Below are 72,089 nucleotides of genomic sequence, written 5' to 3' on the forward strand. Positions count from 1 at the left end.
ATTGTTGGGTAGATACCAGTGTTGTAACTGTAATGAAACAGCTTGGCTAGGGGAGCGGCAAGTTTTGGAGCATGAGTCTTCAGTACTATTGCTGGCATGTTGTTAGGGCCTGTAGCCTTTGCAGACTATAGAATTATGAAATATCAACTTCTATTACCTAAAACAGTCAGGTGGAAGTCTGCAGGGCTCACTGAAAGAAGTGTCCAAGTTACTGTGGACTGTTGTGTCTGGCAGAACCTCATTTAAAGTGAGGAGAACTGGAAGAGTCAGATATTGCCTCTGATGTAAAGGAAGGGGAGGATGATGTTGCAGCTGAAGAAGTGGAAGTTGCAGATGCAGCAGATGACAGCAAGGGATGGAATGATGTTGAAGACAGACCTATGATATGCTTATCATCATTCGATTGCAGGCCAAATGAGGCACAGAAACATCTGCACACCACAACTGCTGGTGATTGGGAGCATGGCGTTCCCCTGTGTGCACAGACATCTGTGTTTCATTACATTGATCTTTCATTCTGGTGGATGCCCCAAAATTGCTGTTTTCAACTTCACACAGTTTGTATTGTGACCTGCGTTTGTGCCAATCTGACATAAAGCACATCCTACTGGTCCTGTATGTGCTGTTTAGACAAAATTGTGACAACAGTGGGTATTAGGATTGGAAGGTTACATGAGTAATACTGAATATTCTGTGAATTCTGGCACATGGATGGAGAAGTGCTACTAGCCCTTGGTACAACAAAGTCCATTTGGATGTTTTATTGGAAGGCACATGCACGTATAGTTTGGCAAGGATTCACACACATTTCAATGACCCATTCTCCAAATGGGGGCAATGAATTGCAAGGAACTGTCGAAACAGCAAGTCATGCCAATACTTGATTGCAGACACTTTTCAGACAGCATCCCCAAAAGGGGAATTATCAGCTGGATATTACTGGATGGGTTCCCAGATACATCACAAGCCCCTGACATTACAAATGTATGCCCAAGGTTCAATCCTACACATGTGATCATTCTCAAAGATGCCGCTACTGATGATGTGGCACAATATGTAATATATTCTGAAGCCAAAGCCATTTGAGATTGATCGGAAACAAAGTGCAATGCCCTTAAAATGCATGTGACCTTTGCAATAACGCGTAACAAAATGAAAATACAACATGCAAGAATAAGTGAAATTAAACACATATTATAACTTTCTTTCAAATATACAGTGATTAGACACCTATACAACCTTTATGCCATTATAATTTCTGTTTCTGACTGATTACTATGCCCAAGTGCAGTCCTGACAGACGCAGCAGATGAGGAAACAGCTTGATTACTGTGGAGCACTGTTGTGTGAGGTAACACTGACAGACCGTCCTGTGTGGGGCTCAGGGCCTGGAAGGTTCTGCCCCACTAAGGATCTCTGGCAGAGGTTCAAGTGCAGGCTCTTTGGCCTAACCTGCTGAAGGTGATGGGCACACTACCAGAGGGAAGGAGAATCAGCAGGGACTCTGCCAGCATTTTTGGGCTTGAGAGAATGAAGAAATGTAGAAAAAAACAAAAAGAGATGTAGATAAATAGACAACAGTTTGATTTGACATGGTTATGTTATTATTTTCAATTGTTTTAATGGAAAAATAATCAGAAGTGCCAATGCCAAAACACTTTGATGAAATAAGCAGCAGATGTAGCAAGGCTGCCAAATGTTGCACAGATAATCTGTATTTTAAACACAAGCAAGCGTTTATGTTGATGAGTCACTAGTTGACTTTTTTGTTGCCTCGTACTTTTCTTCTGTGCATCATTTATTTAGTTTAACTGAGCACAATTTGCATAATTAATGCTACTTGATGTTACTGAGCTTCTAAAAGGAATTATACAGTGAATTTATCGCTGTGGGACAGCTTTAATTTATTCAAAATCCTTCCATTTATGATTTCACTGTCAAATACATTAACAGTAGCTCTGCTTTTAATTTAGGGGGTGAGCATGTGGATGATGGGTGATCAGAGGCTGAAGCAATGACAAAGCCTTGTGGACTTTAGGAACATGAGATTTTACCCCCTGAGCAGACATCACTCTCCAACCTAAACTACTGTTTGGGTGGATGCAGCAGTTTATGAACAGGAAATAACTGACAGTCTGGTCCCATCCCTCCTTGCCAAGTAGCCTCAACTTACCTCAGTCTGGTGATCCACTGGTGCCTTTATCCTCAAATTGCTTGTAATCCCAGCAGTGGCACTGCTGAGGTCCATCCTTGTTGAGACAGAAGAGATGAAGGGTGATATTTCTTCCCACTGTATCTTAATCACAGCTTGAGTGTAATATATTCCTTTTGTTTTGGTTTGATTCACTCAACTTCTGACCCACTTTTTAGTCAGGAATGTGGCAAGCAGTTGTCTTCCTCACAAAACACCCCCATGTCAACGTTTGCAGATTAGGTCAAGAATACCATAATCATGCTCAAAGAAGGATTCCTCTGGCTTCTGGCAGACACAAATTGGAAAGTGAAAATTAAATCATTTTCCATTGACTACTTGTCTTTCTCTTCAAATGCAAAGTTAGGATGCACTGAATTCTGTAGACAAGGATACAACTCAACCCAAATGTCAGTTCATAAGACCTATCAATAAAAGCTTAGGGCTTGTGAAATCCTAACCAAACTTCAAGATTTAAAGATCTATTAAGATTTGTTGTCTTTTAAGGAATATCCTGTTTGTCCCTTTAACAGTTGATGTGTCTCTCATGCAACCTGTTCCTTGAGCAGGAATTGAACAGTTCCTTCAGTTTTACGTAACATTGGTGATATCACATCTCAAACACTGTATGTTCTTTTGATCTCCTTATTTAAGAGAGGATGTAAATGCATTTGAGGCAGACAATAAGAAGTTTATAAGACTGACACCTGGAATGAATGGGTTGTCTTATGTGTATAGGTTAAACAGACTGGGCGTGTAGAGTTTAAAAGAGTGAGGGGTGACTTAATTAAAGTGTATAATGAGATAAAAGTTGTGTGACTTACATTTTTAGAGTTTGAATTTTAAACTTGTTGGTTTATTTTGTGAAGGGGATTAAAGTGAATTATCTCAGTCTTTTCAGAACCATAACTTTAAGTCAGCATGTCTCAGGGACAGCAGGTGACTGTAAAGACCCTTGATGTGTTAAGGGAAGTTTGTGTATATGGTTAAAACAGGAAAGGGAAAATATTAGGCCATTAACTGTAGCAGAATTGCACATGGTCAATTTTTAAAAACTTAATTAGAAAGCTTTTGGTTTCAGTTCAAAGGAGATCTGACCGACTTCAGAAGCAAGAACCATCTCTTCTCAAAGAAGGAAATTATTCAGACCAGTTAAGGAGATAAGTTACCTTAGTGAAAGAATGTAGTTTGTGGAACTTCCAGATTAGGAATGTATGATTAGAAGTCTGCATTGGATATTCCTAGCTGAGAAAGTCTAAGATTTCAGTTGCATTAGGATTGAAGGAAAAGATTTTGTGGTTCACAGGATAGGAACTGAGAAGAAACAATTAAGTGAAATCTATAGGTTAGACAGGGAAGGAAAATTTTTTTTGGATTTTGATTCTGTAAAATTATAGTGTTGGGGAGCAAATGGGACTTTGCTTGTTGCATGTTCTGAAAAATTTCAAGATAAGTCATATTTAGACAGCCTGGATTGTTTTATTCAAATTTTATTCCTTTTGTGTAATAAACTCCTGTTTTATTGTTAAAATCAAATGTACAGGCTGATGTGCTTATTTTTCAGTGAAAAATCACCACATTAAAATAAGAAGAAAGGACAAAATATGATCAATCTGCCCAGATTTGAGTTATCTAGTCATAACATCAGTTGTAATCAGAACAATAAGATCGTAGAAAGGATGTTTCCTCTTGTTGGTGAGTCCAGAATTAGGGTATACTGTATAAAAATTTGGGATCACCCTTTTAGGTCAAGGATGTAGAGAAAATCTCTCAAATGATTGTGCAACTCTGGAACTTTGCCTCAGAAACTGGTGGAGGTAGTCTCCAATAAATATTTCTCAGGTAGAAGTAGATAGATTCCGGCTAGGAAAGAGAATCAAAGGTTATTGTTGGTAGATAGAAATGTGAAATGCAAAACGTTAATAGATCAGTAAGCTCGAAGGGCTGAATAGAGACAAAAAAACTGCAGACATTGGAATCCAAGGTAGACAAACAGGAGGCTGGAAGAACACAGCAGGTCAGGCAGCATCTGGAGGAAAGGAGCAGTCAACATTCCAGGTATTACCCTTCTTCAGGACTGGGTGTGGGAGTAGGGGGAGCTGTAGATAAACAGTGGGGGAGGAGGGGTGGAAGCAGAATGGCGGTGATAGGTGGACACTAGTATGACTAGGTTGATCGAAGGGAGGGATGAATCCTTTTGGTAGCTGGAAGGGAGGGTCAGAAGGTGGAATGGAGGGGGGGGGGGGGGGCTGGAAAGGGAGTTGGGAGATGGGTGGGAAGGTTATTTGAAATTGGAGGAACTCAGTGTTGAGTCCTCCAGACTGTAGTGTGCCCAGGCGGAAGATAAGGTGTTGTTCTTCAAATTTGTATTCTGAGTGACTGCGACACTTGGAGGCCGAGGACAGACATGTCGGGGGGGTGGGGGTGGGGGGGGCGTCAGGCGGGTGGTTGAAATGGGCAGTGACCGGGAGGTTAGATTAGGTTGGCCATTACGAGTCAGGTGAAGATGCTCAGTGAAACGGTCACCTAGTCTACATTTGGTCTCACCGACTTAGAGAAGACCACATCGGGAGCACCAGATGCAATAGGCTAGGTTGGAGGAGATCCAGGTGAAGCACTATCTCACTTGGAAGAGCCTGTAGGCCATCCTTGTAGGGTAGGGATGTGTTTAGGGCCTCAGTATTATCCTCTCCAACAGACCCATCCAGTCCACCCTCACCAATACCCTCCTCTGCCTCGCCAAATTACTCCTCATCCTCAATAAATTTTCCTTCAATTCTTCCCACTTTCTCCAAATCCAGGGGATTGCCACGGGCACTCACATGGGCCCCAGCTACACCTACCTGTTTGTCTGTTATGTCGAACAGTCCCTCTTCAGTATGTACACCGGTACTGTTCCCCAACACTTCCGCTGTTACATCAATGACTGCATTGGTGCTGCATCCTGCACCCAGGCTGAACTGGAGCAGTTCATCAACTTCGATAACAATTTCCACCCGCCCACAAATTCACTTGGGTCTATCTCGGACACCTCCCTCCTCTTTGGTGACTTCTCCATTTCCATTTCTGGCGACAGAGTACAGACCAACAGTTACTATAAACCCACAGACTCCCAAACTTACCTCGACTACATCTCCAACCACCCTGTATCCTGCAATAACTCCATCCTGTTTTCCTAACTCCTCCGTATCCGTTGCATTTGCTCTGACAAAGAGACATTCCACTCCCAAGTATCCCAGATTTTCAAACAACGCTCTTTTCCCCCTTCTGTCATTCAGACAACCCTCCACCATGCCTCTTCCATTCCCCGCTCCACAGCTCTTAACCAACCCCATGCTCCAATCATAATAAAGATAGGTTCCCTCTTGTCCTCACTTTCCATCCCACCAGCCTCCGCATCCAACGTATCATCCTCAAGCGCTTCTGCCAACTCCAATTAGACCCCACCACCCAGAACATCTTCCACTCCCCATCCCTCTCTGCAAGGACCATTCCCTTCCCCTCTCCTTATTTCGGACCACACTCCCCACCAACCACTCCAACCCACCCAGTACCTTCCCCTGTAACCATAAAAGATGCAACACCTGCCCACACAACACCTCCTTCACCTCCATTCTAGGCCCTAAACAGCCCTTCCAAGTGAGATAGATCTTCACCTGTATCTCCTCCAACCCAGTCTATTGTATCTGATGCTCCCGTTGTGGTCTTCTCTGAGTCCGTGAGACCAAACATAGACTAAGCGACTATTTCACAAAGCATCTTCACCTGGCCTGTGACGGCCAACCTAACCTCTCGGACATTGCCCATTTCAACTCCCGCACCCCTCCCGCTCCCACTCCCCCTCCGACATGTCCATCTTCGGCCTTCTCCAGTGTTGTAGCAACTTAGAGCGCAAATTTGAAGAACAGCACTTTATCTTCCGCCTGAGCACCCTACAGCCCGGACGACTCAACATTGAGTTCTCCAATTTTGAATAACCTCCCCACCCATCCCCTGGCTCTCTTTCCAGCCCCACCTCCTCCCTTAAATTCCACCTTCTAACCGTCTCTTCCAGCCACCAACCAGATTCAACCCTCCCATTGACCAACAAGGTCATACTAGTGTCCACCTATCACCACCATTCTGCTTCCACCCCTCCCCTCTCTCTTTATTTGCAGCTCCCCCAATCCCATATTCAGTCCTGAAGAAGGGTAATACCCAAAACGTTGACTGCTTCTTTCCTTCAGATGCTGCCTGGCTTGCTGTGTTCTTCCAGCCTCCTGTTTGTCTACTTTGAGGGGCTGAATCATTTATTACGACTCATTCCTATGTTTGTGAACATTGTCACCTGAGTGCTCACGTTTCACATAACCTATGACCAATGGAAACTGAGGAAACCTCTTCAAAAACACTTCTGATATCCTTTAGGTGGAAAAACTGCCTTTTGTGACATATTTTACGATTACAACTTGTACTGTAAGTTTTTACAAGCCATGAAACTGTACTTGCATGTGATTTTAATAGCAATGCCTCTTTGAGGCTGAAAATAATCAAGTCAACTTGGAGGCAAATGCAAAGCAGATGTAGAACTACTATTCTGGACCAATTCTCCTTTTCTCTCAACTACGCATCCAAGCATAGGTGCCAGCGAGAAAAATCAAGACTACTGAATGAGTAGCCTTGTGAGTGATTTGGCAACAAATGAGTAATACCCAAATCTACTAGTCAGACTAATGTAATGAGATTCTTCAGTCCACCTCATACCATTTTAGGTGTATTTCTCTATCTGAAGAAATGAAAAGGGAGTGGACATGTTGACAATTAGACATGTCTGTCCAAGCTCCTGAGCACTTGCATTCTTCAAAGATTGTGTAAAACTTTAGAAATATTTCGGAGGAGAATTTCCAACCCCCCTACTGTGTAACTTTGAAAGAATATTGAGTGGAAAGATTGTAGAAGTTGCATGCAATTTGTTTTTAATATTCATTTATAGGATGCTGGCATTGTTGGTTAGGCCAGCATTTATTGTCCATCCCTAATTTCCCAGAAGGCAGTTAAGAGTCAATCACATTGCTGTGTGTCTGGAGTCATATTTAGGCCAGAGGAGGTGATAGTCTAATGGTACTTTAGCTGGAATGTCAACCCAGATAATGTTCTGGGAACTCAGGTTTGAATCCCACCATGGCAGATGGTGGAATATGAATTCAATAAATATCTGGAATTAAGAATCTAATGATGACCATAAATCCAATGCTGATTGTCACAAAAACCCAGCTGGCACACTAATGTCCATTAGGGAAGGAAACTGCCATCCTTACCTGGTCTGGCTGATGTGTGATTCCAAACCTACAGCCATGTGGTTGACCCATAACTGCCCTTTGGGCAATTAGGGAAGGGCAATAAATGCTGCCTAGCCAGTGATGCCCTTGTTCTGTGGATGAATAAAGGGGAGAAAAAACAGTAAGGATGACAGATTTTGTTCCCTAAAGGACATTAGGGAACCAAATGGGTTTTCCTGTCAATTTACACTGGTTTCATCATTAGACTCTTAAATCTAGATTTTTTTTTTATTGAATTTAAATTCCACCATCTGCCATGGCAGGATTTGAATCCAGGACCCCAGAACATTAGCTTAATTTCTGGCTTAATAGTCTAGTGATAATATTACCAGGCCTTTGCCTTCAAATGAATGGCTCTTTGTTACTTGCTCTTTTAAGAGTTCCACCCATCTTTCAATGAAGCTATAGCAGTTGGTTAGGAAACCTCCACAGAAATTCCTGGTGCTTCATTTCAATGTGCTTCAAAATAAAAGACCTGGAAAGAACAATATCTGACTGTGGGAATTTGGCAGAGCTAAAACAGATTTTCATATTATTATTCATGTTTTTGTTGCACAATTTTTAAAAAATGTACTTGTTCCTTTTTTGGGGCCAAGTTTCCTCCTTCACCTAGAATTTTTGCCAATTTGACTGGGAAAGATCTGAGAACACTTTGCTTTCAGCAGTGAGCTAGTCCTGAGAGGTTTTTCTTCACCTTTAGGGCAAGTTACTTTCAACTCTTAAGTCAAATTACAGCCAAAAAAAACGAATAGAAGCAGGTGAATGGGGATGTTGGGCATTTAATATCCATTAAGCAGATTTTCTGTTACTGGAAATACTGATCTGAAGAAGATTGAAAAACAGTTAAATTTACCATGGATAAGATTCACAAATTAGCAATTATTATGGGTGAAATCTTGTGGCAAAAAGGGCAGAGTGGCTGCCAGCTAGTCATTTGTGTATGAAGGCCCACTGCATCCTATGTTACTAAGGCACATCACAGGTCAGTAATGGGCCTTTACCAGCACCAAGCGAGGTCCTGCCCAACAAGGGAGCCAGCCAATTAAAGCCCAGCAATTCTTCTGTACTTAGTAATGCCATCGAAATGGCTGCTACTCATCCATCATCCACCTGAAGCCCAGGATTGAATATGGACAGCGGTGGCAGAAAGGTGGGTAGGGAAAGGGGAGGTGGGGTCATGAGGTGCGGGTGTTGGGGAAAGGGATGGAATGACAGTGGAGAAGCGTTAACTACGTCTCCCCAGCTTCCTGATCAGGTATCTCTTGGTCAGTCACTGAGTGCCTTTGAACAAGGAGCCCATGCCTGGGAGCCTGCAAACAACCCCACATGGTTTGCTCATTACGCTCCCCATGTGGTAAGTCCCCATCCCACCCTTGGATTAATATCAACCATGGCGTGATCTGACCCTTATTTAACCTTTTAAGGGCCTCAATTGATAGGGAGCAGGAAGGCCATCCAGGTAGATGGATTTGACAGCCACAGGTTGATTGTGGTGGAGATGGGAAAGCAACAGGAACTATCCAGTTCCTGACCAAATGCTTTCCCACCACCAAACTCACCAGTCAGAGGGCACTATCTTTTTTTCCCTATGTTCAATAGCAGGGTACAACAAAAAAATTAAAGTTATTAATTCTGTTCCACTTTTCAATTTTGAGAATTACTTCAACCTTTCAATAAAAGCAAAGGAGGCTGTGATTCACAGGCAGCAAAATCTCAGACCAGAAATTACTTGATTTGTCTGGTACAGTCCCAATAGCATGATTGCTGCAGATGGCCCTGGGTTTTGGCTGGGACTTGGATACTTTGGGTTTTAGCCCAAACGGGAAGAATTACCTTTTCCTGTAGGCTGGGAATTTAATGGAAGATGCTATTGCAGCGATACTAGAAATTTTTAATCATAGCAACTGTTTAGCAATGATTAATGACTGAAGCAGATGTAAAACGTTTGTTGCATCCTGCCTTCCCTCCTTTCATTGATAATTTTGTCAGTTCTAGACATTTTTCCATTTCACAATTTATACAAGGGGAGGAAGGTCTCCCAGGCAACACTTCTGCTTCAGACAACATTGTGATATTTATGAGTACGAGGATGCTGTCAACATTCCTTTGTCCTTGACTGGTTCTAAGGGGATTTTTGGGGATTTTTGATTTACAGTAGCAGATAAACAGCCAGTAGTGAATCTTAACACAAAGGGGCCTTTATCTTAAATAAGACGAAGTGTCTTGCATGGTAGCAATTAGATATAACTTACATCAATAAACATTATTACTTCGTCAATGAGGAGAACTGTGGATGCAGGTTTTCACACTAAAATGTATTGCCTTGTCCCCACCCAGGCCATGAATAACATCATCAAATTGAGTGGACATCCAATACTAACTCTTTCAGAACCATTATTTCATCTGCTCCAAGCCTTTAACATCATACTTAACATTTTTGAAGGCATGGTTATAATTATGTCTGCTAGCCCATTTCCCCCAAGTCCCTGACTTAACAAATTCAAATGGCTCAGAATGAGTTACCTTCAGGCTTGAATTTTTTTTTTAGGGCTTTGACTTGAGGTCTATTAACATTGATTCTGATCTTGCTTGGTCTGTAAACTGTTTCACGACTGGAGGACCTTTTATCTCCTGGATGTTTGTTGCAGAGGACATTGTTCCTGCTAACCCAGAATGTTGGTCTGTGACCTTATCTGGAGGACCATTAACCTGCTGAATTTATTTTAGGTACTTTTTTGACAATGCTGTCACTTTGAAATGGTTACTTTGCCCTTTTTGTTTGAAGAGAGGTTCTAAAGACAGAGGTACCAAAGAGTCTAGGGAGTAACAGTTTAACAATGAAGGGGACTGGCCAGTTCTCCCAGTTCAGGCTATTTTTAGGTTTTTTTTAGCTGTCTCAGTCACAAGATGTTTTGAGTACCAGAAGTGTTGCAAGCTTCAGTAAAGGAATCCTCTGAGTTTCTCTGAAATCTCTCTCTGGATGTTGTTCCCTCCGGCTTGTAAGAATCTGTGTTTGAATTTACCTTTTTGTCAAGGGGTGGGTTCATGGGATGTTACTATATTGGAACAGTTAATTAGTTAAGTTGTATCAGGTTATTAGTATTAGTATCAGGTTGTTTAGTTTTTCCAATAGTTAAGACACACTAAATTCCGCTTCTTTTGTTCATGTTTCAACTGTAGTGTTTAAATAAATTTTGTTTTGCTTAACGTCAAGTGGTTTGACCAGTTCCATCGTACCTGGAACACCCACTTCACATTTACACTTAAAATAAGAAAAAGTTATGGTCTAGGCTACCTTCTTAAAATATTTTGAGGGGGTCTGGCCTGGTCCATAACAGATTGGGTGTTCGCGTCAGAATCACTCTATAGGTCAGTTTGGATTTAGGATTGTTGGACCCAAAAGCAGTGAGGGTAGGTGTTAGTGTGTTTTGTTTCAAGTGTTGAATTCGGTTGGTTTAAACAGTACTTTGTGCATTAATGGCTCTTTTGGTCACTAAGAGTTTTCTGGGGGTGGAAGAAGTGAGCAAGGCAAAGCTATTAGAATTGGCAGACAAGCTGGAGTTGAGGTCTAGGCCCGAAACGTCAGCCTTCCTGCTCCTCTGATGCTGCTTGGCCTGCTGTGTTCATCCAGCTCTACACCTTGTTATCTAAGCTGGAGTTGAGGTTGCCTTTCTCTGTGAGAAAAGGAGAGGTAATTACAGCAACAGCTCCACATTTAAATTTGCTGGAAATGCCATCGTAATCTTTGGAAATGGCTAGAATTCCATTGCAGATGAAGCAGCTTGAACATGAAAAGGAACTGAAACAGTTTGAATTATGGTTAAAAGCAAAGGGAAGAGAAAAGGAAAAGTCACCCTGGCAGAACAAAAAGAAAGGGAGAGGAAGGCCCTGGCAAAAGAAAGAGAGAAAGAGGGAGAAGCAAAGCAGAAAGAGAAAGTTTGAACTTCAGAAGTTGGCAATTACACAGGAAATTTGACTTTAAAGAATGGAGGTGAAGGTAGGAGGTGAAGGTAGGAGGTAGGCTGAGTGAGGAGGATAATAAAGAGGAGCAAATCCTTCATAGCTAAAGGCCTGATGAAGATCTGTTTAAATATATCCAAGCATTGCCTAGATTTGATGAGAAGGGTATAGAAGTCTTTTTCATCTCTTTTGAGAAAGTGGCTAAACAAATGAAGTGGCCAGTGACCATGTGGGTTTTGTTGATCCAAACAAATTTGGTAGGTAGAGCTACTGAGATATTTGCATGACTATAAGAGGAGGTATCTGGGGAGTATGAGGAGGTGAAGAAAGACATTTTAAGTGAATACGAGCTTGTGCCAGAAGCTTACTGATGTACTGAAGCTTACTTACTTACTTTGACCTTGAGAGATGAGGAGATATGTAATTCAGAAGGGTTATTGCCAGAAAAAGTGCTAGTACATGGAATTCATGGTGAGACAAGAAGTGCTCCATTGTGTACAGTGAGGCTGGAGTGTCCAGTGAAAAGTAGAGAAGTGGTAGGAGTACTGGAGAAACTCTTGGCTCCAGGAAAACAATTTGTCCTTAGTAACAATATAGCTGGATCATAGGTAGGAGCGCTGCCTACTGTGGTTGAAAAGCCAGTGGAAAATCAAGCAACTGAGGTATTACAGCAAGTATACCCTGTGATTTTTCCTGATGGTGTGATAACAAGGTCACAAAGCCACTAGTTGAAACAGGCGGAGAAATCAAAGAATAAAGACAAGGAAGCTGAAGTAGAATTATCAGAGACCATGTTTAATCAATTGGTTGAGACAAAACAAAAACAAAAAGATGTGTATATTTTTAGTTCAGAGCAATTAACTGAGTTACAACAGCAAGATGAAAAACAGAAACAACTGCGTCGAAAAACATACACAGAAGAAGGGTCTAGTGTATTTTCAAATGCTACTATCACAAAAATGATGTCTTGATGAGGGAATAGAAACCATCACATATTCAGGCAGATGAGAAATGGGCAGAAGTTCATCAAGTTGTATTATTGGTGGGTTATAGAAATGAGGTGTTGTGGGTAGCACATGGATTACCCATAGGAGATCATTTAGAGGTAAGAAAATCCCAAGCCAAAATACAAAAACATTTTTACTGGCCTGAACTGCATAAGGATGTAGTTGAATTTTGCCAGAAATGTCATACGTGCCAGGTAATTGGAAAACCTCAGGCAGTAATAAAACCAGCACCTTTAGTACCCATTCCTGAATTTGAGGAACACTTTACAAGGACCTTAATTGATTGTGTAGGACCCCTATCTAAAACAAAAAGTGGGAATCAGTATTTGTTGACAATAACGAATGTGTCCACTAGATTTCCAGAGTCTACTCCATTATATTATATCATAGCTAAAAGGATTGTAGAAAAGTTACTTAAATTTTTCACTCGATATGGACTACCCATGGAGATACAATCAGATCAGGGGTCAAATGCAGGGAGCAGTAGAAAGGTAGCATTGAACTTTAAAGACCATGTGAAGAGCTTATAGTCAAGACTATCCAAATGATTGGGATAAAGGAATTCCATTTGTACTTTTTGTAATTAGGGATACACCAAATGAATCAATTAAATTCAGTCTATTTGAATTAGTTTTTGGGCATGAGGTGAGAAGACCACTTAAATTAATTAAGAAAAAGTTATTGAGTCGGAGTCTAGAGACCACATATATGGACAATGTGTCAAATTTTAGGGTCAGATTAAATAGAGAGGGGAGTTGGCTAGACAGCATTTAAAAATATCATAGCATATGATGAAACGAGAAGCAGGTAAGAAATCAAAAACTCACAATTTTGCTCGTGGAGATAAGGTTTTAGTGTTACTTCCAGTGATAGGTGAATGTTTAAAAATAATGTTTAGTGGACCTTATCAAATCAAAAGTTGATTGAATGAGGTGAACGATTTGATAAGGACTCCAAATAGAAAGAAGTCTCAGAGTATATCATGTGAATATGCTCAACCGATATTTTGATAGGGAAGGAAAGTAAAAGGAGAATGTGTTATTGGTTACAACACAGAGTGAAGAACGAAGTTCAGTGGATTCTGAATTAGATATTCTTCAAATTAAATTGGACAATGAGAAGTTCTCAAAAATTGGGATAAATTATTGAATTACCTTCCAGAGGAAAATTGAAATGAACTGAAAGAGTTATTGCTATTGCTTAGGGAGATATGTGGGAACAAGCTTGGAAGTACTAATTTAGTTATGCATGATGTAGATATAAGAAAGGCTGTCACAATTAAGCAACACCCTTATAGACTTAAACCTCTAAAATTGGCACAGGTTCAAAACGAGATTGAATGCATGCTTCAAGACAACATAATTTAAGTGAGTTGCAGTGACTGGAGCTCACCCATAGTAATGGTGCCAAAACCAGATGGTACCCAAGGATTATGTGTAGACTATCGTAAAGTCTGATTCATATCTGATTCCATGTTTGGTTGACTGTATTGAAAAGGTTGGGCAAGCTGCAGCTAATGTAAAAGTATGTGTGTATACCCCTCACTAATATAATTTAGTCAAACTTTGGGTTTCATGTCACCCTCAAGTGGAAAGATCATGCCTTCCCTCAACAAAAGTGTTTAAATGGCTCCTCCACCTCTGAGTATGTCTATAGGTTTACCTGCCTCATTTTTGGAATGAGGAGTTACTTTTCCTTCTGAGCGCGGATTCTCTATAACACTCAGGCATCTTGTTTACTTTACTGGCACTCACAGCAGTGATGATATCTTGTCTCATAAGTGCAGTGAGGTAAAGCAGAGTTCTCTGTACAGATCTAAAACTTGACCAACTTATTGAGTTTGCAGTTAGGCCTCCTTTTTCTTCAGTGGCCTTGTGTTTCCCGATAAATCCCATGAATTTACCACATGACCTCCAGAAACTTGCATGAAAGGGAACGACCCTGTTGATCACATTGAGTCCATTTGATAACAATTCCACCGTCAGTATTTCCCTTTGTGACTAAGGTTCTAGACTAGATTTGTAGCTCTGGTTGTGGATGCTGTGGTTGGTTCGCTCGCTGAGCTGGTTCGTTAGTTTGCAGACGCTTCAATAAACTGCTGGGTAACATCATCAGTGCAGCCTCTGATGAAACGTTGTTGTGTTTTCCTGCTTGTTGTTTAAACTCTGGGGTCCGTTGGAGTTGATTGCCTCATTTCCAGTTTTTCTTTGCAGTGGTGTGTATATAGGGTCTAATTCTATGTGTTTATTGATGGTCTTCTTGGTGGAGAACCAAGCCTGTAGAAATTCTTGGGCTGGCCTCTGTTTGGTTTGTCCTAACATCCTGACGTTGTTCTAATCGAAATGGTGGTTCTCCTTATCCATGTGAAGGGAGACGAGTGAGTATTGATCATTTCTTTTTGTTGCTAGTTGGTGTTCGTATATTCTCGTAGCCAGTTTTCTTCCTGTCTGTCAATGTAATGGCTGTTGCAGCTTGTGCGTGGAATAATATTTATGATTATTTGGAAAAGCCTAGTTTGATTAGAAATAGTCAGCATGGCTTTTTGAGGGGCAGATCATGCCTCACAAGCCTTATTGAATTCTTTGAGGATGTGACAAAACACATCGATGGAGGTAGAGCAGTGGATGTGGTGTATATGGATTTTAGCAAGGCATTCGATAAGGTTCCCCATGGTAGGCTCATTCAGAAAGTAAGGAGGCATGGGATTCAGGGAAATTTGGCTGTCTGGATACAAAACTGGCTGTCCAATTGAAGACAGATGGTGGTAGTGGATGGAATGTATTCAGCCTGGAGCTCGGTGACTGGCAGTGTGCCGCAGGGATCTGTTCTGGGACCTCTGCTCTTTGTGATCTTTATAAATGACTTGGATGAGAAAGTGGAAGGGTGGGTTAGTAAGTTTGGCGATGACACGAAGGTTGGCGGAGTTGTGGACAGCGTGGAGGGCTGTTGCAACGGGACATTGACAAGATGCAGAGCTGGGCAAAGAAGTGGCAGATGGAATTCAACCCAGAAAAGTGATTCATTTTGGAAAGTCAAATTTGAATGCAGAATACAGTGTTAATGGCAGGATTCTCGACAGTGTGGAGGAACAGAGGGATCTTGGGGTCCACGTCCATAGATCCCTCAAAGTTGCGACACAAGTCGATAGGGTTGTAAAGAAGGCGTATGATGTGTTGGCTTTCATTGGCCGGGGAATTCAGTTTAAGAGCCATGAGGTTATGCTGCAGCTCTATAAAACTCTGGTTAGACCACACTTGACCATCTCATTATAGGAAAGATGTGGAAGCTTTAGAGAGAATGCGGAGGAGATTTACCAGGATGCTGCCTGGACTGGAGGGCAGGTCTTTTGAGGAAAGGTTGAGGGAGCAATGGCTTTTTTCATTGGAGCAAAGAAGGATGAGAGGTGACTTGATCGAGGTTTACAAGATGATGAGAGGCATAGCTAGAGTGGATAGTCAGAGACTTTTTCCCAAGGGGGCATAATTTTAAGGTGATTGGAGGAAGGTATAGGGGAGATGTCAGAGGTAGGTTCTTCACACAGAGAGTGGTGGGCGTGTGGAATGCGCTGCCAGCTGTGGTAGTGGAGTCAGATACTTTAGAGACTTTTAAACAACACTTGGATAGGCACATGGAGGATAGTAAAATGTAGAGTATGCAGGGGAGATTGATCTTAGTAGGATAATAGGTCAGCACAACATTGTGGGCCGAAGGGCCTGTACTGTGCTGTACTGTTCTATGTTCTATGTTCTATGAATCTTGTATATTACTTTGGTTCTGTCCATAGTGGGTAAGGGGTCTTTGGTTCTTGTTAGCAGTTGGCATAGGGTTGATGTAGGTTTGTGTGTTACTTGGATGCACAGTGGCAGTAGGAGTCTTGTGGTCAGTTCAGATATGTTCTTGATGTATGGTAACGTGACAAGTGTGTTGGGGTGTACTGTACCTTCTTGTTGTTGTTTGTGTGACAGGCATTGTCTGACCCAGCTTTTCGGGTATCTGTTGTCTTGAAATACTTCGTGGAGGTATTATTCTTCATTTTGGCATAGTTGTGGGTTGCTGCAGTGTGTCATGGCTCATTTGAACAACGTTTTTACGCAACTCCTTTTGTGGGTGTTGTGGTGGTTACTGTTGAAATTGTAGACTTGATCCGTGTGTGTGGCCTTTCTGTATACTTTGGTCAGAAATTCCCCATTGGCCCTGCGTTCTACCATCACATTCAGAAATTGAAGCTGTTTGTTCTTTCCTTCTTCTCTGGTGAATTTGATGCCGGAGAAAATGTTGTTTATAAGTTGGCGTGTTTCTTCTAGTTTAGTCCGTTTGATGATAACAAAATTGTTGTCAATGTATTGGATCCATAGTTTGGGTTGGATTTGCGGAAGGGCCATGCTTTCGAGTCTCTGCATCACAGCTTCTGCTACTCGTCCAGAGCTGGGTGACCCAAAGATGTCCCGTTGATTTGTTCTTGATCTGGCCATTAGAGGTAAAGTGGGTCGTGAGGCATAGGTCCTGTAGTTTCAGCATGTTGTCTGTGGAGATGGTTTTACTCGGGTCTGGTTCTTTCAGTAGTGTTGCTAGTGTTTCTCTTGCTAGTGGTATGTCGATCGATGTGAATAGGGCGGTAGCATCAAAGGACACTATGGTCTCGTCATCGTCTATTTTTATGTCTTTGAGGGTTTTGAGGAACTCCTGGCCTGAGTGGATTGAGTGGATTGAGTTTTTGATGAGGTGTTTTTGTCTTCGTTGTAATTAGTTTGGTTAGCCAAGGCTCCCTTTGAAATCCCATCTGCTTCATAACATCGCTGAACAGTTTGACCGAAAAATAGCTAAACTGAGGAACTACTTCCAAGATGTCCTGAAACAAACATCTTTCTTTGAGCTAGGTACAACTCTAATGATTGAAGAGTTATCCACTGATTCCTGTTATCTCCACAAGGAGCTAAAGCTTTTTGATGCAAACAAACAATGAAATGTGACTTTGATTTCAAATGCAGCAACTCTTGTCTCCCAACGGATTATTTAATTGTCTTGTTTTACAGTTGTTTAATTGTGCTGCATCCCAATGCTGTTGTAAGATTTTTTCCCTGAAAACTTTCAGTTTTGAGAGCGACATTGAACTGTTGCGGTTAAAGTGGAAGTTTTGCAAGTTCTGCAAACACAATTCAGGTTTACAATTATTTTACAGGTAAAATGGAAGATTTTCTACTTTTTGCTATCTAACAAACAATGGCCTTTCCTTTCCATAACAGTCCGAATATAGCCTGCAGATTTCCCAATTGAAACATGGTTTTAATTATGGCTCACCCATTCTTATAGCAACATCAAAAGCTTTCTATCTTCTTCTGTTAGTCTCTGCTTTAGCATTTAAGTTGTCACCTTTATCACCTCACTTCTGGCTCACAGTGTTGCCAGTGCCACAATGTCAGTGCAAATTACTCCCATGACCCTTGGTCTCTCTACTGTAGCTGTTCCTCATGATATCCACTCAGTGCAAACTGTAAGTGTTTTATTTCTAGCCTTCTCTTATAGACTATTTTTGTGCTGTTAATCTAAATGTTTTCCTTGCCCAACAGGGATTTTTAAGGTTACTCATGTGGCTCAATTAAGTTTCTTTCTTTGCCAAATCCGAAACCAGGACAAATCCTTGTTTTCTGAATGGAATTTGTAACTGCCAGCGAATATTAAGATTAAGCTTTTTCTGGACCACATTGCTTCTTTTGCACTTCTTTCCAGGTCTGAAGTAAAGGTTTAAATCTGGAGTTTTGTTTCTCTCTTGTTTGTCTTTCCATGAGTTCCTGCTGACTGCTTGTTTGTTCAAATGCTTGAAGCTGCTGCCTGTCTATGTGAGCAGTTCTTAAAGTGGTAAAGTTTTTAAAGCCATAAATTCACTTGGTCATGTGGAATTTTCTTCTCCTGGCTCCAATGGATGTTTTCATGGTCGTACCAAGCAATGATGCCCACTGCCAATCATGATATGGCATTGGTGCATTGAAGGTTGTTGTCATCATTCCCCTTTCCTTGACTGTCACAAGGGGCTAACTTCATTTACTGTGTTACAGGAACATCCATTATTTGTGTCTTAAGAAGAAGAGGTTCCTGCCTTAACAAGTGTCACTTATTGCATAATACCACTTTGTTACATGTTACATTAGTAAGATAGATGTTGTTATTAAGGCTATGAGGAGAATTATGAAGATCAGTCTTCAATCCATGACTTCATAAGATGTTTTGGCCTTTACCCAATCAAAGCCTGTACAACATTATCAGATTGGTAGAACTTATTGCAATTTCTAACCTTGCCTTATAAAACAAGGACAACCAAAACAAGTTAAGTCGTTAAATACTTGCTGGTTGTGGGAGTAACAGATTGAGGCCACTCAGCCCCTCAAGCCTGTTCTGCTATTCAATTAGATTGTGGCTGATCAGATTACCAAGTTATCCTATATCCAAGATAATGTTTCATCCCTTTACTGTTCAAGAACCTATCCACAGTTACCTTAAAATTTTCAAAACAATCTACTTTCACCATTTTTTGAGGAAAAGAGTTCTAAGGATTGATAAAAACAATCTTCGTTTTTGCCTCAAGTGGGCCACCTCTTTATTTGTAAACAGCAATCCCCGGTTCTAGATTCTTCTATAAAAGGAATCAACACCTCCACATCCACTTTGTCAAGATCCCTCGTGATCTTGGCTGAAGAAAAATACTACGGTTGCTGAAAATCTGAAACAAACACAGAGAATTCTGGAGAAACTCAACAGATATGGCAACTTCTGAAGAGAGAGAAACAGGATTAACTTTTCAAATCTGATATGATTCTTCTTCACTCTGTCAAGAACAATATAAATTTGATGGAAACCTGTTAAGAACAAATTAAGTTGGAGGAAAACTTGATATGAACAAGCTTACCCAGCTGATCTCTTCCATTGTAAGATTGTATTTCTGAAGCAAGCTATTTCTGCAAGACCTCATAGATAATGGTGACTTGGCTATTCATGTCAGAACATCAAAGTAACAGACTCCAGAACATATTATGTTTTATCATTGTGCATTCCAAAATAACACTTTACATCCCAAGTGATTGTTTATTCCTCTTGCTTTAAAGCTGTTTAATTCTACCGTATCTCAATGCTGCTGTAATATCTTTCTCTTGAAAATTTCAATTCTGAAATTAACATTGCAATGTTGTGATCAAACTGGAGGCCAAAGTGTTTTGTTTTTCAGAAATCCAAGCTGCATTTCTCTTTTCCTAAAGAGAGAGAGAGAGAGCATGTGGTTGTGTGTGTATGTGTCTGCGTGTGTATATGTGTGTGTGTGTATGTGTGTGTGTGTATTCATGTTTTCAGGATTTGCTAGATATAGGCATTCACAGTTTTATTTACCTGACTCTATATTAATCAGTTATGTCAACATTATTAAATATGTTTTGTTTTGGTCATAAACCAGTAATTGTGTTTATTAAGAAAACCAATTGATAGATCTTTCCTCACCTAAAGCTTGATAGATAAGACATTTAATTGGTCTTCTTGATAAGTGTGAAAATTATTTTTAGTTTATATTGTGGCCCGTGGAGCAGCGGTACTAGAGCAATGGTACACTCATTTAACCTCAGTCATAACAAAAAGATTGGGACTGACCGCAGGATAGGCAATGAGAACATTGTTTAATTCAAAGTTGAATGCTAATAACTGGGAAAGGTTGAATGGAAATACATTAGGTTTCTTTGTGTATTATTACATCAGAATGGTTCCAGTAGTTGCTAACAGTTTTGTTTTAAGAGGTGGAAAATTTATCGCAGGATGATTTGTAAAAAATAACCAAAGTTTGGCTAATTGCATTTGCTGGGTAGTTAGGGTTAGAGTTAAAAATTGGGGCTAGGTTGGCTGATGTAATTGAGGTAATAGCGCAACATTTGAAGTTGGGAAAAACAATGCAAACCAGATGGTAGGTCAATTGAGTTAGCAAGAATTCAATTGCAGATGAAGCAGCTTGATATAGAAAGGGAAATAGAATTTTCTATTACATCTCGAGGAAAAGAAAGAGAAAGAACACTTCAGTTAGAGGAACAAAAATGGAAAGGCCATATCAAGCAGATAAAAGAAATGGAGAGAGACAGGGTATACCAGTTTAAAAGGTTGAAACTAGAAAAAGAAAGCTCTGACTCCAGGCAACATTCTGATGAAGAAAGTTCTGAGTCTAATCCAAAATGCACTGGGGGGCTATTTAAATTTGTACAAGCCCTCCCAAAACTTGATGAAAAGGTACTGAGGTATTTTTCATTTCTTTTGAAAAATAGAGCTAGGGTGGCAGAAGAAAATTGGTCATTGCTTATGAAAACAAAAATAGAAGTTACTGGAAAAACTCAGCAGGTCTGGCAGCATCTGTGAAGAAAAAGTCAGAGTTAACATTTCGGGTCCGGTGACCCTTCCTCAGAGCTCGAGGGTGACATGAAAGCCAAAGTTTGACTTAGTGAGGGGTGTACACACATACCGTTATATTAGATGCAGCTAGAATGTGACCTAATGTCTGGAATGGTGACTGAGAAGGTAGTACATAGTTTGCCCACGATGGAGTTGACTTACTCTGAGGAATGTTCTGGCAGGAGTGAAGGTTAAAGTCTCTTCAAGGGAAAGGCCAAGTGAAGTCAAAGAAATCAAGTAGTTACAGGTGCGTTTCCAGGATTTCTTAGCACTGGAAATCAAGATGTAGAATTAGTCTGAGTAGGAATAAGAAATAACAAGGGAAAGAATTCCCTGGTGGGACTAAACTATAGGCCCCCTAACAGCAGTTCTAACATAGAACACAGTGTAAACCAAAAAATATTGAAGGCATGTAATAATCCTGGGTGACTTTAACATGCATATAAGCTGGTAAGGGTAGACTCAAGGGACAGTTTGTAGAGTATATCAGAGTTATTTTTTCCCTGGAGAAATGTGTTGGAGAACCAACAAGGCAGGCAGCTATGTTGGGTTTAACATTATGTAATGAGATGGGATTAATTAATGATCTCACAGTAAAGGATTATCTAGGGAAGAGTGATCTGAACATGCTGGGAATTTAAAATTCAGTTTGAGGACGAGAAGCTAGAGTCCCACGCAAGAGCTGCGCTGTTAAACAAAGGTAATAGTGTAGGAATGAGGACAGATTTAGCCCTAGTAGACTGGGCAGAAAGGCTAATAGGTAGGATGATTGAAGAACAGTGGCAGACATTTAAGGGGATATTAAATTCATTCCAAATAACATATATACCTGAAAGGAAGAAAGACTTCAAGAGCGGGACAAAGTGTGCATGGCTAAGCAAGGATGTAGAGATTAAATAAAAGCATATGCTAAGGAATACCATATTGCAAAGGTCAGTGGCTGGCTGGAGGATTGGGAAACTTTTTAAGACCCAACTAAAGGTTACTTAAAAACTACCAAAAAATGTAAACTATGTAAATTAACTAGCACAAAATATAAAAACAGATAGCATGAACTTCAATAAGTATATAAAAAGGAAGCAAGTAACTGATGTGAATGTTGATCAAACATGATCTTATTAGATGGTGGTGCAAGCATGAGAGACTGAATTGCCCACTCTTGCAATTAGTTCCTATGCTTTTATTTTGCCTTATACAAAGGTACTCAAGCAATAGCTAAGAAAAATCCATCATTTATGGTTAAATTGGTGCCAAAGACAGATATTTGTTTTTCTGGAATTTTCTTTAGGGATTGGATAATCGAAAGGAAGTGTTCATTGAGTCTTCTCTGATTGAAGTTCAGTAAGCCAATCCCAAGGTAAGTAAAGTAGCCTCATCAGCTGAAAGTACAGTTGAAGCTGAAGTGTTATGAATGGGTTGTATTAAAAATGTGATTGTGGTAAGGAAGTGGAACCATCCATAAGATGTAGGAGCATTAGTAGGTAATTCAGCCCATCAAGTCTGCTCTGCCATTCAATGGGATCAAGGCTGATTTGATAATTCTCAACTCATGTCTGATACCTTCCAGGAAGCTATGAGTAATCTGGATAGAATTTGATTAATGCCTTCAGCATACCATTTATCACTAAAACCTTTGATATCCTTAATGATTGCAAGTCTGTCTCAGCCTTGAATACACTTAATAACCTGGTCTCAATAGCCGTTTGTGGAAAGATTCCACAGTTACTCCACCATCTGAGAGAAAAGTTCCTCCTCATCTATGTCTTAAATGGGTGACTCCTTTCTTTAAGATTCTGTTGTCTGGTCCTAGAATCTCCTACAAGAGGAAACAACCTCTCTGCATCCATCTTGTCAAGCTCCATAAAGAATCTTATATATTTCAAAAATGTCTTATTCTTCTAAACTCGTCTAAACTCCAATGAGTGCAAGTTTAAGCTACTCAGCCTCTCTGCATAAGAAAATGCCTCCATTCCTGAGATCAACTTCTCTGGACTGCTTCCAAAGCCAGTATATCTTTACCGAGATATGGGGACCAAAACTGTTCACAGTATTTCAACTGTAGTCTAACTAATACCTTGTATAACTTTGGCAAAGCCTTCCTATTTTTTAGAGTCTATTCTCTTTGAAAAGAGGCCTGGTTATTTGCTGGATAGTGGTACCAACCAAATATTGTTAAGATGTTTATCACCGAAAATATAAGTGCGTCAATCACATAACCTTATTATAATTTATATGGTTACTTGATTCCCAGAGGCTGTACTGTTAACAATAATCACTACTGAGATACTTATAAAGAGGTTAGCTTAGTTATTTGCTTTATTTGGATTACTGATGGAAATCCAATTGATAAAAGTACTGATTTCATGTCTGATACCTTCCAGGAAGCTATGAGTAATCTGGATAGAATTTGATTAATGCCTTCAGCATACCATTTACAAACACAAGGAATTTTAGAAAGGTATCATCAAGACCCTAAAACAATGATCAAGTCATACATAAAGGTAAGTCACCATAGTCTTGTGCTCTCATTATGGAGAGACAACTTATAGTGTTTTAACCTGAGGGATACCACACCTCAGGTGAGGGGAGATGTTGAGAAGGAGCGTCTTTCGGGGTAACCTCAGACAGTGCAAGAATCAAACCCACACTCTGCATCGCAAACCCGCTGTCCAGTCTAACCAACCCTTGTAATAAATATCCTCAAAGGACAAAAGACTAGATCTTCTTACATTTGCTAAACAGGATATACCGAATGAGTCAAATAAAGGCAAAATATTGTGGAACGAAAGCAGAAATTGCAGAGAAACTCAGAAGGTCTGACGACATCAGTGGGTACAAATTCACCACATAGATTCACATGTGTGTGTGCATGTGTGTGTGTGTGTGTGTGAGTGTGTGTGTATGTGTGTATGTGTGTGAGAGAGACAGTGTGTGTATGAGAGAGGATCTGTGTGTGTGTGTATGTGTGTGTGTGTGTGAAGTGATATCAATAAGTTTCATCCCTCCATCAGACTTACCATGAACTACTCTTCAGAATCAGTTTCATTCTTGGACTCATGCATCTTCATCAAAGACAGACATCAAAGAGGCGGGGGAGTGGCATTGCTAGTCAGGGCTAATATAGCAGCTACTGAAAGGCAGTTTGAGCATAATATGTCTACAGAGTCAGTTTGGGTTGAGGTCAGGAACAAGAAAGGAGCAGTCACTTTTTTGGAGATAGTAGGAACTGCAGATGCTGGAGAATCCAAGACAACAAGGTGCAGGGCTGGATGAACACAGCAGGCCAAGCAGCATCATAGGAGCAGAGAGCAGACCCCTAATAGTTGTAGAGAAGTGGAGGGGTGGATTGGGAGGCAGATACTGGAAAGGTGCAGAAGTCACAGGGTTGTAGTCATGGGTGACTTCAACTTTCCAAATATTGATTGGAAACTTTTTAGTTGTAGTAGTCTATATGGAGTGGATTTTGTCCAGCGTGTTCAGGAAGGATTCCTGACACAGTATGTAGATAGACCAACACGAGGAGAGGCCACTTTGGATTTGGTGCTTGGCAATGAACCGGGCCAAGTGTTAGACCTGTTGGTAGGAGAGCATTTTGGCGGTAGCGATCATAACTTTGTTACTTTTACAATAGTCATGGAAAAGGATAGGTACATCCAACAGGGTAAGGTTTATAACTAGAGGAAGGGTAAACATAATTCTATTAAGCAAGAACTGGGTAACATAAAATGGGAACAGATGCTGTCAGGGAAGAGCACTATAGAAATGTGGAGATTGTTTAAGGAATGCATACTGCGTGTGATTGATATGTTTGTCCCTAACAGGCAGGGAAGATGCGGTCGAGTGAGGGAGCCTTGGTTCTTATGAGAGGTCGAATGACTAGTTAAAAGGAAGAAGGATGCTTATATAAGGTTTAGGAAACAAGGATCGGAAAAGGCTCTAGAGGGATACAAGTTAGCCAGGAAGGAGCTGAAGAAAGGGCGTAGGGGCATTTAAGCAGCAATTAGATAGGTATATGGATGATAGTATAAGGTAGGGGTGGAGCTTAGATAGACCTTAGGTTTAGAGTAAAAGTTCGGCACAACATTGTGGGCTGAAGGAACTGTACTGTGCTGTACTGTTCTATGTTCTATGTTCTACACCTCAGTACCTCTCTCTACTGCAAGCCCACGGACAACCTCATGATGCTGCACTTCTCTAACTTCTACCCTAAACATATTAAAACAGCCATCCCCTACAGACAAGCCCTATGCATTCACAGCATCTGTTCGGTTGAGGAGGAATGAGACAGATACCTGAAGGTGTTGAAGGACGCTCTCATAGAAACAGGGTATGATGCTCAACTCATCAATCGTCAGTTTTGACATGTCACAGCCGAAAACTATAAAGACCTGCTCATAAGACAGACACGGAATACATCCAATAGGATACCCTTAGTCGTCCAGTACTTCCCGGGAGTGAAGAAACTACACCATGTTCTTCGCAGCCTTCAACACATTATTGATGATGATGAGCACTTCACCAAAATCTTCACCATGCCTCCACTTCTCACCTTTAATCAACTGCCAAACCTTAAACAGACCATTGTTTGCAGCAAACTACCCAGCCTTCAGGGCAACATTGGCCACAACACTGCACAACCCTGTCATGCCAACTTCTGCAAGACATGTCAGATCTTCGACATGGACACTACCATCGCACGTGGGAACACCACCCACCATGTGCACGGCAGATACTCATGTGACTCAGCCAACATTGTCTATCTCATACGCTGCAGGCAAGGATGCCCCGAGGCATGGTACGTTGGTGAGACCATGCAGATGCTACAACAACGGATGAATGGGCACTGCGCAACAATGGACCTGACAGGGATGTTCCGTCCCTTTGGGGGATCACTTCAGCGGTCAAGGGCATTTGGCCTCGGATCTTTGGGTAAATGTCCTCCAAGGCAGACTTCAGGATACACAACAACACAGAGTCACTGAGCAGAGGTTGGTAGCCAAGTTCAGTATCCGTGAGGACGGCCTCAACCGGGATCCTGGGTTCATGTCACACTACAGGTGACCCCACCACATTATACACTCTCTCTCACACACACGCACACACACTCACACACACACACGCACTCACACACACACATGCACACACGCACACACGCACACACACACTCAGTTACACACACACACTCACTTACACACACATACGCGTGCACACACACACACACACACAGATCCTCTCTCATGCACACACTGTCTCACTCACACACATACACACACGTGAATCTATGGGGTGAATTTGTATTTGCAGATACATTGTATTTTATTCAAAAAGCACACAATTTATAGACAGTCAGTCAATGTAGGGTTTTATAAACATCTGTGCAGAGAAAGCAGAGTTAACATTTCGGGTCCAGTGACCCTTTTTCAGAACTAAACAGTTCAATTTCTCCAGCAATTTTGGTTTTTATTTCAGTTTTCCAGCATCAGCAGTTCTTTGCTTTAGCTAAATACTGTGGATGCTGGAAATCTAGAATAAAAGCTGAAAGTGATGGATAGAGCAGGTCTGACAGCATTTTTGGAGCAAGAAAGAGAGTTAATGTTTCAAGTCTAATATAACTCAGAAGAAGTGTCATATTGGACTTGAAATGTTATCTCTGTTTCTTTATCCACAAATGCTACTAAACCTGGGGGGTATGACCAGCACTTTATGTTTATTTCACCTTATAAGTCTACTGGTTATGGCCATGAGGTCAGTATGGAACCTCTGAAAATAATCTGAAAAAGATTTTTAGGACTGAAGGTTAAGTCATCCATGTTAGATTATCATAGAATCCCTACAGTGTGGGAACAGGCCTTTTGGCCCAACAAGCCCACACTAACCCACAGAGCATCCCACACAGACCCATACTCCTATACCCCACCTAATCTATACATCCCTGAACACTCTGGGCAATTTAGCATGGGCGATTCACCTAGCCTGCACATCTTTGTACTGTGGGAGTTAACCAGAGTACCCAGAGGAAACCCACACAGACACAGGGAGAACGTGCAAACTCCACACAGACAGTCATCCAAGGGTGGAATCAAACCCAGGCCCCCGGCGCTGTGAGGCAGCAGTGCTAACCACTGAGCCACCGTGCTGTCATCCATGTTCTGAGAACAACTCAGAAGACCCTGCACAGTAACTTAAGAACACCCTAGATCAACCATTAAACAATGGGCTGACAATCATAACTAAATCTCAAACATTTCAGAACAAAAGGTGTTAATTATGAAAGCTCTTACAAAGTAAATTATTGAAAACATGGTTCAGTGGTCCATACTGGGTAGTCAAGAAAACACAACAATACTTCTACTTCCTCAGCAGGCTAAAGAAATTCGGCATGCCCATAAAGACTCAACAATTTTTATAGCTGCATCATACAAAGCATTCTCTCCAGATGCATCATAGCTTGGTATGGCAACTGCTCTGCCCTGGGCCGTAAGAAACTACAGAGAGTTGTAACACCGCTGAGTTCAGCAAGCAAACAAGCCTTCCATCCATAATCTCCACCCATATTTCTCACAGCCTCGGGAAAGCAGACAACATCATCAAAAACCCCTCTCACCCCAGTTATAATCATTTCCATCCTCTTCCATCCAGTAGAAGAATCAAATGCTTAAACACACATACCAACAGATCCAAAAACAGCGTCTTCCCTGCTGCTATTAGACTTCTGAATGGAGATCTCAATTTTTAAATTTAATGTTGGTCTTGCAGTTTGTGCGCCTTTTCTGTAGCCGTAACATTGTATTACTCATTCTGTTCTATTACCCACTTTGTATGGTATGATCTGCCTCTACTGCACACAAAACACAAATTTTCACTGTACCTAGGCACATGTGACAATAATAAATCAAATCAAATCAAAACAATTGGTAAAGTAAGCTATTTTATTAACATCCTAGAATGTCAGGAAAAGAATTGGCTGTGTCACATTGATGTGTTGAGGCATTACCATCATCTAGAATAATATAAAAATTGCAGATGTGTCGGATGATTAGGGCAAAGGGCAAACCATCTACTGACACGGAAATGTTGGAGAGGTAAACACTGTGATATCATAGTTAGATGTAAAAGAATAAAAGGAACTGACAAGATTACTCACCAACTTTAAGGAATCTGTTGGGCCAAATGATGGTGTACATTTTCAGCCCTACCTGATGTGGATTTGGGAAAATCCTCTCTGACAAAACAGCATCCTTCTCACTTAGGTCCAGAGAAAGAAGTCCAGGTGAAAACAGAAATCCAATACGTCTTGGAAAAACATCTAATTGAACACAATTAAAGCAGCTGGAAGTCTCCAATAGCTTAGGCTCCAAAACCTAAGACTGATGGTTCAACCAGATTCTGCATTGAACACAAAAAGGTCGGTGCAGTAATCTTTTCCAATGCTGTGTAATAACATTCACACTAAAAGAACACCATAGAATGCATAGAACAAGGTGTAGAGCTGGATGAATACAGCAGAAATTTCTGAAGAAGGATTTAGACCCGAAGCGTCAGCTTTCCTGCTCCTCTGATGCTGCTTGGCCTTCTGTGTTCATCCAGCTCTACACCTTGTTATATCAGATTCTCCAGCATCGGCAGTTCCTACTATCACCATAGAATGCATCCTATCTGGATGCATCACTGTGTGGTATGTGGTAGTGCTCTTCCTAAGACCACAAGAAACCATAGAGAGTTGTGAACACAGCCCAGTCCATCACACAAACCAGCCTTCCATCCATTGACTCCATCTATACTTCCCACTGCCGATGGAAAGCAACCAGCACAGTCAAAGACAACTCCCACCCCAGTTATATTGTCTTCCACCCTCTTCTGTCAAGCAGAAAGTATAAATGTTTGAATACATGTAGGAACGGATTCAAAAATAGCTGTTATCAGACTTTTGAGTGGATCTCTCAAATGTTAATTCTGATCTCTTTCCGTCTGCACCTTCTCTGTGGCTGTAACACTGTATTCTGTACTCTGTTCTGTTACCCTGGTGCACTTTATATGGTGTGATCTGCCTTTGTAGCATGCAAACAGCACTTTTCACTGTATCTCGGTACATGAGACAATAATAAATCAAACTCAAATTCAATCTCAAAAAAAAGATCTAGCAACTTTCCAGGGACTGATGAAACAAATGATAATCAGTGTTCCTAATTGTGCAGTTATGGTTTATTCTGGTATGTATTGTATTCAATGACACTTGGGAGGACTGCTTGGAATAACTGGAAGCTTTGCTTAGGAAATTACAATAGACTGATTTGATGATAAACCTTGCCAAAAATAAGTCTGCAAAGCTACAAGTAACCCGCTAAGGGCATGTGATAGGGCAAGGATAAGTGCTGCTCAGTCAAACAAAAATACAAGTACTAGTGCAGTTTCCTGCCCCAAAAACTAAATTGGAAATAATGAGATTTTTGAGGATGTGCTGTTTTGTCAAAATTTATGTTAAATTTCAGTACTCTACTTACTCCATCCAATGGATTATCTCTAAAAGACAGTCAAGGTAGTGTGGTCAGAAGTGTGCCAGGCAGGTATTGAGAAGTTGAAAGAAATTTTGATCAATGAACCAGTGTTGGATACATGACATTTCACTAATCATTTCAAGGTAGCAATTGACAAGTTTCCAGAGTGGATGCAGTTCATTTACAAGAAGAAGGGATAAGAATAGACAGTGGGATATTTTTCTAGAAAACTAAAACAACACCAAAGGACATACTCTATGTGCTAAAAAAAAAGTCTCTGGGATTGTTCTTGGCTCTCAATTACTTTGAGGTTTGAAGCTACAAATATGGATTCTACCCAACATTATGGATAATTGGCCAAGATATGTCATGTAAGCAAAATGAATAAGAAATTAAACATGGCTAATTACTGCTCATCAGTCTACTCATAACCATTCGCACAGTGATGGAAGAGATCATCAAAAGTGCTATTATGCAACATTTGCTAAGTAATAACCTGCTCACTGATGCACAGTTTGGGTTCCATCAGGGCCACAGCTCCTGATCTCATTACAGGCTTAATTAAAACTTGGACAAAAGAGCAGAAATCCAGAGGCAAGGTGAGAGTGACCATCCTTCATATCAAGCTTGCTTTTGACTGGGTGTGGCATTGAGGGGCCCTAGCAAATTTAGAGTCAATGGGAACTGGGGGTTCAATCCTTTGGTTGGAGACATACTTAGCACAATAGAAGATGGTTTGAGGTCAGTCATTTCAGCTTGAAGATATCTCTGCAGGAGCTCCTCAGAAAATAGTCCTAGGTCCAGCTTTAGCCATTTCATCAATAACCTTGCCTCCATCAAAGAGCTAAAAGTGAGATTTTTGCTGATGTTGCACAATGTTAAACACCTTTCATAGTTCATCAACTAATGTCCAGATTGACAAGTGACAAGAAATACCAGTGCCGGGTAATGATCATCTCCAACATGAGAGAATCTAACTATTACCACTGAACTTTCAGTGAAATTACCATTGCTGAGTGCTCAGCAATCTACACCCTGAAGATTACCATTGACCAGAACTTGAACTGGACTAATCATATAAATACAGTGGCTATAGGAACAGGTCAGAGGCTAGGAATGCTGCAGCGAGTAACTTTCCTTCTGACACCCCAAAGCCTGTCCACAGTTCCTAAGTCAGAATTGGAGTATGATGCCATACTCCCCACTTGGCTGGATGAGCGCAGCTCTAACAATACTCAAAAAGACTGACACCATCCTATGACGACAATGTCGTATCACATCCACAAACATTCACTCCCTTCGCCATCGATGCACATTAGCTACAGAGTATATCATCTACAAGATGCAGTGCAGAAATTCACCACAGCTCTTTAGACAGGCATCTTCCAAACCCACAACCGCTGCCATCTAGAAAGACAAGGGAAGAAGATGCATGGGAATGCTACAACCTGCAAGTTCCTATCCAAACAATCAACCATCATAACTTGGTAATATATTGTCATTTCTTCAATGTCGTGGGATCAAAATCCTGGAACTCCCACCCTAATAGCATTGTAAGTATACATACACAACATCCCCACAGCAGTTCAAGATGGAATCTCATCACCACCTTCTCAAGGGCAATTTGAGTTGGGCAATAAATGCTGGACCAGCCAAAGAAGCCCACATTCCCTGAATGAATAAAGCAAAATTTCTATCTTGGTTGCAAAGAGACATTTGTATACAATGATCATACTCCCTTAGTGTTTGTGAAAAGATTTTAAAACCAATATGCAAGATTACATCAATAGGGTTTGCTGTCACAATCTTACTTTAAAGATTGTTCACATTGCAGGGCAAAGACAATTTCATTGTTGACGTTTTCCAAAAATGTAACCTTGTTTGAATTTTTTAAGTGCAAAGAAGATATTGCTGTAGATTATAAATAAAGAGTGAAAGAGGAGTGTGTATATGTCTGAATTTTTCAACATATTTATTTTGTCCACAATTTACACTGAAATACATTTGAAAATATCATTTTATTTTTTCAAGTGTTGGTGTGACGGAGATGGTTTATCTTAGTATTGGTTGGAAGACAAATATTTTGACTGATGGCGGAAAAGGGTTTGTGGGCATACCTGCAATGGTTTCTTTAAAAGTGGTCATTGAAAGTTCACTGTGGACATTGGAGATTTATTTTAACAAGACTTCCTAGAAATCACATGACTATTAGTAACTGTTCACTTTGCTGTTGATGCTGGATGCTTCTTTTGAACATGACTGGCTTGGAGTGATTCTTGATTTATCTGATTTTGGTTCAAGCGAGCTGAATTGGAAATATGTTAGCAATGAAAATGCTGTTCAGCTGACCCCTCCTATTTCTGGGACAAAAGCCTTCTGCATCAGTTCAGGGTGAAACACATGATTTTGTTTTTGAACGTGTGGTTGAAAGAATATCTCAAGATTGTATTTCCTGAGCAATCTCTATTCGCAAGACTTCAGAGACAATCAATCATGATTAGTGACGACCACACATGCCAGAATATCAGAGTAACAGACCCTGTAACATTCTACGATTTATCCTTTTACTTTCAAGTATAGTGTTCTTTTGTTTCAGAGAGTCAATTTCTGTGGGAGAGATCTGTTTCTTTCTCCTTTCTTGAAGAATGTGTGTGTGCATTTGCGTATGTATTTAGTGGATATGTGCTGGCTAAGCCATTAACTGATGGTATTTCTTAACCAATTATTGCATCATTGCTAAATATTATTTTTATATAATGCACTCATAATTGTGTTTGTTAAGAAACCTGGTTAATAGATATTTTTGTGTAAATCCTGATATAGATAGGTATTTACTCGGTCATCTTGGCAACTGGAAATAAAGCATTTGTGGACTTGTGAGACTAATTGTAACTCTGGTAATTGTAATTTTCTTGAGTTCCTCCCCTTCTTCCATTTCCTGGTTAACAGCTACTTCTGGGATATTACTAGGATGCTCTGTAATGAAATGATACAAGCTACTTGTTCAATTCATCTGCTATCACTTTATTTTCCTGTTTTAATTCCCCAGACTCACTGAATTCATTGGTTGAAAGTACTATACATGTGCTATAATGCTATGTAAGTGCAAGCTTTTTCAAATCGTATATTCAACTTATAAAGCTGTTTGTTACTGTTATTAAAATTAACTCCAAGGCAAATAAGTGGCACTTCTTAGTTGATAGTTAGTTCTGGAACTTTATTTAGATACTTTGTAATATATGCATTTTTGCATTTTGATTTTTTTCATTCAAGGAGCCAGCTAAATTTAAAATCAAGTCAATTCATCAAGAAAGCAACCAAGTACTTTTCCTTTGACCTTTTTAGACCATGTGATTATGAGTTTTGTCTCCTTCAACAGTGAACTCATGTAAATCTGTATGGTGCCTTTTTAATGTAGAGAGAATCAGAACTCACCATCAGACATTTAAACCCAGATTACCTGATATTTATAGTAACTACCATTTTTATTAGACATGTTAGTTGGGATTGATTACTCCTTTCATCAAGAGGGTAAAGATATCATATCTGTAGGACAGAAATAAAGTTCATTATTGTAGAATATTCACAGAAAATTTAGTAAGCCATATTCAAGTGTACTTGTTCCAAGGTCATGGATATTGGATGATTAAATTCATGGGTGAAACAGTTAACACAGTAATTACAGAAATACTGATCCCATTAATTCCATAAACCTACAGAGGCATTTTTAAAATGCCATCTCTCTACTCTTGCTAATGAAATTTCCTACTAACCATATATAACCTAATTAAGAAAATGTAATACAATACACTTGCAACATCACAAACTGCCTTGTATAAGTTTCATATTTTAGAAAATCAGTTGGATTAAATTATCTGACTTTCCTATTTTGATCAAAGCTGACATAAATTCTTCCTATATTTTTGCAAGCTACTAAATTTGTTCCAGGGCATCAGGAATCATAAATATCCTTACAAAGTACTGGGTAAGCAGTCACATTTTGATCTCTTTTGCTGTTAAAAGCAATGTTGATTTTAGCGTACATTTCAATTTTTTGATGAGTTGTTTCATCTGTCAACCACAGAAAGTATTCTTTTATATAACAGTCTAATAATAAAATTCTGGCTTCTGGTGCCATGTATAACTTTACATGTTGATATGTTGAATAATTACACTTGAAGCAGACAAGAAATCAAAGATCCAGTTGCAAGCTCACAGTCTTGAGACAATTTGGCTCTCTATATAATTCTTTCATCATCATCTCAATGAATTTTAATGTGACACTGAGATGATTACAGAATGTCATGAATGTTGCTTAAAGCAGAAAAGGAGCTGATATAATTCCCTTGAGACGATCTGATTTAACCTTGAGCAGCACACTGAGATCTAAGCATTATGAATGATACTGCATTTCCTGCTGAATAGGAAATTGAAAATCAACTGCGGCGCATTCAAGACACATTCCATTTGTTTATAGCTTAGGCAAAAGTCAAATTTGAAAGTTGTTTTTGAACATTCTAGAAATGTCACATCAGCTTCTTGCTGATTCAGAACTTAACTCTGTTTACTTGGATCTCCCTTTTAGGCTGTTACTTCTCTGGTTGAAAGGTAATCAGCTAATCCATGATGGGCCTCTGTTGATGCCACCCCAGTAGTTACTATATAACTGGAACCTACTGGAAAGCCGGAGGGGATTTATTGACTGATTCCTTCTCCCTTCCTGTGGGGAAGCACCTGACAACCTGGTTATAATTAGGAACTCATGTCATGGGTCATTGGCGTCCATATTTTCTTCAGTTGACTAATTATAGGGAAGAGTTAAAGGCCCATATTTCTGTAGGCCTAGTGCACTACCATTACAATAGTTACATCAGAATATCTGCCTGCCCACCAGTAGCACCGTTGACCTGTCACACTTTCTGAAGTTAGGGCCTTATGGTTAAGTTGTGTAGATGCCTCTACTACATAGGAAGCAGGAGATAGCAAGGATTGCAGATGCTGGAAGTCAGAGTCGGTACAGTGTGGAGCTGGAGGAACACAGCAGGTCAGGCAGCATCAGAGGAGCAGGAATGCTGCCTGACCTGCCGTGTTCCTCCAGCTCCACACTACTTAGGAAATAGCTTGGTTGTACATAGCCTGGCAGGAATGGGGCTGGGGTTTGCGGGGACGTGTCAGACTTTGCTTTTGCAGCAATCGGACAATTCCTCCTTCATGTTTACCAAAGCCAATCACACCACACAAATAGACACTGTTAATATATTGTACCTTGAAGAGTGAAGCCTACATAGAAGTAATTGATTATAGGCGGGCTAGTCAGATGGACTGATCAGTGGGAAAATGAAATTCAGTCTGTATAAATGTGAGGTGATGTATTTGGAATACTTTTCTCTGTTAGCTAAGGCATTGAGTTTAAGAACTAAAATCAGAAATTGCTGGAAAAACTCAGCAGGTCTGGCAGCATCTGTGGGGAGAAAATAGAGTTAATGTTTCGGGTCCAGTGACCCTTCCTCAGAACTGAGTTCTGTTCTTAAACATAGAGTTTAAAAACTGGAACTAGATAAAATATTAGTTAGGCCACTACTAGAGTACTGTGTACAGTTCTGGAATACACATTATAGGATGGGTGTGATAGCACTGAAGAGGGTACACAGGAGATTTATGAAGATGTTGCCTGGTCTGGAGAGTGAAGTGATGAAGGGAGATTGGACAGATGGGGTTGTTTTCCTTGGAACAAAGGAGACTAAGTGGGGACATGATTGAGCTGACTAAAATTACGAGAAGCATAGACAGGGTAGACAGGAAGAAATTACTTTCCTTGGTGAGGGATCAGTGACCGAGGGAATAGAATTAAGGTAAGGAGCAGGAGGTTTAAAGGGAATGTGAGAAAAATAATGTTTGAGTCACAGGATGGCAGCAGTGTGGAACTCACTGCCTGTGAGGGTAGTAGAGGCAGAAGCAATCATAACATTCAATAACTATCTAGATGTACACTTGTGGTGCCAAAGCATACAAGGCTATGGGCTAAGTGCTGGAAGATGGGGTTAGAATAGTTAGGTGCTTGTTTTTAACCAGCACAGACTGATAGGCTGAAGGGTCTTTTTCTGTGCTGTAAGCCTGTATGACTCTATTCAACATTGATATTCCTATTGTGTTTGTGGTCTACATTGAGTTCATTACTGCCATGGGTGTTTGATTAAATACAGATAGCAACTGTTCCTCGAAAACAGCACATATTTGGGTATCAATTGGCTATTGGACAGAATGACTAGGAATGAGGTCAGGACCTGGATATGCCCACTTCCAACCTGGAGTGGGATTTGCTGCTTGGCCTAACAGGATCTCAGTGTTTGTGTAGGGAGCCCAACATCGGTGTCAAATGAATATATATTTCCTATCACAATGGGAGTAGTCATCTGGTAGCAATTTTCTCTGAACTGGTGAATTAGTGATGAGAGGGAATGCTCACTGTGCAATTAAGAATACCAAGTAGGTGGCCTTCCAGCATGGAAGGAGTTGCAGCCTTCTTTTGTAAGTGTTGGAGAGAGACAAGTGCCTCCATCTTGAAGCACCTTCTCAGCAACCTCTAAAAGTATTCAAATGCTACAGCTGGGCTCCCAGTAAGTGGAGAGTGACTCAAAACCAGCCTGAGCACTGACTACCTCTGCCCACTGCTAGGCAGGTGACAGGCAGCTGAGGTGTCATTGAGGAATTCACAGGCTGTCTGGAATTTTCTATTCGGCCTCAGATAATTGGCTTTAACTGGCCATAAACCCATCTTAGTTAGCTGCCCACTGCTTCTGGACATTTCTAATCCCCACTCTGCCTATGGGAAAATGGCCTGGAGAATATCATGTGCTGGTAAACTGGCATGTTAAATAGAGGCATGAAGTTCTGAGTCAACTTGCCTCCAGTTTTTCCCCCATTTGGAAACTGAAAATTCTTCTTTACTCCTCAACCTATACCTTACGTTGACAGCAACATGGAATGCAAGTGGCCAAAGATGCAGGCAAGGAGAGGAAAGAGACTACATTGAGAGCTCCTACTTCCTTGTTCCATGTGGTTAAGGGAGGATCTAATAGAAATATATATGTATTTAAGGGGCATGGGCAGGGTAATTAAAAATCAGTCGTTCCCCTTAGTCGAAGGGTGAATGACAAGGGGGCATACTTTTAAAGTGAAAGGCTGAAGGTTTAGAAGGGATTTGAGGAAAATTTCCTTCACCCAGAAGGTGGTGAGGGTTTGGAATGCTCTGCCTGGGAGGGTGGTTGAGGCAGGTACTTAAAAATTACCTTGATGACCACGTGAAGTGTCACAACATTCAAGGCTATCAGCGTAGTGTGGCAAAATGAATTAATGTCAGTCGTAATGTATTTTTGACAGTACAGACTTGATGGGCCAAAGTACTTCTGTACTGTATGATCTATGGCAACCAGTGTATGCCTGGTGTATAAATATTATGGCCGTAATCTTCATACTTGACAGATGAGGACAATAAATCATATTAGAACGAATTCATGAAATTTTATTAATTTTTTACAGACACATTGTTCAGCAGCTTCTTCCCTCAGGCCCCAGTTCCACGTGTCCTGATTAACATAACAGCATCCTCATGCCACATCTGGAGGCTGGTCTGCTCATTTTGAATAGTACCAGTTGGGTTGGACAAATAAATAACTTAAATCTATGAAAAAGGAAATTAAAAACATAAAGAAAATCAGTAGTGTCTCTTTTATAAGGTTCAAAAGGAATGTCTGGTAGTGTGAGCAAGTGGATGCTGAAATGTGTAATGTCATAGGTAACGCTGTCGGTGACTGCAATCAGAACACTCTCCCGTTGTTCCTCACACAAGTCAATGTGACTGGCAACAGAGGTTCAAACCCCTATATATCAGTGCCAGCTTTGCGGAACCATTCAGCAATGTATTAGTGGACTGTGCGTGACCCCTGCCTAAAACAAAGTGGGAGGAACAATGTATCCTTGCCATCACGGACATGGCTGTGCATTTTCCCAAAGCTGGTCCCCTGAGAACCATGTCTGCCAAAGCAGTGATAAAGAAACAGCCCCAATTCTTCACAGAGCATGGTCTGCCTACTAAGATCCAGTCAGATTAGGGTCAAATTTTGGATCCAAAATATTCTAGGAAGTCATGAGCAACCTCCATAAGATCCACTGGAGGTCTTCTGTCTCACCTGCAGTTACAGGGAGCTCTAGAACAGTGTCTGCAGACCCTGAAAACAATGATCAAAAACACACCACGAGTATCCCCCATGACTACAATAAAGGGCTAGAGCTGCTTTTGTTCACCAGCTGGGGCTGACCCAATAAGTTCACCAGTTTTACTTCGTTGAATTGGTTTATGAGCACAGAGTGCAAGGTCCTCTGAAGCTACTTGAGGAGAGGATTTTAGAACAGAAGGAGAAAGTTATTAACCATCTTTATCATGTCACTTGGGTGATTTTCTTTTCACAGTCTACTCTCTGGAATATCATTGGACCCAGAAGAATTTTAGTCTAGAATGTCCCAAATCTGAGAAGGAAAGAAAAGGAAGTAATTGTTATATATATGACATACAAATACACAGCAGAAAAAAGCAGAAGGATGATCACAAAGTTCATAAGGTTCTGAACACACTACAGAATACAGGTTTCACATTGAATGAAAAGTGTCAATTTAGGAGACAGGAATTACATTCTCAGTCTATATCATCCGAAAGAGAGGAATCGTGGTAGATCCTAATAAAATGAAGGCAATAAGCAAATTTCCACAACTAAAGAATATCGGAGGTAATCAACCATTTCTCAGGATGATTAACTCAAGTAAGGGAATTCAAACAAAATTTGGCTACAATCACATGACCTGTAAGAGTTTTTTTTGGGAAAAGGTTAAGTGTCCCTGAAGACTAGAGCAGACGACAACATTTCTTAAGATAAAAAGTAAATGACTTTCTTCAAATCTGTTAGCTCATTACAACTTCTGTGGTTGCCTGCAGTGGTAGGCCCAGGTGCCTCTTCAACCGGATTAAGTACAGTACTCATCAGGCTTCAGGATGACAGTGGAAGAAATCAAGACTGTTGTGTCTCTAGAGAATGAATTGAAACAGTACATCATTCTGCAAATATAGAGAAAGAGGCTTTAGCTGATAGGAATTGGGACAGACCACAAAGCCATTAGTTGCACTATTAGATTCCAATGTGATATTCAAAATGCCGTTACAAATCCAGAGTTCAGACTCAATTTGATGAGTTATGATTATACAATGGTCTAACTGCTAAGGAAAACTCAGATCACAGCAAATGTGTTATCTAGAGCTGCAATGGATCTAGCTGAAGCAAAATCTTTAATGCTTTTTGAAGAGGTAGAAACATTTTTTTGTCAGTTATAATAAATTCTTTACCAGCTTCTGAAAGTTATGGGGAATATAAAAGCACAAAAGGCAGGTGTAGAATGCTTCCAGGACTGGAAGTTCTTTCTAGACGGTTGGTCAAAATGCAATCCAGCAAACCATTACTTTTGCAAATACCACAGATAAAGAAAGCATTTGATCACCTTCTAGTTTTCAATCACAAGGTTGTATTATCAAAATCTATGAGTGAGAAATTCTTTGGAAAGTCCATGGAGGTCATTGAAGGACCAAAATGTAGAGGCTATACACAGTAATCTGTGTGGGGGCCAGGCATTTCAAAAAGAGTTGAACACTTCTCATCAATCTGCCATACTTGTGCAATCACTAGCCAGACATCAAATGGAGCGGTTATTATCTTCCAGTTTCCTTGACAGGCTTTGGGAAAGGTGAGGACTAGACATAATTGACTTTCAAGCAAATGCAGACCTGATTATTGTAGGTTACTGTGCCAGAACAATTGAAGTTTCTAGACTTCACAATACTACAGCTAAGGCAGTGATCAAAGCATTAAAGAAAACCTTTTCCACATATAGGTTCCCTGAGGAGAATGTTTCAGATGACAGTCTGTGATTTGCGAATGTACATTTTAAAAGGTTCTTAACAAAATAAAGAAACAGACACATCATTCGTTTTGGTTTTCATGTTTTGGCCAGTGGATAAACCGAGAGAGTGGTAAGAACCATGAAATTGTTAGTCATCCAGAACAGTGTTTGGGGTTTAACTTGATCGATCAACACTTTTGGACAACAGTTATTCACTAGCAGAGTTAATTATGGTCAGAACACTGAAAGCTGAAATCCTGTTACTACAGCAAAACCCCAGACCAAATACCACATCCTAAGACCACAACAGGGTGGAGGGTAATTCAGCATGACCAGAAGAGGAAATAAACAACTGTTATAATGCCAGGCATAGAATGAAGACTTTATTAATTTTTGGTGTTAAGCCAGAAGGTTTGGATCAGAGGTAAGAAATCAGAAAGCATAGTTCTCAGAAAAACAGAATAGTCATTGCCTGACAGTGTTTGAACTCTAGTGGGAGTATTGTGAAGGAAGAGAAGAGCATGAATTAACAAAGAACAAAGAAAATTACAGCACAGGAACAGGCCCTTTGGCCCTCCAAGCCTGCACCGACATGCTGCCCGTCACAACCAAGACCCCCTACCCTTCCAGGGACCGTATCCCTCTATTTCCAGTCACTATCGTCTCTGCTTCCACTACCTCCCCCAGCAGCGAGTTCCAGGCACCCACCCCTCTCTGTGTAAAAAACTTGCCTCGTACATCACCTTTAAACCTTGCCCCTAGCACCTTAAACCTATGGCCCCTGGGAAAAAGCTTCTGACTGTCCACTCTGTCCATGCCCTTCATAATCTTGTAGACCTCTATCAGGTCGCCCCTCAACCTTCGTCGTTCCAGTGAGAACAACCCAAGTTTCTCCAACCTCTCCTCAGAGCTAATGCCCTCCATACAAGACAACAAACTGGTAAATCTTTTCTGTACCCTCTCCAAGGCCACCACATCCTTCTGGTAGTATGGCAACCAGAATTGGACACAATATTCCAAATGCGGCCTAACTAAGGTTCTATAAAGCTGCAACATTACCTGCCAATTCTACTTGAAGCAGTGAGAAATATAACTGTTATAAAATGTAAGGTGGTGAGAATAGAACTATATCAAGTACCTTGCAGAATGATATATGTTTTACAGAGACCACAGAAGACAATCAGCCTCAATCAGCAATAACGAGACCACAATCAGAAAGAGCTGTGAAAGTTTCACAAAGACTCAACCTCTCATCTTTAGACTTTACGGTCTAGAGGGATGTGGGTAATGCTGAGAATGTATAATGTGTTAATAAATGGTGAGTGATGTTCATGCAGAAGTTGAGTAGAAGTTATATGTCATATAATTAAGCTCTGTATGTTCAGGAAATGATGATGTATCACTGACATCAACAGTCACATTTGATCAAGTGTGAGAAGAACAACCTGGACTACAGAGTTGTATTACAGAAATCAAATCACACTGTATTACACTATAGTATGTAAGCAAAGAGTTCTTTGGACTCAACAAATTAGACAATAGTCATAGAGCCATAGAGACCTACAGCCCAGAAAAGGCCCTGCAGCCCATTGGCTCTCTCTTTCTCATTATTAGGCAAGACAGAGAACTCAGTGTAGCACACTAAGCATGGAGACAGTACAGTCTACGGAAACAGTTTCTCAGCAGTGCAAGACTGAACCCTCACTCACAAAGCTCATGGCAGATTAAACAATGAGGAGGCATTACCTAAGGATTTTAAGTGTGAAGATGAGTCAAACTAATTAACTTTTTTTCACCCCTATTGTCACTGCTAAATTGATGGGTGGCAATTTAACAATGCAGTTGGAGGAGCATAATTTGTTTATTTTTGAAGAATGATAAAATTTTAGACAGGATGCTAAAATGGCATCTTGGTTTCATTGTTATCCTTTCCTCCAGTTCTTTCTCCAATGCATACAATATAGACAGGAAGTCCACCTTGGGTGACTGATACAGTAGCCTAACAATATCATTGAATCATAGATTACAATAGGATGGAATACAACTAAGCAGTCCGCCAAGTTTTCATTTTCTCTCTGTCAGAGGAGTTCTATTCCTACAATCCTGTTCTTTCTCCATAGCAGTCATTTTTTTTCTCCTTCCAGTACTTATTCAACTAGAGAGAATCTAACCAGCGCTCCGTGACATTCAGTGGCATAATCATCATGAATTCCCCACTATCAATATCCTGAGGGTTACCTGAAACTGTTCTTGACCAGCCCTATAAATACCGTGACTGCAAGAGGCAGGTCAGATGCTGGGAGTTCTTCAAAGCATGTCTACTCTTTACTACAACAAGACACCAGACACCATCCAGGATAAAGCAGCCAACTTGATTACTATGCCATCTTCCAGATTCAGTAGTCACAGGTTCCATCACCCACGCACAGTGGCAACAGTTTGTACAATTTACAAGATGCACTACAGCAACTCACTGAAGTTCCTTCAACAACACCTTCTAAGTCTTCAAACTTAGCCACCTAGAAGGACAATAACAGCAAATATATTGGAACCTACCACCACCTACAATTTCCTCTCCAAACTACAAGCTATCCCTAATGGAGCGATTAATAACCAAATGGCATTACTTACGGTAAGGGGGAGAAGGTTTAGTAGAGAGGTCAGGAAAAATCTTTTTACCCAGAGGCTAGTGGGAATCTGGAACTCAATGTCCATAAGTTTGGTAGAGGCAAAAATCTTCATAACATTTAAGAGGTATTTAGATGAACTCTTACAATGCCAAGACATTCAAAGTTTTGGACCAAGTGCCCAAAGTAGGATTACACTAGTTAGGGGCATAAAGAAAAACATTTCTGCAATAGCCTGTGATTTTTTTCTCAAGAAGGGTCTAGGCCCGAAACGTCAGCTTTCCTGCTCCTCTGATGCTGCTTGGCCTGCTGTGTTCATCCAGCTCTGCACCTTGTTATCTCTTACACTAGTTAGGTGGCTGTTTTTGACTAGCATGGATGTGATGGGCCAAAGGGCCTTTTTCTAAGCTTATGTTTATAATTTGAAACTATATAATTATTCTCTCACTGTCACTGAGATAAAGTCATGACATTCTCTTGCTCACAGCACTGTGGGTTTTTCTAAACTAGATGGACTGCCGTATGTTATGACCTTAGATAATGATGATGCTGGACAAGTTTCAATTCCAGCTAATGATAATAAAATTATATCATACCCTTCATCACAGGCTTACTACCACCTTCTCAAGGTCTGTGAGTGATGGGCAACAAATGTTGGTCCAGCTAGCCAAGAGCACATCCTGTGAATTTTTTTTGAGTTTTTTCATTGAAAGCAATTGTGGTATTGAATCTGTTACCATGACAGTATCACGCAGTGCATTCCAAATCCTAACAGCTCATTGCATAAAGAAAAACATTTCTGCAATAGCCTGTGATTTTTTTAATAATCTTTTACCATAGTGCATGGCATGGTGGCTCAGTGGTTAGCACTGCTGCCTTACAGCACCAGGGACCCAGGCTCAATTCCACCCTTGGATGGTTGTCTGTGTGGAGTTTGCACATTATCCCCATGTCTGCAGCAGTTTCCTCTCAGTGCTATGGTTTCCTCCCACAAAGATGTGCCGGTTAGGTAGATTGGCTAAGCTGAATTGCTCATAGTGTCCAGGATGTGCAGGCTAGGTGGGTTAGCTGTGGGAAATGCAGGGTTACAGGGATAGGGAAGGGGGTGAGTTTGGATGTAATGCTCTTTGGAGGGCTGCTGTGGATTTTATGGGCTGAATCGCTTGTTTCCACACTGTAGGGATTCTATGATTCAGTTGAAATCAGTCCCATCTAGTTATCAATCTTCTACCCAGTGTGAACAGTTTCTGGTTATTTCGTGTATCCAGACCCCACACAGTTTTAAACAATTCTACCAAGTCTCCTATCTGTCTTCTTTAGTGTAAAGAGTTTATCCATTTCACCGTTATCCACAAAATATTCTAGTAAATCTCTTCTGTACCCTATCAAAAACCTTCACAAATTCTTAAAGTGTGATGACTAAAATTGAATATAAAATATCATCAGATCTAAATTAGTGTTAAATCTCCATTTAGTTTAACTTGCTGGATTTTTATTCATGCCCGTGAAATTTGGAAATTTTGAAGATATAGGAGCCTATTGAAACCAAAATAGTACCTGTGTCTTGTGCACCATGCAATCTGTGCTGGACATTAACACATTGGGGCTGTTTGCATGGGCATTAAAAGAATTATACAGAGTTAGAAGATTGAGATGTCAATGAGCTTGCAACACTAAGTTTACACCTGCACCATCATTCTGGACTTTGCTGTTCCAGCTAACGTCCTCTCTATTACACAATATAACTCGGATTCAGCAGCAGGAAGAATCCTCAGCAGGGTCAGCAAATACAGCTCAAAGTTCAATGGAATTTGAAGGTTAGTTTGTGATCACATTCTATTGACTCGGGTTGAGTTTATGGAAATTTTTATGAGGGTGTGGCATATCATACTAATCTTGAATTTATTGGCTGGTTTCACATATTATTTTGCATAACTGGACATTGTGGATTGTTACCAGACCATTTTGCAACTTTAAGCTCGTCAAGTCTTTCATAGTTTCCAAAGTCAACTATAAAAAGGACATTACGAGATAATCTTGGAAACTTTCACACTTGCTAAGCAAAGATTAATCCAAGAATAATGAGGCCACATTTTCTGATACCAATTCAATGTTGTCAGACACGGGTAAATGTCTAAATGTCTACAGACACTTTCATTGTAAGAGAAAACAAATCTGCCTTGTCAAGGATTGAAAGATCTCGGGCTATGTGGAGACAGAGCTCTGTTGCCTGCTGGGATTATTTGGGACCACGTCTTTGCAGTTTGAAAGCCATTCACTAACAGCAGCCATCTTTGCTGCTAAAGTATAGGAAAGGTGGAGCAAACTGCCAAAATTCAGACCTACCACAACTGTATCTCTGCAACACCAGCTTAAAACATCATGAGAGATTGATACAAGAACAAAACGGGTTACAGCCTTAACCCACCCTTTCTCTGAAATCTCTCACAAAAGCTGCAGACTGAGATTATTAAAGCAAGCCATTAACTCAATAGGACCATTTCCAGGACAACCCCAATTAAATGGTCACACATTTAAGCTGGTATTACAGATCATTGAAGCAATATCTAGTTGTATATTGCTTTCACTTATGAACTTTAACGATCATCAATCTATCTTTTGCTATCCAGCAACTTGTACTTGACTTGCTTGTGCCTGTGTGCGTGCAGAAGCAGGACATAATTTTACCATTTAATATACTTTTATTATTTTAACAATAAATCTAACTATGAGTTTAACTCAAGAGTTCGTCTGCATATTTCTATACACTGAGTTACATGTTGTCAAGTACATTCTTAATTGAAAATATGTCATCCTTTTAAACATTGAAACAAACTCTCTTATAACTAGTAAGTGAGGGATAAGGAGTCAACTCCAACGGGGATGCAGACATGAAAACAGTTGGGAGGCAAATTGTCAAGTGTAAGTCAAAGCAGGCATGCTTCTTTTTCTTGTTATGAGCTGAAGGCACGACCCTTAAAGTCTATCTTCAGTTCATAACTTACATTGTTGTTAAATGGAACTATCAACTTCAAAACTGCACGGCAGCCCCTCACAGACAACGTTAATCTTCCCTCATTGAGTCTTTTCACCACTAGGGCCCTGACCCCAGCAGTAGCTATTCCAATTATAGCGATTAGTATCTCTTCCATGATTGAAGGATGTACAGCTATGCCTGGTCCATACCTGCTTGTGCTGTGTCCTACCATATGTACCAGCTATTCCTGTAAGATGGAGAAGAGTGTGTTAATCAGTGAGTGTGGTGCAACATATGTGGGGGGTGTGATTCGCATGGTTGAATAGTTGACAGTGCATGCAAGCTAATTGTGTGAGAGCGCAGTAGAGCAATGCATGTGAATTTTTGACAAATTGAGATTGAGGGTGGCTGAATGAAAGGAGTATGGCGAATTGAGCCTCAGGCTTATGTTTCAGTTCAAAAGAAAATGAATTCACTGATTTTGACTACTCACGTAATGTCATTAAATCTCTTCTGACACTGCAGTCAGGACCTTGACAGTTGACCTCTGGGGCAGGTCATTCCACTTTTAACACTTGTTTAGAAGGACACCTGTCACTTGTGGATACAGAACTTCTCCCCTCCAGTCCACCTCCTGCACCACAACCTTCAGCATTGCATCAGAAAATCTGGAATCCTGCTGCTTGTTATGTTGTACCATTTTTACTTTTCCTGCAGGTTGGATGCTCTTCTACAATGACTTGCAATACTTACAGCAGCCAGAGTGCACCATCCCTTTAAGAAGCATTGACTGATTTTAAATAGTCCAGACTAGCTACAAGCCTTGCTTGCATTTGAGAGCCTGCTGAGGCATAAAGCCACTCAGCAGCATATTTAATGCTCAGCTGTACAATCAGATTTCTTTCAATACTGGGTGTTGATTTGAGGTGCATAATGATCCCATGAACCTTTCCAAGGGACTATTGAATTTTTGTACTAATGTCTCTATTAATAAAGCCCAGGATTCCAGATAGCTTATTAATCACTTTATGGACCTGCCACCTTCAGAGATTAGTGCATCAGCACTTTCAGGTCTGTTCTCTTACATACTCTTTAAAATTATACCATCTAACATGGATTGCCTTTTCCAATTCACGCTACCAAAGTGTCACACCTCACACTTCAGCTGCCATGTGTCGTTGGCCTATTTTAGTTTGGTAGAATTTAGGTTAGTTTAAATAGACCATTCTTAGGAAGTTTCTACCGAAATAGATATTGTTAATCACCCTGTTCAAAGATGTTGTCACACACCATTGGAGCAGGTAAGACTTGAACTTGGATCTTCTGGCTCAGAGATAGAGACGCCACCATTGCACGACGAGAATCCAGTTTCTACATTGTACTCCTTTAGTAAGCTAACAACGTCAAAATGCTAAAAGTACAGGCCAAATGAAGCATGTTGTAATCTCCAAATTGTAATTGTTACACTGTCACATCAAAATACTAATCTGTGTTGTTGTGGAAGTAGTAACCAATAAGAAACAGATCATTTTTTAAAAATATGCTATTTAACTGAGGAATAAGAAAATAATCAGATAATCATTAAGGCTCGACTTTATACTCATATTCGAAGGGATGAAGATTTAAAGCATGGATTACCTGCAAGTTGATATTTTAAATAAGTTGCCTTAATTATTTCTGGTAAAACGGAACAGTTATGTCCCACTAGACACTATGATCATTCATGTTCTTGTTGTCTGGAGCAAATATTCCTAATGAATAGAGGTTTGGCTAATTTCAGGTAAATGAAGCATTATGAACTATCACATTATTTCAATCCCGAAAATAATGTGTGGAAATGGTGAAAGCCAAAAAAATGAATCAATGCCAACAAGAGCTGGCTAAGAATGATAGTTTTGAAACAGGATGATGTAATGCCAATTCAGGAGCTTGAAGCTTTTGAAAACCATCTTTACTGGAGCTATGAGAGGGGTAATATTGCATTGGTATTGAATGCCTCGTTGGGCAGAAGTTGATAAACACTTCTACCCAGAACTGATCACCCAGTTTAAGTTGGAAACATGTCATGTATTTTGACAAATATACATTTTTACCTTGAGAGATAGTAGGAACTGCCGACGCTGGAGAATCTGAGATAACAAGGTGCAGAACTGGATGTACACAGCAGGCCAAGCAGCATCAGAGGAGCAGGAAAGCTGACGTTTTGGGTCTGGACCTTTCTTCAGAAATGGTGTAGGGGAAGGGGACTCTGAAATAAATAGACAGCGGAGGGGAGGTGATGATGGAAGGTGGATAAAGGAGCAGATAGGTGGAGAGAAGACGGACAAGTCAAGGAGGCAGGGATGGAGCCAGTAAAGGTGAGTGTAGGGAGGGAGTTGGGATGGGGGTTGGTCAGTTGAGGGAAGACAGACAGGTCAAGGAGGCGGGGATGAGGCTGGTATGTAGGAGGTGGGGGAAGGGTTCAGACCCGAAACGTCAGCTTTCCTGCTCATCTGATGCTGCCTGGCCTGCTGTGTTCATCCAGCTCTACACCTTGTTATCCTACATTTTTACCTTTTACACTTTCTTAAATAAACTTGGATATTGTCTGCTATTTCAGAGTTTCATCTTTGTCTGATTATTGCATCTTCCTCAAACTGAAATGTTTTAAAAGTTAATTTGGAACCAAGTAATTAGACATGTGCAAGAAAATTAAAGAGATTCTGAGGGATAAGATTTACATCCAAGGCAAGGACTGATTAGGGATTGCCAATATGGCTTTATGTGTGGGAAATCAGTCTAACTAAGTTGATTGAGTTTTCTGAAGAAATGGCAAAGAAGATTAATGAAGGCAGAGCAGTAGACATTGTCTATATGGACTTCAGCAAAACATTCGGCAAGGTTCCAAATGTAGACTGGCTAGCAAGGTTAGATCACATGAACTCCAGGGGGAGCTAGCCAATTGGATAGAAAATTAGCTGGAAGGTAGGAGACAGTGGGTGGTGGTGGAGGATTATTTTTCAGACTGGAGGCCTATGACCAGTCGTGTGCCGCAAGGATCGGTGCTGGGTCCACTGCTTTTCATCACTTATATAAATGATTTGTGTGTGAATATAGGAGTTATGGTTTTTAAGTTTGCAGATGACAGGAAAATTGGTGGTGTTGTGGGCAGTGAAGAAGGTTATCTTGGAGTACAACAGGACCTTGATCACATGGGCCAATGTGCTGAGGAGGGGCAGACAGAATTTAATTTAGGTAAGTGTGAAATGTTGCCTTTTGGTAAGGCAAACCACGGCAGGACTTATCCAGTTAATGGTAGGGCCCTGGGAAGTGTTGCTGAACAAAGGGACTTGGGGTGCAGATGCATAGTTCCTTGAAAGTGGAGTTACAGGTCGACAGGGTGATGAAGAAGGTGTTTGGCATGCTTGCCTTCACTGGTCAGTGCATTGAGTTTAGGAGTTGGGATATCATGTTGCTGCTGTACAGGACATTGGCCAGGCTACTTTTGGAATGCTGCATTCAATTCTGGCCTCCCTGCTATAGGAAAGATGTTGTTAAATTTGAAAGGGTTCATAAAAGATTTACAAGAATGTTGCCAGGATTGGAGGGTTTAAGCTATAAGGGGAGGCTGAATAGGCTGGGGCATCTTTTTCCTGGAGCGTTGGAAGTTGAGGGTGACCTTTTAGAGGTTTATAAAATCATGAGGGGCATGGATAGGGTGAATAGCCAAGGTCTTTTTCCAAGGGTCAGGGAGTCCAAATCTAGACAGCATAGGCTTAAGGTGAAAGGGGAGAATTTAAAAGTGACTTGAGAGGCAGCTGTTTCACACAGAGGATAGTGCATCTATGGAACAAGCTACCAGAGGAAGTGGTGGAGACAGGTAAAATTTCAACATTTAAAAGATATCTGGATGGGCACATGAATAGGAAGGGGTTAGAGGGATATGGGGCAAATGCTGGCAAATGAGACTAGATCAGTTTAGGATATCTGGTCAGTTGGACTAAAAGGCCTGTTTTTGTGCTGTGTAACTCTATGACTGTATGGCCCTGTTGTGACAACCTGCTTATAGCCTCTTGAAATCTATTATTACCTTTTTTCACTATTTATAATTCTTCCAAGTCTCATACATTCTGCAATATTTTAATGTATGTCCTGGAGTGTGTCTACAAGTCAAAGTCATTAATTAATGTTGAAAATCCAATGGTCCTCTTATTGAACCCAAGGGAACACCAATTGTATACCTTCTCCGTTTCATATAATAAACCATTCTCCATAATACTATGTTTTGTAAAATCCCTGAGTCAATTCTGTACCTATGCTACTACCAACTCTTTTATCCCAAAAGATGCAATTTTGATAAAATCCTATTATCTGATACTTATCAAAAGTCTTTCATTAATTTATCCTCATTTTTGTGTCATTAAGAACCTAATTGAGGTTATTATCCCAAATAAGTCAGATCTCAGACTGAAACATGGCTTGATAGATCATATTTTGATTTGTTTTGATTCAAACAAAGTGGTCTCTCACTAAAACACAAGCATATCAATGTTGCAGATTTTGTTTTAACAATAAAACAGAAGTTTATAAACAAAGGAATTGAAAACAAAATGAAAGAATCCAGGTTATGTTTCTAAAATACCAATTCAAAGAATTTCAAACACAAAGCATAAGTAAATCTCAAAACACTCATTCATACATTGAAAAGAAAAGCATTTTTTTTAACAGTACTTTAAACACACTCATAATACATTACCCAAGAAACCACTTGTACAATACTGACACCAAAGTTCTGATATCTAACATCATGGCAGGTTTAAGTAATTTGTGACTTCAGCTTTTAGACTGGACTTCCATATAGCTACCTCCTGAAATTATTATAAACCTGCTTACAGAAGTAGTTACAAATTAATTATTAGTTTCAGACACCCAAAAAAAACTCCATAGGTTACTAACTCAAAACTGAAAAAACCAAAATTACATTAAATGATATTAAAATATGTACTTAGATCACTCAATTTAATTACAATATCATTAAAATATTCAATTGTGGTTTGTCATTAATAAATATACATTGGTTTTATTTTATTTATCTTTGCTTGTATAAGTAACCATTAAATTTACCCAGCTTTACCTATTTAGGATTTTAAAGCAACTCTTCTGGTTGGGGGTTAACTTGAAATTGGCCCTCTATGGTAACCTAGTTCATTGAATATCTTTCACTTCTCAGGAGGACTGGTCTACACAGTCATCCTCATCCAAGGACTTCACAGGACTGTTCAAAACTCAAAGTAAAGCTAAAGCGAAAAATTCCCCTCTCTAAATTATAGGTGTTTCCCTTAATCTTCAGGTTCGGACATTTTTAACAAACCCTACATCCCCATTATTTACCTTGCTGGATCAGAAAACAATGTAAGATGACCAAATTTTTTGTGATGCACAAAAACCTATTCACTCTAAAGCCAGGTCTTGAAAACTATTTTTAAAGAAATCACCATGGCTGCAGAAGTAGTTACAAATTAATTATTAGTTTCAGACACACAAAAAAGTCTCCACAGGATACAAACTCAAAACTGAAAATCCCAAACTTATAATAAATGATATTAAAATATGTACTTAAATTATACAATTTAATCACAATATCATCAAAACATTTAAGTGTGATTTGTCTTAATAAATCCATGTCAGTTTACATTTATTGATCTTTGCTTGTACAAGTAACAATTTATTTTCTCCTGGATTATTGCTTCTAAATCTTTCACAACTGATGGTAAACTAACTGGACTATAACTACTCAGTTATTTATCTACACTTTTGCCATGCAATGACTACCTCCAACAAAAGAGACTCTAACCAGCTGCTTTTGATATTTAAAGGCATTTTTATTGTCAAATCACTCACCATTGACATCCTGGAGGTCACATTGACCAGAAACCTAACTGCAATGGCCACAGAAATACTGCACCTTACAATAATTGGTCAGATGTTGAATATTATGTGGTGAATGAGTCACCTCCTAACTCCCCAAAGCCAGTCCATCATCTACAAAGCATAGACCAGGAGAGAATTGAATATGCTCCACATGCCTGGATGAGTGCACCTCCGTCAACTTCTAAATGTTCAAACCACATCCAGGAGAAGACAGACTGTGTGAATGGCATTCCATGCACCATCTTACACATTCACTCTCTTCAGCACAAGCACGCAGTAGCAGCAGTGTGTACCGTAAAACAGATGATTCCAGCATCTCCTCAAACCTCCCTTGACAGCGAATTCTCAACTGGTGACTTCTCCCATTCAGGAATACAAGACCAACCGACTCTCAGGACTACCATCTAGGGCCAGGGAGAGAAATCAAAGGCCCTGGTGCTTCTCCTGTCTCCAGACATCTTATCCACTATCCCCAAACCCCATCCATGCTCCCATGGTTTGCAAAGTACACGTCACAAAAACAATACTTGACCTTAATTTTCAAAGGATACGCTGTGAAGAAAACTATATCACAGATATTATCTCAAATTCAATTTTTTTTGACATGCAGGTCAGTGCTTCACATACACAGGCGTGGCAGACAAATTCATCCTTAAGAGAGACCCCAACATGCCCAGGAAGGTTTAGTCTCAGGCAAACAATCAGACAAAGGTCACCTTCTTGGAGCAGTCAGAACATATCTGAGGAGCGCTTGTCAAATTACAGGCTGGTTCTCTTCCATGTAGCTATCTCATGATTCTTACAAACATGGGAGAGAAGCAGCCCATAATTCATGCTGCAGTGAGGACAGGTTGGTGAGGATGAAGGAAACAAGGCTGGAGGACATAGAATGGGAAGCAAGGCTGTAGGTTAAGGTGGGAAATTAAAAGCGGATCCAGGGAAGGGAGATTATTGAGCTGGGATGAGGGAAATAGGAATGGTTTGGGGAGCAAGACAGGGGGCCTGTTTAGGGTTGGGGGTACATAAGGCTACAAAAGTGTGAGGGCTAGGGGACTGTGTGTCTACAAAGGACAGAACGGGAGATAATAAAGGCTGCGAAGAGGAGAGCGTGAGGGCAAAGCTGGGACAAGGAGTGAAATGAAGACTATAAAGGCAGTAGGAGTATACTTAAGAGGGAAATCAGGAGGGCAAAAAGGGGGCATGAGATAGCTTTGGCAAATCGGGTTAAGGAGGATCCAAAGAGATTCTATAAATACATTAAGGACAAAACAGTAACTTGGGAGAGAATAGGACCACTTAAAAATCAGCAAGGCCGCCTATGTGTGGAAACACAGGAGATGAGGGAGATACTAAATGAATATTTTGCATCAGAGTTTCCTGTGAAGAACGACATGGAAGATAGAGAACATGGGGAAATAAATAGTGATATGTTGAAAAACGTCCATACTGCAGATGAGGAGGTGCTAAATGTCTCAAAATGCATAAAGGTGGATAAATCCCCAGGACCTGATCAGGTGTACCCTAGAACTCTGTGGGAAGTTAGAGAAGTGATTGCTGGGCCTCTTGCTGAGATATTTGTATCATCGATAACCACAAGTGAGGTGCTGGAAGACTGGAGGTTGGCTAATGTGGTGCCACTATTTAAGAAAGATGGTAAGGAAAAGCCAGGGGACTATACACTGGTGAACCTGACATTAGTGATGGGCAAGCTGTTGGAGGGAATCCTGAGGGACAGAATTCACATGGATTGGGAAAAGCAAGGACTGATTAGGAATAGTCAACATGGGTTTGTGAGTGGGAAATTGTGTTCCACTAACTTGATTCTGTTTTTTTTTAAGAAGTAATGAAGAGGATTAATGAAGGCAGAGTAGTGGATGTGATCTATATGGACTTTAGGAAGGCATTCAACAAGTTCCTCATGGTAGACTGGTTAGCAAGGTCAGATCACACGGAATACGGGGAGAACCAGATATTTGGATACAGAACTGGCTCAAAGGTAGAGGACTGACAGTGGTGTTGGAGGCCTGCTTTTCAGACTGGATGCCTGTAACCAGGAATATGCCACAAAGATAGGTGCTGGGTCCACTGCTTTTTGTCATTTAAATAAATGCTTTGGATATGAACACAGCAGGTATGCAGATGACGCTAAAATTGGAGGCATAGTGGACAGCGACAAAGGTTGCCTCAGAGAACAATAGGATCTTGATCAGATGGGCCGAGGAGTGGCAGATGGAGTTTAATTTAGATAAATGCGAGGTGCTGCATTTTGGAAAGGAAAGTCAGGGCAGGACTTATACACTTAATGGCAATGGACAGCACAGTTTGAATAAATGTTTAATTCACATCTAATAATGAAATAAAAGTAAATTTAACAGGTTAACTTGAAAAAATGTCAAGATGACTTGATAGGGGAGGAGGTTTTGAGGTTGCTCTGTTGCTAATGCAGGGGCTGTGGGTCATCGTCATCATCATCATCATCATCATCACCTTCAGGTGCAGATGTGGTTGCAGGGTTAGGGAGAAAAATAATTAATCCAGAAGTGGAGGCTGTGGTTCATTGTCCTCTGACAATATCTTAAAAAAGACATCCAGTTTTTGCTGCTTTACACTTCTCTCCTTTCATAAAGAAATGATTCCTAGGGTGCCAAATAAGATCTTATTCCATGAACTGCTACCCTGCTGCGTTCTGCATTGTAATCATTGTCCTCGAAGAGGAATGCTTCTCAATTTTCCTCAGGATAGAAGACAAAACAGAAATGGAAAGTTCTCGTGGTGCTGCATTCTGGACTTCATCTTCAGCTTCCACTTCCCCGTCAGTCACAAGTTGTTGTGGATCAGCTGTGGAGAGGTCTTCACAGTGGGACTTAAGCAGCTCTACAACATCCTCACTCTCCACTTCTTCAAATCCAAATTGTTTTGCAAGATAAATACAATCTTCTTTGATTCTTAGGACCTCCTCTGACAGATCAAAGCCTTTAAAATCTTGAAAAAAATCTGGGAGAAGCTTCCGCCAAACAGCATGCAAGCAGTCCTTACTGACATCACCCCTGGCCTCCACAATAATATCAATTACATTCTTGATGATAAAGCTCTTCCAAAATTGAGGAACACTGTCCTTATCCTCCTCAGTGGCTGCAATCAGCCTCTTAAATGTGTGCCATAAATAATAAGCTTTAAAAGCTGCTGTTGCACCCTGGTCCATGGGTTGAAAGAGGACAGGTTGTGTTTGATGTTTTTAGAAAGCTCACCAACAGTGGGAGAATGCCTTGGCGCATTATCCAGGATGAGGAGAATCTTGAAATCCAAATTTATTTTCCTGCACTACTTTCTAAAAACATCTTCCAAAACATCAACAATAAGGTCAGAAAAAATTTGCCCCATCATCCAACCTCTTTTGTTTGACCTAAAGTAGATGCCGAGAGTAGACTTAAAGTAACCTTTCAAGGCTTGTGGGTTGGCAGAGTGGTACACCACCACAGGTTTAAGCTTTAAGTCTCCACTGATATTGGCACCCAGCACCACAGTCATATGATCCTTTGCCACCTTAAAACCTGGAGTGTGTGCTTCATTCATAGAAATGTAGTTCTTGATGGCATTCACTTCCAGTATAACCCTGTCGCAACCAAACTGAAAACTTGCTCTATGTTGGAGACTTCTTCATCAATTAATCTTTTTACTTTGGGCGGAAATGCCATCACATGCTCCTCGTCTGCACTGGCAGCTTCGCCACATAACTTTACTTTATGAAAAGCATCGCAGTTCTTAAAACCAGCAAACCAGCCACTGCTAGTTCTAAAGGCAGGCACATCTGCAGGATTTTAAGCTTTTTTGTTAAAACTTAAGAAATTGATAAGTCTTTCTCTTTTATGGTGAGAGAAGAGGTCTCAGATCGCTTATACGTTTGATCTTCTATCCACACACTTAGAAGACACTCCATCTCAAGTTCCTTTGTCCTTCCCTCACAGATTTGCTAGCTCAGACTTGTTCCAGCAATACAGATTGCTTTAATCTTTTCTGCATTGTCTCTAATGCTGCGTAAGGTAGACTCCTTTATTCCTGTTATGCAAACTATATCACATGTTCTCTCATTACATTCAAAACGCTTTATAACATCCAGCTTCCCTCCCAGTGTTATAGCCTTTCTTTTACGTTCACCACCGCCAGTTTTATCACCAGGATGCTTTTTGCTAATGTACTTGTCACTCTGTCCTCGCATTTTTGTGGGTAACACGGCAGAATTTGCAAAAAAAACCTGAAAATCACGGAGCACTGTACCCCTCACAGAAAGCGCCTCATGACTCTGTGAATGATCACATGATGCTGGCGTGACCGTGGTGATACCTCATTTGGAATATTGTGAGCAGTTTTGGGCCCTGTATCTAATGAGGGATGTTTTGGCATTGGAAAGGCCCATAGGAGGTTCACAAGAATGATCCTGGGAATGAAGGGCTTGTCATATGAGGAACAGTTGAGGACTCTAGGTCTGTACTCGATGTAGTTTAAAAGGATGAGTGGGAGCTCATTGAAATTTACAGAACATTGAGAGGCCTGTATAGAGTGAATGTGGAGAAGATATTTCCACTAGTTGGAGAGATTAGGATCTGTTGGCACCCCCTCAGAGTGACGGGACAACCTTTCAAAACTGAAATGGGGAGGATTTTCTTCAGACAAAGAGTGTGGGTAATCTATGGAATTCATTGCCACAGAATTCTGTGGAGGCAAAGTCATTGAGTGTCGTTATGACAGAGATAGATAGGTTCTTGATTATTAAGCGATCAAGAATTGTGGGGAGAAGGCAGGAGAATAGGGTTGAGAAATGTAACTGCCAAAAATTGAATGGTGGATCAGACTCAATGGACAGAATGGCCTAAATTATGCTTATGTGTCTTATGCTCTTGTGTTCTCTTCAATCTCCTTATATTGCGGAGAACCTGGCTTAAGTCTGGAACTCACCGACTTTTGGGTTAATACTCTACAAATCCATAAAGCCTTCTCTCTCTGCCTGTTTGCCTGATTTTAGGGTGGTCGTATTGGAAGAGAATGGGTGCTGTACATTGCTTAATTGAAATTTCTGAAGTCTAAGGTTTTTTTTTAAATTATCTTTTATTCAACATTCTATAAGTGATTCATATTTTTAGAGTAAACATCAGTTCTACACAGTGGCATCTTTCTTCAAATTCTCTATCATCTAATGACTTACATCACTATAGTAGTAGTTTACTATTTACATTTTGAGCATTAATACGTTACATTGTTCCCCAACTTGCTGTCTTTATATTATATTTACACACATCTACAATTTACAAGATGTTCCAACACCGATTATAAACTATCTCTGTTGGAGGAAAAAACCCAGAGAAACTCATGAGATAAAGAAGTAAATTTGCAATTTATCTCCACTTCAACACAGTGCGCTTGGGATATCCAAAATTGAGATTTTAACGAATTAACTTCACCTTCCAAAATGTGCCCTTTGATCAGAGAAGTAGATGGGTGCTTTAACACCTTCTCTTGATTAATAATTGTTTCCAAACTTCCTTTAGTCTGGGAAATTACATGAATAATTAACACAGCTAAAGGGGACAACTGTAATTTCCTAGATTCATTAGTTTCATTATGAAGCTACAAGAGAACTCCTGGTTGTTTATTGTCTTCACATATCCAACCCTAACCCCTTCAAGACTTTTATTTTAACAGTAATTACCAGTTTCCCAATCAACCTCCGGATCCAACGCATCATCCTCCAGCACTTCCGCCATCTGCAATCCGACCCCACCACCAAAGACATTTTTCCCTCCCCACCTTTTTCTGCCTTCCGGAGGGACCACTCTCTCCGTGACTCCCTTGTCTGCTCCACACTCCCCACCAGCCCCACCACCCCCGGCACTTTTCCCTGCAACCGGAGCAAGTGTTACACCTGCCCCTACACCTCCCCCCTCAGCCCCATCCCAGGCCCTAAGAAGACCTTCCACATCAAGCCGATGTCCACCTGCACATCTGCTAATGTAGTATACTGTATCCGCTGTTCCCGATGTGGCCTCCTCTACATCGTGGAAACCAAGCGGAGGCTTGGAGACCTCTTTGCAGAACACCTATGCTCGGTTCACGACAAACGACTGCACCTCCCAGTCGCAATCCATTTCAACTCCCCCTCCAACTCCTTGGATGACATGTCCATCCTGGGCCTCCTGCAGTGCCACAACGATGCCGAAGGTCGCAGGAACAACACCTCATATTTTGCTTGGGAATCCTACAGCCCAATGGTATCAATGTGGACTTCACAAGCTTCAAAATCTCCCCTCCTCCTACCGCATCCCAAAACCAGCCCAGCTCGTCCCCACCTCCCTAACCTGTCCGTCCTTCCTCCCACCTATCCACTCCTCCCACCTGAAGCCCCACCCCCACCTCCTACCTACTAACCTCATCCCGCCCCTTTGACCTGTCCATCCTCCCTGGACTGACCTATCCCCTCCCTAACTCCCCACCTACACTCATCTTTTCTGGCTCCATCCCTGCCTCTTTGACCTGTCTGTCTCCTCTCCACCTATCTGCTCCTTTATCCTTCTTCCATCCACCTCCCCCTCGCTCTCTATCTATTTCAGAATCCCCTTCCCCTCTCCCATTTCTGAAGAAGTGTCCAGACCCGAAACGTCAGCTTTCCTGCTCCTCTGATGCTGCTTGGCCTGCGGTGTTCATCCAGCTCTACACCTTGTTATCTCTTTTATATCCCCCATTTATCTTACATGTAAAAATTCAAATCTTTAAACAACTGAATCACGAATGGGAACTATTTTTACCACATTAAGACAATAACTTACTTCAAAAGTGCATCATTGGTGCACGTGCACACACACACACACACACACACACACACAACACTACATTGTGTGAGCCACCTTTTCCTAGGCTGTTAGAATGTTCAGTGTTCCCCAATCAGAATGAGTGAGAAATCAGATGATAGAACTTACATCAATGATGCCATTTTAACTCCTGGCTTCAATTTTGGAACAGCGTTTGAGTTTAACCAAAACTCACACTGCATTTAGAAAAGAACTCTTCACATTGCTCTGTAATCATGTACAGTTTTTTAGACTGATAGATTCAAAAACAATTCCTTACCATTGGTTTAGTATGTTAGTGTGCATGCATAATTTAATACAAAAGTTTGGTATGAAGGGTAATCTCACCTGCAGCATAACCTCAAGGATGAGGAAAAATATGTTTTGAAAATCAATGAGAAAATACTTCAAACCCAACAAACTTGACTACCTATATAACACTTCAAATGTTATATCCAAAGCTATAGCTTCATCTGAATGAAATATATTACAAAGTAAAATGATCACTGCAGATATCAAATAACGTGGAGGTAACATTCAAACAATTCCTCATGGTTAAATGTTGGAATCTATAGACTGTCGCATATACATTTGAACAGTTCCTAGTGACTGTCATTGTAACAGACTCTAGCCCAGACCCCAATCACTTATTTCTCGCTGCTAATCCTGATATTCCAGATCCCTCTGAGAGACAAATAAAATGAACATGTTTCTTTGTTGTTTTTGCAAAGTGTAGTTGGAAAGTCTATCTGATTTCAATATTCCACTAAGTGCCTTGAAGGGCCTTCAATTTTTGGCTCCAAAATTTATTTTAGCAATCGAGTGTGCAATTTATTTTTAAACTAAGGGTGTTCTTGGAAGATTTTGAAAGCGACAAGAATCTAAAGTCATGGCTGCAGAAGAATTAGATGTCCCTTTAATGGAATTACCTCATAGCTTCAACTGACTTGAACCACAAAGCCCACAGATAAATTCCATGTGGTTGATCAATACTTTAGAATGTGAAAAAACATCTTGCACTGCGAATGGGAGTACAGCTTATTGTTGATGGTGAAAATTATTTACTGCAAATAGTCCAACCAAGCGTTGATTTAAAGTGAAATGAACTCATGAGATAGATGAGTAATTAAATTGAAACATTTGATATTAAAGGAAAGAAAAAGAGACCTCAGTTACAAAAATATTTGTCCCACTTTATTTGTAATTAATGCAAAAGATACAGAGGAAGAAGTTTTCGTGCCAAAATATAATGCCAGGTTTGAACTAATTACCAAGGGAAGGAAAATAGCTAATAAAAATGTTATAACTGCTAAACAGACTCTCAGAATGGTATCTGCTGCTTTAGCAAATGACTTCAGAGCACAATATGAATTACACTGGGTTGCCTGCGAGATGGTTACAGGGTTGTTTCCTCTTTTGGCATCTCAGCTCAAGGAGTAATTTGCTTTGAGTACAGTTTTATAGAGACCTTCCATGTTCTCTGCAGAAGGTGACAGAAATAGATCATTTCTCTGTGCAGATCTGCTTGGGATATTATATTTACCAGGGGCATCTAAAATATATTCAGATCCCTTGTCGATACATGTACTTAAGACTTGATCCTAAAGTGTTTTTCAAGGTTGGATGTATTATAAATCACAAATTTGTCTCTATTGAGGTTCCATCAGATAAATCAGTGCCATGTACAATCAGTAAAGAATGTTACTCAATGTGCCAAAAGTGTGTGATGTCAACATTGCTCTTTCCTTTGGCAGCCACAATGCAACAACCCATTGTACAAGTGTTCTAGGCAAAAAAAAACAGGATAAACTGATGACTCCTTGGGATTCCAACTATTCATTTTAACCTTGACTGATGCTACCAGCGAGAATCAATTATGTTGAGGAGCAATACTGTGAATACTTTGCAAACCAGAGACCAAATTCGGTGATTTCACTAGTTGATTGGGTTGCCTGATTAAACCTGGAGTAAAATCCACATCTTTTTAATTTTCTTTATTTTAAATTGTGGACTAAAAGAGGGAAAGGGCTGTTTTAACAAGCACTGTGGAAGAAGTTGCTGCACTTATAAAAACAAGTTACTGGAACTCATTGTAAGTTGTGTTTACAGTGTGGTTTTGTTCAAACAGTTGGGGAAGATATGTAAGATATATAAGAAGGAGGGTGTGTTCAGAGTGACCTTCACCCAGTGACAGATTCCAGATAGGTTTGTTCAACCAGTACCAGTTGCGGATGCCAGAAGTCGTCACCTTGATGACAGCTCTTTTGTAAAGTACAGAACCTAGTCAATGTTTTCTGGTGATCCGAGTTCATCAGACAGGCAAGTTGTGGATGTTGATTAATTTGATTTAAGCTTTAATTATTGCACAGGCCCCAGTTGTAGTGGGCCTTGAGTATCAGCGCACCTTTCAAATGGGTAATGACACTGCATTGTCTACTAAAATGTTGTCATGTGCTTAAGTACATATATTATATATATATATAATATATATGTATATCATGTAACATGGCGATGCAGAGAGACATCAATATGCAGGAGATGGATGACAGAAACCTGTTAGGGATAAGTTGCAAAGGAGATAATCATAAAAGAACTGCAGATGCTGGAAATCTGAAACAAAAACATAAATTGCTGGAAAAACTCAGCAGATCTGGCAGCATCTGTGGAGACTTAGCAGACTTAACATTTAGAGTTCAATGACCCTTCTTCAGAACTGAAGCATTTGATTTGATTTGATTTATTATTGTCATATGTACTGAGATACAGTGAAAAGTATTGCTTTGCATGCTATCCAGACAAATCATCCGTTACATAAGTACATCAGGGTAATGGAACAGAATGCAGAATATAGTGTTACAGCTTCAGAGAAATCTTATGAAGGAGAGGTCGACCCCTCTCTGATCACTAAAACTGAAACACTTAGAGAAGCTTGCCTCACCTCATAATCTGTTAAAGGAAGTTTAAAAAGTAGTATAACCTGCCTCTCATCTCCCAACCTGTTATAAAGGTATGGTTAAATGAAAGAAATCTCTGATAGTCACTTTATACTCAACAAGTAACAATTTATTTATCTGACTCTAACAGTAAACAAATTAACAGAACTACTTATAATCCAAACAATTCCCCCTTAACTACTACATATTCCCAAATAAACAAAATTCTAATGGTATGCTGTTCCAATAAATACAAGTCTCACATATATTAACCACAGTAATAAGAATAATAAATTAAGACGCAGTGTCTCAAAATTACATCTAGGATAATTCTTCTGGAATGCTCTGCACAATCTCCACTAACCCTCAGTGAGGAATGCTTTTCTCCATCAAATCCTTGTGTCAGGAATATTAGCTGACAGTGCCACTGCACCTTGAGTTTAGATGATGGTTTTCTTGGAGCTTAGAGAATTCTGTGAGAGCCAATAATTCTTTCTTTTACAGCTGTGTGCTGGTCTCTTGGCAGATGACAGTTACCTCTCACACTGATTTTCAAATGCCCTCTTCTTTTATACCCTTTATGACCTATTAATTTCTTATAATAGATTTTGTCATAGGTTGTCAAAATCATTAGATTTAAATTTAATTGTGTTTTGATATCTAGGGCCTGGTTTAAATTAATTGGTTAAATTCAAAAACCTGAATACCCAAAAACCTTGGTAAAAATGCTGCTTTGCCTGCTAACACTATAGCCTTTTAATCCAATGTTTCAATTTCAAGAACTCTCTGTGCATCTGCTGCTGCCTGCAAACTTTTATAAATCTCTAAGCCTAGAAAAATGCATCATCATTTAAAGAAATCACACACTCTTCCCCCCTATCATTTTACAAACATCAAATACTCTGCCCAACTGCGCAACAAGAAGATGCAGTGAAAAATCAACTCCAATATATGAGGGATCTGTTCATGATGAGGGTGGCACAGTGGTTAGCACTGCTGCCTCACAGCACCAGGGCCCTGTGTTTGATTCTACCCTTGGGTGACTGTGTGTGGAGTCTGCACATTCAGCCATTTTCTGCACAGGATGCGCCAGTTTCCTCCTACAGTCCAAGGATGTGCAGGTTAGGTAGATCGGCCATGCTAAACTAGGATGTGTAGGTTAGCCTGGGGAATGTAGGGTTACAGGTATAGGAATGGGAGGTGGGTCTGGATGGGATAATCATTTGATGGTTGTGTGGACTCGATGGGCCAAATGGCCTGATTCTACGATAAGTTTGATAACAGCAGGGAAGCTTAAATTTGTTGGTACATGTTTTCAAACTTTTGTATCTTCTGCCTGATGGAAGAGGATGGAAGAGAATATAACCACGGTGGGAGGGGTCTTTAATTTTGTTAACTGCTTTTCTGAAGCAGCGAGAAGTATACAAGCTGTCAATGGTAGGAAGGCTGGTTTTCAGGATGGACTGGGCTGCGTTCACAACTCTGTAATTTCTTGTAGTCTTTGCCATACCAAGCTGTGATGCATCTGGATAAGATGCTTTCTATGGTGCATCTCAAAAAATTGTTGAGCGTCATGAACATGCCTAATTTCATAGAATTCTTACAGTGTGGAAACAGGTCCTTCGGCCCAACAAGTCCACACCAACCCTCAAAGCATCCCATCCAGACCCATCCCCCTATAATCCACATAATTTACACATCCCTGGACACTATGGGCAATTTAGCATGGCCAATCCACCTAGCCTGCATATCTTTGGACTATGGGAGGAAACCGGAGTACCCAGAGGAAACCTACGCAGACAAGGGGAGAATTTGCAAACACCACACAGACAGTCGCCCAAGGGTAGAATCAAATCCGGCTCCCTGGCGCTGTGAGGCAGCAGTGCTAACCACTGAGCCGCCGTGCCGCCCTTAACCTTCTGAGGAAGTAGAAGTGTTGATGTGCTTTCTTGACTGTTGCATACATGTAGATGGGCCAAGATAGATTGTTGATGATAGTTATTCCTAAGAACTTGAAGCTGTCGAACACCTCTGCCTCAACACCACTGATAAAGATAGAAGCATGTCCTCTACTCTGCTTCCTGAAGTTGATGACCAGCTCCTTCACTTTGCTAACATTGAGAGAGAGATTGTTGGCTTTACGCCATGCCAAAAAGCTGTCTATCCCTTTCCTGTACTCTGTCTCATCGTTGTTTGAGATCCGACCCACCACCGTGGTGTTATCAGCAAATTTGTGAATGGAGTTAGAGTTGAATTTGGCCACACAGTTGTGCATGTATAAAGAGTATAGTAAGGGGCTGAGTATGCACCCTTGTGGGGCACTGGTGTTGAAGATATAATTGGAGGATGTGTTGTCACCCATTCTTATTGATTATGATCTGCAGTCAGGAAGTTAAGGATCCAGTTGCAGAGGAGGAAGCAGAGTTCTAGATCTTGGAGTTTGGAGATGAGTTTTATTGGAATTATGGTTTTAAAGACGGAGTTAAACACAATAAACAAGAGTCTGTTGTAGGTGTTCTTCTTATCCAGATGTTCCTGGGATGAGTTGTTTTCCTGTCTTCTAGTACTCAGAGTGAGAGAGATTTTTTTTCTTTTACCTGGAACACTGGGGTGTCTAATGGCTGTCCTCAAACTGTGAACTTCATGGCACATTGGTCCAGACCAACAAATCAGCCCATGAACACTCACAGATCAACTGCTGTAGTTGGTTTTTAACTCATTTTTTTGTATATTTCTGGAACCATACATGTTTGTGGCTTGGGACATAATTAACAAGAATTGGAGTTGAGAAGACTGGTCAGCCCCTTGTTATCTCTTATTTTTAAGTCTTTCTGTCCAAAGTTTCCCTGACCCTCTACAGAGATGACATTCTATGAATTCACATGGGGCTTTGCCAGACAGCCCTTGCATTTACATCCACTTTTTGGCTCTTTAAAAACTAAAACAAACATTATAATTAGAAGTTCTACATGTCCATAAATACTTGGGATTCTGGTTCATTGTTATGGCATGAAGACCTATCCTAAAAGAAGTAGGTGGCAGACAATTTACCTCATTGCGAACAATATAATGGCAAATCATACATCTCAATGAGTAGCGGAACATGTCACTCATACAAAAGACATCTCACCAGTTACATGCTTTACCCTATCTTCCTATCCACAAGGTTAATGGTTTATAATTGGCAAACAATTCACCACCATCCTCTTTCCACCATTGTTGAAAACAAAAATCTACTCATGATATCCTTCCTGTTGAAAAGAAGACTTGATTGATATTTTTTAAACTTGTATGGTTCAATGATGAAGAAAATTTGAACTATTTATATTGGAGTGAGAAAGGAAGACAAGGGTTCAAGTTTAAGCTAAGAAGTTTATTCAGAAATATATACAATTCAGAAATAGCAAAAGGAAATATTTCTGACAGGATGTTTGGTTATGGCAACTGTTTGAACAGTTGACTACATGGTATGATTAACTCTGAATTTGACTGATTTTCATTTAAAATTTAAATAGTTTAGGAAACATGGCAACATAATTCCATGCATTGTTCTCAATTTCATTCTGTCTCACTTCATTGAATAAAATCCACTGAACAGCCTTATATCCCGAAAATGAAGTAACAGGGACTTTAAGATTTTGAATATCTGACCATTCTAAATGAAAAAGCTGCCAACTGGCCTAATCACACAGCACTGAGATCACCATCTTGATAACAGCAATATAGTGTTTAACTACCCATAGCAGGTGGATTTCATATGGTCTTCCACTGTGTACATTAAAAAAGACAACCTATGCCCCTGCCTATCCTGCTGGACATTTGCTGGGATTTCAGAATTGGAGTGGCAGTCTCTAATCTTTAGGATGGTCTGGATTGGGATGTAAATTTTCCACTTTTTAGTCTCAAGTAAGGGACATTAATTTAGCAATGTAATATAAAGTAATTTCATATTACAAATCCTGACAGAAAAATATCTAATATTGTAAATTATAACTCAGTTGTGACTTTGGACACTGGCATGGCATGGCATCTCTTGAGTTTCATTGTTTAATTAAGTTGAATATTCTCTTACAATTAGCTTAAATAGTTTTTAAACTACCAGTGGCAATTATTTATCACGGTTAAAGCTATGGTGAAAGTGTGGACTGGTGTTAACATTTCCCAAGGTACCTTTAAAGTAGCATTAATAAAATTACCCAAACTCTGAATAATCTTGTTACATATATGCTAAATTTCTTATATGGTCTCTGCATCCTCATTCACATTATTGTAAAAGGTAAGCTAAAAACAAAGTATGTGATGACAGGTTATAGGCTGCAATTTATATTCCACTTTTAGTGTTGACCATAATTCACTTGAGGATTTGTTGGTCCTGAGTTTTAAGGTCAGACCATTTTTTGAAAGATAAATCATATCCTACAATCTCCAGCCATGCATTCTTTAAGTCAGAACTTGTTTACATGGAACTGAGAGAAAAAAAATAGTTTTCCTAAGGTGCAGTTGAATTATGTGTACTTTTTAACCATAGAATTAAATGATCATTCTCCAGAACTTTTTTTGTCATTCTTTCTTAATAATTTAACAGGAGAAGAACTAACCTGTAACAAGACAAATTAAAGAGTCTGCATTTGAAGCATCCTCTTTGTAATACATTGTGATATCTCACAATAGTTTTTAAATGGGGGTAACAGAATATAATTCAAACAAAAGCAGCAATATTCACTTTTCTAGCAAATAGAACCAGAAAACGGTTTTGATTTTTTTTGCCTAAAAGCAGGAATATTGTTTTCTTTCTAGAGGATAATTAACATGTTTCTCTGTGGAAGGTGCCATGGTTTATTTTCTTAATGCTGTCTTTGATGAGAGCTCACAGAGACGACTGAGAAAAGGGGAAGCCAATTATAAGCTGATTTGCTAATGTTATTTTTTTTGAGTTAAACTCCACTTTCAGTTACAATGCCGCTGGCACCAGGGCTGTCAGTTCCTTGAATGCTTTCATATGAAGGCCTGTCATAGCAAACAGACTGTTTGATGGTTAGACTCCTCAGGGGGGTAGCAAAACTTGACAGGGCTTTAAAACAGCTTTTGCAGCTCTAGCTCCAAAAATCCTGAAAGCCTGTTGATATGGTGGGAAAAGAAGTAAGCCATACAGGTTATAAATAAACTCTTTTATAGATGGCAACAGTATCACGGAAACTTCAAAGCCTAGGCCTAGGGGAGTTAGGTCAATTTATACTCCTTTTCTTTGGACAGTTATTTCATAAAGCTCTCACTATTACATTGCTTTAATTGACCTTTTATTAGACTCTGGCTTTCTTATTGTAATCTTCGTTGTGATTTCTTTTATAAGATATCTGCAAATGTAGCATTCACAGTTATGTGCTTGCCAAAGTAAATGGGGGAGGGAGCTCATGCTTGGCTTTCCACCAGAGTACATTGGGACTGCAGACTCCACTCACATGGGCTGACATAGCTTTTCAGCACTTAGCCTCAGGCCACATTCAATTGGCCTGTGAGAGAATAGAGAGGATCAAATACTTTTGCTTGTGTGCACCGTTAAATGCTGTACTTAGTTAGCCCCACTGTGTACGCTTAACAGTCTTATATCCAACTGCTGACATTCTGAAGAGGCTGCATTACTCTCTAAGTCTTATCGTCAGTAAGAATATCCCAACTCAAAGCTACCTGTATATACTTTATCCTGTAAAGCTTACAGTTGGTTTAGAATCAAGAAGTTTACTAACAACCCTAACAAATGTGATCAAGCAAAAATCCATCCCAAAATGACTCATTAAAATGAAAGACAAAGAATCATAGCAGGGATAAGTGAGGCCTCAAGGAAATAAACATTAGAGAAACTTTCACACATCACTTGTGCTGGAAATTCTGATTATAATACTTTCCAGAAAGAAAGCTTTTCTTAAAAAAAACAGTTCTCTCCAGTTCCTGTAAATGGTCAACAAGAGAAATAAATTTTGCCCTTGTGTTGGACTTCAAATGTTGCTGAGAGGGATACAATTATTTGTGACAAGTGGAAAATCTTCCCGTAATTGAGTTTCTATTTGCATACAGATTTTCCCATTTCACTGGTATCCAGTTACAGATGGCATGTTGTGATAATATTATTTCCTTCCTATTTATCAAGTGTCTTAATCTATTTTCTTTACTAGCCCGCTGATCTTTGAGGCTGACAAGGCCTAAATTGAAGCATTTTATAAGCGTGGGGGTGGCAGGGAAGGGTTGGAGAAGGGGGAATGAAGAGAATTTGTCCTCTATATAGGATTTCCTCTTGTTTCTAGTTAAAGTGTCAGTTATGAACTCCAGATGAAGAGATAATACAAACACTGTGATGGAAAAGGTTTATCTGTGGAGATTTTTATGAGTTACAGTACTTAAAAACACAGAAACAGAGTTTATTGGCCAGAATTCAGGTTAAAGTCATCCCTTGAATTGCTTTTGATGCTGGTGAATTTAAAAGCATGTGCAAAACCTGAAGTGAATAAGAGTGTGAAGTAGACAAGACAGCAGAGAAGATAGAAGGAGATATATCTAAATTTATGAGGTGTTTTCCTGACACTTCTTTTTGGTAAGCATGCTTCATATCTATTGAGCTATTTCAATTTTATCAATCAAATAACTATCTGCTTCTCATCTTCAAAATTTGAAAGGTAATCTTTAAAGCCATTTCCTATTAATCATATTTTTGAACCTTGAATCCAGAGATTAGAGAATGAATTAGAGCAAAAATTAATTTATATTGTAAGAAAATTACAGTGAAAACATACCTCAATGTCAAATAGTTGTAATATAAAACATGTTTTGTTCTTCTTAAAGACAGAAATTCCAGTGATTAAACTGCATTTTGAGAACAGTGTACTGAAATCGAAATTGTGTCTGGAACAATGATATTATATTTAAAATAATTCAGCTGCATGCAATATCTCAGCCTAAGAAGCAGTCAATGTATAATGAAACAAAAGGTCTGCCTGGTGATAACATATGTATACCTCTGATTAATAACATTTACAGCTGTGTCAATATTTCTTTTTCCAGTTTGAAAACAGGCTATTTTGAAACTTTGAATCTGCACTTCATGTTTGTGGAAAGCCTTCCATGCATTCCTGATTTAGTTAGCCATTCTAAATTATCATAGGACATAGTGAAAGTTTGTATCTAAGCATAGGGAAGTGTAACATTTCACTGCCAAGTACTCATCCCCTTTATCTGAAATCAATACATTCAATGGAGTAAATGGAAGGAAAACAAATAACTGTGGAAAAATAATCGTGTTTCATTCTCACTGATATTTAAAAGCATGCAGTCTTGGCAAGATGCTCTCCTGAAGAATGGGCAAAATGTGTGACTTACTGCATAGCTTTATCAAAATTCCTATTGTTAGTCAATGTTTGTAAGATTCAGTAATAGAATGCAGGCATTACAGGTGCCATGACAACAGATCACCTATGGATCAAACTTTCATTACAACATATTCTTTTTTAAAAGGACATTTAGCCAAAAGATATATATTCAGTGGCTGCTTAGAGAGAGCGACTCTGGGATTTCCGGATGAGGTGTCACAGAAGCTTCAAAAGAAGAAAATTAAAAGCAAATTGAACTCCTGATCTCCTGAGAATATTTCAGAATGTGAACATGATGGTTAAAAATAAGACAGCAGTCTGGGCAAGAGACAAGTTTGGGTTTTCCCAATTTCACGCATACACAGGGACAAGAGTTAAAAACAAACTTTAGACCTGTGTCTGTGTGTTACTGACTTCATGTCCTAGTATGTGAGCATGTGTGTTGTGAGGGTCACTGCTATGAGAACAGCCATTTAAATTCCCCTGCACTGCAGGTAAACATAAGGGAAAAGTCTATTACTCTCACAGCAGTCAGTCAGTGACTGTCGAAAGGAATCAGAACAGAAGAGTTTCAATCAACCCACAAAGCCAGAAATCTTGAAATCAAATGTTTGACTGCTAATGTCAATGCTACTTGTAACATCCACCACCACGGCTACAGTGTTCAACTATTTACTCTTTCTGAACAATTCAGAGACTTATCCATATAAATGTTTCGTTAACTTTTATCTTTCTGAACTCACTTCTTATTTCTAACCTGTTTTTATGAGTGCTGTGTTGCTATCTCTTCTGAATAAACTCACTCTTTTTATTAATTCAAGAAAGCCTTCTTAAATTGGCTCTTCTTAAAATCTAAGTTCATTTGGGGTTGGAAGAAAGAAATACATGAGGGAAGGGATCCTTTTAAAATCAAGCTTGTTGTGACCAACTCTAGGGGTGGGTAAATAACAGAAGGCAGCCAGTTCACTGTGTCATACCAGTTGCTTCACAGAGGAAGTGTAATTTGCGAGACTTGCCTGTAGACTGGGCATGACACAGACAAGGTCAGCACTTGTTGTTCATCTTTACTGCCCTTGGAAAAGTGGGTAAACAAACTTCTCAGTCTGCCACAGTGATATGGATGCAGTTAGGGTGCTGTTTGGAAGGAAGGAAGTACCAGGAATTTGACCTGATCTAGCCTACATGTGACTCCAGACCACAGCAATGTGATTGAGTCCTGACAACCCTCTGGCAATTAATAAAGGCATAGCCAGTGATACACACAGCCTATAAATAAAAATAAAAGATCGATCACTCTTGCCCTTTTAAGTGGTGGAGATCGCAAACTTGGAAAGTGTGGTCAAACAATCCTTGGTGAATTACAGCTGTGTATGGATGGGTTATGTATGACAGTGGTGGGAAAAGTGAACATTTGAGTTGATGAATGAAGTGCTGTTCAAGCAGCCTGCTTTGTCTTGTATAGTGTCAAGCTTTTTCAGTGTTGCTGGAGGTGAATTCATTCAGGCATATAGGCAAAACTCATTTCCCTTTCTTATAAATGAAATGGTAGAATGAGTTTTGGGGAATCGGGAGCTAAGTTACTTGTTAACATTTGACCTGATCTCGTAGCCACAGTATTTATATGACTAATCCAATTCAATTTCAAGTCAACAGTAAGCCCTCAGGTTGCTGATAGTAGGAGTTTCACTGCTATTAAACATGAAGGAAGATGGTTAGGTTCTCCCTTGCTGGAAATAGTCCTTGTCAGGTACTTGTGTCACCAAATGTTGCATACCGTTTATCAACCCAAGCCTGAATATTGCCCAGGGCTTTTTGAAGTTGGTCAAGGACACCTTCAGCATCTGAAGAGCTTTGAATGTTACTGGATATTTCGTAATCAACAGGGAACAGCCCCACTTCTGACTTTACAAAGGAGAGAAAGTGCTGAAGCAGCTAAAATTAGCCTTGGACACAAAACTGAAAAACACCTGCAGTAATGTATTGCAGTTGGGATGAGTGATCGCCAACAGCAGCAACCAACTTCTTTTTTGCTAAATATGACTCAATCTACTGGGGAATTTATCTCCTGATTTTCATTTACTTTGCAAGGTTTCGTTGATGCCATTTTCAGTCAATTGTTGAATTGAGCACTTTTGTCCATGTTTGTATTGAGGCTAAAAAGAAATCTGATCGGTCCTGATGGAACCCAAACTGTTTAATGTATGAACAAACAAATGCATGTTGATATTGTAGAAAACACATAACAAAACCCCATCTCCTTTAAATATCTTATGGTGAACTCTTTGGAATATTTACTTTGTAATTAATTGTTGTGATATCTATAACAAAGTTCTTTAATATTTATGTAGTGGACCAGAAGAAGTAGGAAGGCCTGTGCCATTTAACGGGAGGGTTTAATTAGATGATTTTCCTCCTGCTTCCCGCCTAGCAACTGGTTAGATTAAGATGTTGGCTGATACCATACAGAAGGCCTGTACTAAAAGACAATAGCTAGGAGCAGGGCTCTCTGACAAAGGGAGTGATGCAGTGAGGAGTGGGCTTGTGGGTGGAGTCTCAGAACACAGAGAAAATGGGATTTGTGTGAGGATGACATATTAGTTATTCTGAGAGATTTTGGTTTTGGGTGGGTCCAAGTGATCACCATGGAGACGGAAAGATTATGGAGAGAGAGAAAAACATCACATTGGAAGTAATTTTATAATGGAAACAGAAAATTCTGGAAATGCTCAGCAGGTCAGGCAATATCTGTGGACAGAAACAGGGTTGTTGGATAGAATCGTACAGTGGTCTGAGGGACGTGGGCTACAGTGAGCTTTGTGACAAAATCAAACAAAACGTTGAGGCCGACCTCGACATTGGGAGTATCCTACTCTATCTTTTATGCTTTTCACAAGCGGCAAGGCAAGTTCCTTGCCAGGCAGCAGTGGGTTGCCAATTTACAGGGATTATTGCTTATTAAATGCCTCACTAACAAGCCAACTCGCCTCATTAACATTACGCTTTCTAATTTACCAAACTCATTAAACAAACTAGATGTCAAGAAAACTTAGCATGGAAGTCAGAGTGGGTACCTGGCAAATTCAACTCACTGCTCGCTCTGAACAACCTCCATGGGCACCAATATTTCAAAGCAGAGAACACACACACACCCCAAATCTATGCACATTGGCATTAGATACATGCCAGTCTCAAAGAACTGTCATTGCACACCAGATGGCTGAGACTGAGAGGCAAACTCAAACCGATTGACATGGTCTGGTTTTGTCACCTTCATTGCTGACCCTTGGGGAAGAGACTATCCCATGTCTGTGCAACACCATCCACCGGGCCCTCTAGGTCCCGCCCGCAAGATGAAGTGCCAAATTTCCCTTATCTGTCATATCTAGGGCATATGTTTTTTGCAAAACATGCAAGACAGTTCCAGTCTGACAATGCTTGTCTGGGGAAGAATGGACTTTTAGTGATGGCATGGCCACAGAGGATGCAAGTATATTCCACAATATCCATAGAGTGGCAAGTTGTTCTAGAAACAGCACTTGGAAGGATGGGGCTGGGATTTCAGTGAGACGGATGCCATAGAGACATGATAGAGAGTTAATGAGGTGAGTGATAAAGTTGAAGTCTTATCAATAAGTTCAGCACAGTTTGGACTTAACCAAAAAACCTAAGATTCAACCCAGTGTTTCAACTTAATGATCTTTACAAGAACGACGAAAACAATGAATGTAAGATGCAGGAGATTACTGGCTCCACATTTGCCTGGTGTACTTTATATGTCTATGTGGGCAACTCTTGTGATTAGGCATCCCACCCCATCCCTCCTATTCCTCCTCTTTGACCTTCCTAGCCAGGCCTTTAACCTCCCCTCCTCTCTGAACTCTCTGCAAGGCCTCTGATTTATTTCTGAAGCCTTCTGTTTCTGTAATCTATACAAGCACACCTAAATCACCCATCTTCCAGGCATGCAATACCTCCCCAACTCTTTGATTCCTACCCTACCTTCCAAGGCCTGTGTTCCTTCCACAGGCGTCTAATCCTGCTTTGGAAATTTTCGATCTCCTCAGCCAGATCTCGGGTCTGGACTCTGACCAACAGCCCAACTCCTCATTGCTGGAAT

Source organism: Rhincodon typus, chromosome 2 (genome assembly GCF_021869965.1).
Source record: "Rhincodon typus isolate 14 chromosome 2, sRhiTyp1.1, whole genome shotgun sequence".
Lineage (NCBI taxonomy): Eukaryota > Metazoa > Chordata > Chondrichthyes > Orectolobiformes > Rhincodontidae > Rhincodon > Rhincodon typus.